Genomic DNA, 51176 nt, shown 5'->3' with positions numbered 1-51176 from the left:
GCCCGTTCGTGAACGCGCAATGCCATATGATCGGAAGCATTATTTTACTGCCGAAGAACCATTTATCCAATTTTGTTCTACTTTTTTAACTTGACCCCTTAGCTTTTCTAATTCCGATTTGTTTCCGTCATAAAATTCTTTATAAATTTTGTAAAATTATACCACACTAACTTTTTCCTTCTGTTCCCTCTGTTTGATAACCTATAGCAGGTAAATTCTACTTTTCAACTGTATCCTTCACCATGATTTATATTCGCAACGACACCGGTAAACAATAAGCATTCGATGTAACAATAACTTTTTCGTAACAATTAAGCCAGTATTTACAAGGTTGCAAACTTTTTACAGTTTACAAGAGCATTGTCAGCGCGTAAAATAGCTTGCGTGATGCTCTCCGCTACCGCCGTATGAAACACGAAGAATAAACGATTAAAATTTCGTTTGTTTAAACTTTAAAGCATACGGCAATTGCCGCCGCAATCCAAGGTTTGCTGATTTGGCGACGGCAATGTTTTTGCCGTCGTAGATGGAAGCTAATTTCGAGGGCTGCCAAGCAGAGGTGGCTGGTGGAGTGGTGGGCATCCGCTACTTTGAAAGTCTCTAAAAATGATTTGTGTTTTTCTACTTTAAGTTAAAAAGTAGCGGAAGTATGACTGAAACAAATGTCTTGTCTTCTCTGCTATCTTGAGAAAAAAGTAGCGTCGCTACTGCAGCTGTTACTCTAACAAAAACTTGCTGTTCCTATTGCTACCAAAAAAGTAGCGCATTAGTAGCAGCAATACAAAAGTAGTGCGCTACTGCCTACCTCTGACTACTAATAGAGAAAATCTTAAAGCAAGTATCATCTAACCACAATGTTGTTGTGTTTGAAGTTATAGGTGGCAAATAAGATTGGTTTCAGAAGGAATGGCCGTTTCGGAGATGTCCCAATTCAGAAATAGTCTTTTTTGGAGATTTTAGATAAATGACCGAAAACTGTGAAAAGTCTCGGCGATAGACAAAAACACTTGTCAAACAGCGTTTCATGATTAATGCGGTGTCAATTAAAATATAATTGTCTGACGTCTGTTACTCTGTATGGAGATGGAAGTTCTCTAAAAATCCCACAGCAGCATCTGTTTATTTAAAAGAATTAACATTCATAATTGGGATTAATCAACTGAAGTTTCAACAAAAAAAGTCTCAACTAAAGACTAAAGTAGGTCACTGTAAAACAATTACAACATAAACCATATTATTTGCGTGGGTATGGGAAGGTGAACACAAAACTCCTCTACCGACAGTAAATGATCCCTACAAATTCTCTGAATAAACAGAAGCTGGATTTTTAAGAAAGCACCAAATCAATCGTCTTCGAATTATTACAGACTAAGTTTCAGGTGCTTGAAACTGCTCACAATAGTTTGGTATTGATGAAGCCTATAGAGCAAATATATTTATACAATAAAATAGGTAAGTTACCAGAGTATGAATAGAATACTGTTGACCAATAGGCAGCTAAATCCACAAAAGATGACAACCAAATCAGAAAATCAAATTTGGCCAAAAATATTTTTAAACAATAAGTATGTCAATTATCATAATCATAACCATAACAAATACATATGTATGCCGACGCATTTTTAAAGACACACTGGTGTACCTTAAAAAAAAAGTTGGATAATTTATGCTCTCACCCCCTACATTTGTGCCATTTGACCTAAAAACAATGTCTGTTAAATTTGAGACAGATCCATTGATATTTAGAGGTCAACCTGGAACTTTGAATTTTTATACTATAATGTCATGGATGGACAATTTGGACATGTACCGTACAAAGTAAATTGTGACAATACAATTAATATGCACAAAATTCTTTGCAAAGAATGATTTTTAAAACTATAAACCTATTTAGGTACGGTAGCCTACTTTCTTGTTATCACTCCACCACATTTGCTTTTTGACTACTCCGGCTCGGAGCCTCCGTCTCAAACCCCCTACATAGGGTTAAGGGGCAGATATGCAAAAAAAGTTTAGAATAATCAAATAAGATTTATTGAGGTATAGGAGTAATGGGTATAGAAGTAATGGGCGATAACAGGAATGTACCTCTAATAATGAATAATGTTGCAGAGTTTAATATCAACCACATGTCAATTCATCGCAGGCGAGAAGAACAGCGTGCACAGGTGGTACATCATTTACAGAAAGAGTTTAACCCCTTCGAACCGATAAGACATTTTTGTCCCATAGCACATATTGTCATATATAACACATTTTAAAAAGTGAGACCTTTTTAATTTGTTGGCAAATTGTTTGTTAATAATTTGGCAACTCTATTAAAGCACAAAAGCGTGCTCTTGCGGTTTTTTGTCTAGACAGGAAGGTTTCAAAGTTCGGAAAGTTTAAGAGAATTTACACAAACATTAAACAGCTGTAATTTTGCTTTGAAAAGTTGATTTGTTTTAAAAAGTCGACAATTTTGTTGTACTAGTATTATTTGATCACCTTTTAACAAATTTTGAAACAAAAGTATTTTTTAATCATGAAAATTTCTAATTATACAAATGGGACATTTTTGTCCCATTCGGTTTCACGAGTACTTTTTACTTGAAATTTTTGTTTGGCAGATGGCTAATAAACAAGTTAGATCGCGAAAGTTTCTTGTTACTTCCAGTGAAGTTATTCAACTATTAGCTGCTAGTGACTCTGATGCATCTGGAGATGACCTTGTTGATGAGGAAGATTTGATGTTCTTGGAGGAGGAGACCGTAAATGATGATGACGATGAGCATGTAGTCACTATAGATGATGCTCGAGCAAGCACTTCAACAGAAATTCCAGCTTCCTTGAATCGTATATTCAACCGGAAAAAAATATCACTTCCTGTTTCGATTCCAGACTGTAAGTTAGAGGGAAAAGTAAATCTCAAATACGAGCTTGAGCCAACACCTCTAGACGTATTTCTAGGCGCTACAAATCTTGAAGTTCTTTTGGAAAAAGTAATTTTTCAAAGTCAATTGTATATGCAGCAAAAAGGTGTGTCTTTTGGTATTGATGAGTTGAAAGCATTCATTGGCATTACATCATTCATGGGATATCACATTGTTCCATCTCTGCGAGATTACTGGAGACAAGATCCTGGACTAGAAATAAAAGTTGTTTCTGACGTTATGCCCCGTGACAGATTCTTTGAAATCCGAACTGCCCTGCACTTTGCTGACAATGAAAAAGATCATGATGTAGCAGATCGAGCTTGGAAAGTTAGACCACTCATACTTCATTTTAACGAGGCATTTCAATGTGCTATGGATCCAACAGCTAAGCAAGCAATAGACGAGCACATGATAAAATTCAAAGGCCAGCATTCTATGAAGCAATACATGCCCATGAAGCCAATCAAAAGGGGATTTAAAATGTGGTGCCGGAATGATTCTGATACAGGATACCTGTTCCAGATTGACATGTACACTGGCCGAAAAGAAAACGTGGAAGGTGGATTAGGAGAGAATGTGGTACTTCAACTACCCAGGTCATTAATTGGCACCAATGTTTGATTATTTTTTGATAATTTCTTTACGTCGCCTTCGTTAATTTTGAAGTTGAAAGAAGAATCTATTTTTGGATGTGGAACTGTTCGGGGTACCAGAAAAGGGATGCCTAAAGACCTTTGCACTGACAAATCAATGAAGCGTGGAGAGATTGATCGTCGCTATTGTAATGGAATCTATTTGGTCAAATGGCGTGATACCAAAGCAGTTTCAGTCTTGTCCACTATAGATTCGTGCATGCCAACAATTGGAAAAAAACGGAGAGTGAAAGGTGAAAAAGAAAAGGTCACTATACAATGCCCCGTCATGATACAATCATACAATGAGGGGATGAAAGGAACAGATCTAATGGATCAGATCAAAGTCACCTATGAACTCGACCGCAGATATCCAAAAAAGTTCTACTTGCGTGTTTTCTTTGATCTTCTTGACATTGGATTTGTAAATGCATTTATCATTTACAAAAAACTAATGGATACTGATTTTCCTGGTTGTAAACGACTGACGACGTTGAAACAGTTCAAGCATGAGGTGGCAATGACACTGATGGTGAACTTCTCCAGCAGGAAGCGAGCTAGAAGTGGGTCGGCAAGTTCGTCTAAAGTGCTCTCACTTCAGACAGAATTCACTTCCCATCAAGTTTCTCGTGAGCCTAGTATCAAACGTGGACGATGCAAGCTTTGCACAAAACGTAAAATTGACTCACGGACATCTGTTCGTTGCAACGAATGTGGCATATTTCTTTGCCAGACTAGCAGAAAAGACTGTTTTAAAGAATGGCACAATAATATTCGACAGTAAATACATGCTCATGAACTTTTTTTATTACGATGACGTAGCCTACTGAGGCACTTTATTGCCAGTGTGGTCGTTATTGATTGGTGTACATTTTCATGTTTTTAAGAAAAAAACACCCCTCCGTCATCTTGTCCACCCCTGAAATTTAACTATGATAACCACAGAAAACAAACATATCAATGTAAAAGAAAAAAAACAATTGGAAACGTTTATTAAACCTGCTCGATATCAATAAATGAGCTTATCAACTACTGAGATTGTGATTCTTTAGTCGGAATGAAAAGTGCACGTGAAACCAAATGGGACAAAAATGTCCCAAATTTAAAAATAGGCCTTACTCATTGAAAATAAAAACAAAACACAAATTTAGAGTTTCGATTGCAATAAGAGTGGTCTACAGTTAGACAAAACAACAAAATAATAGAAAAATATTCTTTTAAAAACTTATCGGTTCGAAGGGGTTAAGGGAGATGAGGCACTTATTGTCCACTGGGATGGAAAGTTAATGAAAGATCCAACAACAAACGAGTATGTTGACCGCCTCCCAGTTCTTGTTTCTGGTGGAGGAGAGATTCAGCTCCTTGGTGTCTCAAAGATGGGGTCAGGAACAGGAGAAGCACAAGCTTCAGCTGTATTGTCTTGTCTTAATGACTGAGGTATCTGTGACCGTGTTCAGGGTCTATGCTTTGATTCCACTGCATACAACACTGGGAATCGTGCTGGTGCATGTGTTCTCCTGGAACAGAAGTTGGATTGGGATCTGCTGTTTCTTGCTTGTCGGCACCATGTTTTTGAATTGGTCATTGGTAGTGCCTTTGAGAAGACATTTAGGGCTTTTTATGGTCCATCAGTTTTACTTCTCCAAAGGTTTCATAAGCAGTAGGAATATATCATATTGATAAGAAATATTTTCAAGTAGCCGATACAGATGAATTTGTGGCTAATGCAGTCTCCTCAGAGAAAGCACGGCTTCTTACCTTTGCAAAATCTCATGTCAGTGCAGCCTCGAGTTGCTTACCATGAATTCCTCAAGCTTGCCACCATTTTTCTTGGAGAATCTCCAGACTGAGGGGTTCATTTCATGGCCCCAGGGGCAATGCACCATACCAGGTGGATGGCAAAGGTCATCAATGTGATAAAACTCTGGTTATTTCTTGCTCAATTCCAGTTGACCAACAAGGAGCTTCAAGACACTCGTGACTTAGCTCTTTTTGCTGTCCTGGTTCATCTCAAAGCTTGGAACATTGCCCAATTAGCTGTAGCTGCTCCATGGAATGATCTCCAACTTTTGATTGAACTTTTTAATTACCCACACCACAAGGAAATCGCCACTGCTACAAGCAAGAAGATGGCAAACCATACCTGGTAACTGACAGAAGAGTTGGTGGGTCTGGCATTCTTTGCTCCTCTGTCATATACTCAACCAAGAAAGAGATGGTTCTGCGTCTTCAGGAGAAAGGTAGTGATTATATTTTGAAGCGGCCAAAGGTGGATGTAACATCTTCGGATAGTTTGGAATCCTTTGTGACTTCCAACACCAGAAGCCTTTTTATGAAATTAAAGATTGAGACTAATTTCATAGAAGACCTGGATCTAGAAAGTTGGAATGTTTTCCGCAGTTTCAAGTCAGCACAGGCCAAGTTGAAATACCTTGCAGTGGTGAATGACCATGCAGAAAGTGGGGTTGCCATCCAGGAATTCAATGGGTACTTGACAAAGGGGGAAGAACAACTCCAATTCCTCCTATAAGTCATTTCTGAACATCAAAATAAGTTCCCCGATACCAGGAAGGGAGCCTTGATGTTGGCAATCAAACCAGCAACAAAGAGTAGACTGGCATCTATGCGACCCCTGATCATGAGCAGATATCTATTCCTATACCAGGCCTCGAAATTCGTTTTTGTTGACGGCGGACAAACGTGTCCGGTCTGAGCAGCTATCTCGGCGGACAAATTAAGTCTCATGGCGGACACACCAGTTTTAACGTCGATCGTCATACTTAATCCCTTTATCTTGATAAGTCTTCGCCATTTAAGAACCATAGCTACGGTTTAGGCTTTTCAAAATTTCAGCGAAGTCACTCTGAAAGGCTTTCATCAGACCAACGACGTGCGCTTGATGCCGTGTAGCTGCTAAATATGATGATGATGATAATATGATGATTGTTAAAAATTTTAATTCTATGGACTTTTTGTGTCTGATGCAAATAAATAATAAAAAAATAATCCACCGCATAACTGATTAACTTCCACCGAACGAGGTCGTGTGGCTTCTTGCGTCACAATGCTCTGGGCATGAGTCGGAAAACTTCTACACTAACGCGTAACGCTACTATTTTCTGATGTGCAAAGTTTCACTAGGCTTTTTTTTTAGGTTTATTTTTGCGTGTCATGTGAGCGAAAGTGACGAAAAGAATAAACAAAACATTAGAAAAAAGCACAATTATTTTTCCCCTCTCCGTGATGCGGTCGCCTCTCCAAAATAGTATCAGTATTCCACGAGACCATGGCAGGCTTGGAGTTATAATCAGCGCAGTCAAGGCCATTCAAACATATGCGCATGATGAGAGCTTCGATAATATTGATCTTTAAAGATGTGCGCCAATCTCCACGAGATCACTGCTTGTCGTTAAGATATGTGTTACCGAGATCTATTCCGTGTCTTTTCTCCAGACCGGCTAGTTGAGGGAAAAGCGTAAATGCGAGCTCTTCTTTAGCGATAAAATATGCTTTTCGTTGTCACTCATATTGTGGATGGCCTTGATGATCGGAAATTGACGGCTTGGGGTAAACGATGTGTTGTGATCTTTGACAGAGCTAATCCTTACATTCGTTGTTCCTTTATTATATGCGTCTATTACCAGTAAATTTCCTAGTAGTAGGTTCATCGCCCTCATTCTCACTTTCAGAAATTTCCCTGGGCCTTTTCTTTCTTACTGTAATACCAAAACTTAAGTTTTGCGGCATCTTGCTGTAGAAGCCTACTCTTATAATCTAATTTTGTAACCAACCTTGCCTTATCAATATTATTCGGAGATCAAAGCTAGACATTGTGACGTAAGGCTTGAACTAAGTTGCGCGTGATTAGTGTAGAAGTACCGTGATTAGTGTAGAAGTACCGGTACTCCCATCAATTCTTAGCGAAGAATTCACCTCTTTAACGCTGATTCAATGTCATCAATCGTTGAAGCAACGTAAAATTCGAAAGTTTTTCTGCTTGAATGGAAGCTAAGAGATACAGTATTAACTTTTTCTAGATGCGCGCTTGAAATGCGATAATTTCGCATTCCCAGCGCAAATTATATTCTTGCAACAGTTGTTCGTGCTGTGCAATGACAATTTGTATCGCCAGTTTCTGCGATATTTCTTGGCGGACAAATATGACCGATTTAGAGGGTACTTCCCGCGGACATCACATGCTGTGACGGCGGACATGTCCGCCGTGAATTTCGAGGCCTGCTATACGGGGGCCTGCCTGGGGCCCTGGTGTCATCTACAAATGATAAATATTGTCGAGAAAGATCAACCTTAAATGTACAATCCAAGATATATGTAAACCTATTGTGTTAATGGCAAATATTTAGGCTACTCAATGCTAATATTGGTGAAACTTCAAACTCAGAGGTTGACCTCTAAACCTTGTTCGATTTGTCTGAAACTTTATAGGATTTGTTTTTAGATAAAATGGCACAAATGTAGGGGGTGAGAGCTTCAACTTTCCAATTTTTTTTACCTATGTAGCTAAGGTACACCCTAAGACACACCAATCCAAAAATAAAATATATACATATTATATAGAACATTAGCCCTTGATGGCACCACTAATTATCACTGGATGCCTACTGTACGTTTGACCCCATAAAAAATGTCAACATCTTTCTTTAAGTTCCTTAGCTATAGAAAGTAATTAGAATGGTACACCAAGCATATTGCTTAGCCAGCCATGCATAAAAACAACTTTCCAATGCAGAGCTAACTGGTAAAAACTTATAACCATGTTTAACAGGTTGAGGTTTGATAAGCTTTGATACATTGCACCAGTAATAAATTCATGCATTAATTGGTAGCCTACAGTTTATTGAGCACCGCAAACAACAAATTGATTGAAACCAGGTTTTTCTTGAATTATTGAAACATTACTAAAAGAAATATTTCTGAAAAAAAACATTAACAGTTGGTGTGGTAATATCATTTTAACTGATTATTTAAAAAAGCTCTATCTGGATATTCCTCAAACTTAGCAACTGCAAATGAGCCATACAATTATTTACAAACAATTTTTCGTTTCATTGTAGCAGCGCAGAATTTCACTTTTTCCAATGACAAGTGATAATAATAGACACTTGTCTTCCCAGGCCTCGAAATTCACGGCGGACACGGCGGTCATGTCCGCCGTCACAGCATGTGATGTCCGCGGGAAGTACCATCTAGATCGGTCATATTTGTCCGCCGAGAAATAACATAGGAACTAGCGATACAAATCGTCATTGCATAGCACGAACGTCGAACAATTGTTGCGACTTGCGAGAATATAATTTCTCGCGCATTCTAGCGCGCATCTAGAAAATTAAAATACTGTACGATATCCTCAGCTTCCATTCAAGCAGGAAAACTTTCGATTTTTACGTTGCTTCAACGATTGATGACATCGAATCAGCGTAACAAAGGTTAATTCTTCGCTAAGAATCGATAGGAGTACGGTACGATTTTTCTACAGCAATCACGCGCAACTTAGTTCAAGTCTTACGTCACAATGTCTGGCTTTGATCTCCGAGTAATATTGATAAGCCAAGGTTGGTTACAAAATTAGATTATACGAGTAGGCTATTACAGCAAGATGCAGCAAAATTTGTTAAGTTTTGGTATTACGTACAGTAAGTAAAAAAAAGGTCCAGGGAAAATTCACTTTCGCTCACATGACACGCAAAAATAAACTTAAAGAAAAAAATCCTAGTGAAACTTTGCACAGCAGAAAATAGTAGCGTTAGTGTAGAAGTTTTCCGAGTCGTGTCCAGAGCATTGTGACGCAAGAAGCTACACAACCTCGTTCGGTAGAAGTTAATCAGATATGCGGCATATTAAGCAGCTACACGGCGCTTTGACTCTTCAAACGCACGTCGTTGGTCTTTTCAAATGGCGAAGAATTATCAAGATAAACTGATTAAGCATGACAATCGACGCTAAAACTCGTGTGTCCGCCGTGAGACTTAATTTGTCCGCCGAGATAGCGGCTCAGACCGGACACGTTTGTCCGCCGTCAACACAAACGAATTTCGAGGCCTGTCTTCCCCTGACAGAATCGCATAACATACCACTGTCATGTAGTCCTTGACACAATCAGCTGAGCCTAAGCAAGTGACAAGACTCTGGTTTGCTATTGCACAACAGAATAATGCTGTTTCATCAGAATTGTAGATTCTGCTTGGCAGTACTCTTCAGAAATATTTAACTACCTTATTTTTATCCATTCTTTTATGGCTGTAATGCTCTTTCACCATGTGTTTGTATCCATTTAATTGCACCATTTTCATCAATTTTAATGTGGCCTAACTCTGTTCCAATACAATTTCACTTTTCCATCAGCAACTGATTTGTCACTAAATTATTTTTACTCTAAACCTGGCTAAAAAAGAACAGCTCAACAACAGTAATTACCTTCTTTGTACAGTATGATAGTTTCTATTTGACACTTTTTTCATCATGAGTGCCTCATTGTGTCTTTGACTTTCTGAAGTGCTTCACACTCCATCAAAGATTCCTTCTTTTTAGCCACTTTTGCATTGTCTTTCGACTGCCACCCAGATGCTTAATTTCTTCTTGAGGTTCACCAGACTTTCTGTTTTAACTGCATTGAAAATTACATAATTCATATTTCTTAAAAATTTGGTCGATCTATGAGTGAGATGCTATGGCTGTAATTGGAATCATTGTAATAGCCAAAAACTACCTAATAGCTAACATTCTTTGTTTTGAAAAAAATAACAATTATTTGCAAACAAAGCAAAGATTTGAACACACAAAACAAGATATTTATTCTACAATAAACATAGGTTGGGTTATATCAAGAGATAGATGCATTGCAAATCAGTTTTTGTTTAAGTTTTACAAAAATTAGAGGCCCACTGAGCAAAGTGTTCAAGAATTAGAAATGATAAAATTTGTTAACTTTTATTTGCTATGCTTGATGTGTATCTATGCAGTTGGCCTAATATGAAAATGATTTCAACCACTACATACCTACAACATTACATTTTTAAAGCTCAATCTAGAAACTACATCTTCTTGTTGAGCTAACATTACAAGCATTGTGGAGTGAGCTTAAAGCTAAAACAATTACTGATTACCACAAGAGCAATTAAATTTATTGCAAAAATAAAAAATTAAAAACTAAGCATTTTGCTATTGCAAGTCAATTTAGGCTACAGCTTTTGTTGCATACATTTATTAACTCAAAGATTTTCAAATACCCTAGGGTTTATGTAGTGGTGTAGTGATACCCTATTGTAGTGATACCCTACGGTGTATGTTTTGTAGAACACAATGCTTCGTAGAAGATCATACAATTTTGCAAAAAATCATGACTTTGAATCTCTTATATGAAATACACAATTGTCATCATAGTGAAACTAGGTATGTATCGGATTGTTCAATAAAAATAAGCTTTAAAAATATCTGCATTTTGTTGATTAGGCTACAATGCTTGTTGTTTGTTGATCTGTGGAACCTTAGTCTTATTATGGACCATAAGATCTAGTCAGAAATCTACCTGTTCTACCATTCACATTCAAAACTTAAACTAAAACAACAACAATAGGCTACTTAATAACTATATAAGCTAAACAATGTTGAAAGGGCAAACTTTTGGGCTAGCATACAAAATTCTATTAAAATATCAAGATACTGAGTGTCAAACTATGCAATACTTTGTGCAGATGTTGCAACTGTGCTAATTTTTTTAACTTAATTTGGTCTCAAGCACATTTTAACTTTTACAGTTTGTCATTTAACCTTTTCTTGGCCTTTGCCATGCATTGTTTTAACTGTAATAGTCAAAAATAATGAACAACTGAACTTGAATGGAGTTTATTGAATTGCTACAAGATAGTTTAATGTATATATATATATATATTTTACAGTATTCTGAGTTTTGCTTATTGTTAATATTTTTTTAATGCAAAATGTTTTCTTAACAGTACGTAAGGGTTAACACACTTCAATGTTAAATGATTTATCCTTTAATTAAGAGATACAGATATGTGGGCTTGGCAGATGATTAGAAGCAAACTAATCATTAAAAACCATTTGCAGATGCACTTTAAGTCAGGGTGAGCAATAAACATCTAGCTATCTCTCAGTGATATTCTGTGCCAAAGCTGCAATCAAAAATTTTATAATTTTGTCATTTTTAACTTCTATGTAAGCCTCTCATTTTTATCTCTTCCGCTAATGTTCATATTGTTTATAATAGGGCCGGTGGAAGACCAGGATGACTCACTTTAATGATTTTCTTGATAAATGGACAGCTGGAGAGACACTACAAAATTCAAAATTTAACTGAACTGCAAAACGTTTTCTTTGCATTTACGTAAAATCATTCTCATCGAATCAGTGGCGTAGCTAGGGAATGTGCCGCCCGGGGGCGGATTCAGATTTTGCCGCCCCTTCAAGAAAAAGCATGTGAAAATAAAATGCGTTTTTTTATCAGCATGGCAATACGCAACGTGCTATTTTCAATTTGCGGTGCAAAGTCAGACAAACGTACCATTATCAGTAGCGTAGCCAGGAATTGTGAAAGGGAGAGGTTTTGACGGCCGGCGGGCGAAGCCCAACGGCGTACTCGCCGAAGACGACACGTATCGGCGGGGGGTCTGGGGGGCCTCCTCCAGAAATTGTTGAAAAATTATTTTGAATTTGGTGCATTCTGAGAGCATTTTCAACAAAAATGTGGGTATAAATATTCCTGTAAAATGGTGCTGTCCGGTGGCATAGCAAAAGAATAAGATCATGTTTTCTTCGGCATTTTTCGAAAATAAAGCTGAAGTCTTTATGTTTTCTTGTTGCTAATTCCTGACTGAGATATTTGAATGTTTGGTATTGAAAAAACTAGCTCTTTTAATGCAGTTTCATTTAAAATTAGGCAAACTTTTTTTTAGAGACAAAGGTTGATTGCTTTTTTTTGCGAGATTATTACAGTTTTATTATTTATTAATTTTCTCCTTAGTTGATCCAAAAAACGATCTTACTCCGGTAAGTCACTAACTTTTATATTTTAAAGTTAACCGGAAGTTTAAAAAATGTAACGTCATACACGTCATACATCTTAATGAGTGTCAGTGTCAGCGGTGTTTCCATCGACTGCACGAGTTAGCTGGATACCATGGATACTGAACAGTTGTAGAGCGGTCACACCCTGCTATATGAATTATGAAAGGTCATTCGAATTATAAAGCATAATATGACACACAAGTTCTTACTCATTTTAAAAGATAAAGCACCAGAATTGCTTTAACATGTCGAATTAGTAGAATCATGCTTACAGCTAACAGCTATGAAAAATTCATCAACACAAGCAATAAGAATGCAAAAAATCATTGATACTGATGAAACTAAAGGGAAAAAGGAAGTCGACGAACCTTTTTACACATCTTGTTAATGACATCCTCAACAGTTGGGACCAATTTTCTATACAGATTAACCAAAGCCAAACCATTTAATCGGTTTTCAGAGGTTGAATTTCTTAAATAAGTTTAAGTCTTCGAAGAGCAGAAAAAGATCTTTCATTGGTGCAAGTGGTAGGCTAACTGGAAGAGTAACCAGAATGCGGAGTAAAATATTAATGTTTGGAAACGTTGACTGCGGGCAAAATGGCAATGCACTTACAGCACTTTTTGGCAAACTGGTTCGGGAAGAATTGAAAAGACATCGATACCACATATACGCAGTTCAGATATAATAGCAAGGGCATTTATACACGGCAGATCTGCTTCGTAAAATTCAAAGAGTGATTCAGTTTTCTCCATTTAGTTTTTCTCAAAAGGGGGGGTCGAAACCCCTAACCCTCCCCACCCTTTGGCTACGCCACTGACCACTATAATTTAGTAATATACTGAATGCAAAAGCACAAACACTGCTGCAGAATTAAAATAATCAATTTGTAACCTTTTACAAGGCTACCCAAATTTGAAGAGCATGTTTCCGCCTCTGCTTAATAAAGGCTAGTAGGAATTTTGTAACGTATTAAAAACATAACGGCAGAAAAATTCATGAAAATTTGAAACGTTTTTAAATATTTAAGATGTTTTGACAGGGCCGGATTTAGCAGTAGGCAGAGTAGGCAGTTGCCTAGGGCGGCAAATTATTGGGGGTGGCAAAATATACGAATATATTACATTGATAAATGATAATACTGTACGTGAATATAATAATTCACAACAGATATATAGGAATTAATAAATATGTTATCACATCACACACATTTATAAACAGTGCGGCAAGTCATGTATGGCAAGTCATCGCCCCTAGAGTACTTCACGTTTGGTTGGTTTTCAACAATATGTGCTGCTTAGTGCTTGTTTTATTTTTCTGTCTCGCTTAGTATGGAGGACTAGGGTTTGTCTGTGCAATTTATATTAATCTTTGTTCGGTTTGTTTCACTGTTAGTAAATTGAAAGGAGCCTAGAAAAAATGTTTTTAGTCAATGTTAGGTTGATGGAAAAGTTGCAGGCTATTTTGTGTACTTGCCTTGATGCTTAAAGTATGTAAACCATGAATGATCTCACATTTTTGAGGATTAACTCATCTTTACTTGTTTCTACAGACTTTGAAGAAATTATTGATTTGTTTGCAAGAGAAAAAACCCGCCGCAAGTGATTTTAAACAATTAGTTCATTATACAATGACATTCATTGATGTATTCAAATAAACAGTGCAAATAACTTTTTTGTAAGGAATTGAAAATATAAATCGTAGCGCACCATCAAAAAAATTTTTTTGGGGGGCGGCACTTTTCGTATCTGCCTAGGGCACTGTCCTGTCTGAAAGTGCCGCCCCCCAGACGTGCCGCCCCCCAGACGTGCCGCCCGGGGCGTCCACCCCCCCTAGCTACGCCACTGCATCGAATGAATTGCTATATTTTGCTTACAATTTTGGGTGCTAGAACATCAGCAAAACCTTACTGCAGCAGTGTGAGACTACCTCCAGTTACCGCTTGTGCGTGAAGTCTACCGCTGCATTATCATGACTTGAATAGTATCAAATAAACATGATGTCACACATTTCCTACATTTATTTTGGCGCTACACACTTTGTACACACGTGGACAGGTCACAAACGCTGCACTTGAATACGTGATTCATAGCAGTAGCCTACACTTCAAGCTGTAGTTGCACCAAATTTTTCCATAACGTTATGACCCTCCAGTTGTCCACCTTACTTTTGAGTGAGCAATCCCCTACTTCTACCATTCCTAGTTTATAGCTGCACCGTGCTACTCTCGCAACCATTGGCGTAATTTTTTTTAAAAATTTGACGAAATTAGGGGTGCTCTAAGTTATCTTATGAAAATTGTCAATATAGGCTAATCAATTGAAAACCTGACCGATGGAAAATGTTAAAACAAATGACTCAATCTAATAGTAAATTCAACCATGTTTACTGTTTAGCCTACAGGCCTCGAAATCTGTACTTTTTTCCGGCGATCAAGCATGTCCTGTCGGACTGGCCCTTTCAGCGGACATTTAATATCTCAACCGGACATATTTTTTGCATACGTAGATTTTGCACAAAATTACACTACAGTATTGTGTAGTCGTGTTTGTAGAAGATTTTCTACAACAGAATAACTCTGCAATGGTTGATGGCTTAATTAACCGACCCTGAAGTATACTGGAGCAGATTGCTTGCAAATAAATCAGTGCGTTAATGACAGTCGTGTAATGACGCAATAAACACAATTGAAAACAACAATCCAAATTTCCTTATTACAAAAGCAACTACGATCACTTATTCCGTGGTTTTCGCGTTATAAAATCGTTGTGCCAAGCGATTACTGCTGGCGCGAAGTCGTAAATCTCCAGCTCAGGACCGTCCAGACAAATGCGCAATAATGTTAGCCCTCAATGGTGTTAGTGTTAAATTTCTATCAGTATCAGCGTGAATAAGGTCGCCACATTCGCCTGAGCACGTGCGGAACCCAGCTGAGACTTGCTTCTCTGTGACGTTTCTTTTTAACAAACGATCAATGTAACGCAATAATCCTAATTGTTAAAATTAGAATACATATCCTGCCGGAAATTTCAGACAACTTTATTTCAAGGCAACATTGCAAGCGTTGAAATGATGTAAAAATGGCTACTTTTGCCATCAGCTCGTTAACAACGCTACTCTAATGTGATCTTTAAAGCAATTGCCTGTACTATTAATTGTTTCAGCTCCGTATTTGTTCGCGTTAAACAAACAATTGTAACAATTCAAATTTAAAACATATTTTTGCTGCATTAGCTCTATTTTTGTCAAGAATTTTGCGGCAGTCATTTATGACCGACCAATGAGTCGGCTTCGGCAGACATTCGAGGTCATTCCGGAGGTCATGTCCGCCATGACCGCCGGAATTTCGAGGCCTGCAGCCTACGTCATGAAACGTCGAATCAACATAAAAGAAGATAACTTTGTCATATGTGTAATCGAATAGACTGCAGCGGTATGTCAAACGATCAGATAGAAATGAAAACAAGTATTACATGCGAGGCGAAAGTGATCTTACATTGAATATTGAAATATATTCGACTTTAATTTGTTCACGTCTGCCTTATAATGCGGCTTGCTATAAATTAATCACATCCAAATTTGTTTCTGCGGGTCGTTGTCTTGGAAACAAACTCCGTGACAAGTTCTTCCATGTTTAATTTCTCCGCCAATTCGTGATGACTACCTATAACGGCCAAATTGTTCAGTCGTTGTTGCGTTTGAGTGCTGCGAAGGTAGGTCTTCAAGCGTCGTAATAACGAAAAGGAACGTTCGGCTTCACAGGAAGAAGTCGGCATAACAATGTAAGTTACCAAAGCTGCATATATATTTGGCATTATATCGACCATTGACGGCTGTGCAATGAATTTCTGACGTAGCGTATTCACTGTCACAGCATCACCGTCACGTTTGCAACAAGCGAACCACTGTTTGCGTTCACGCAGCAAATCCTTGCGTTCCCAGTCACCATCATAAAATTTGGTTACTTTCGTAACATCGGCTTCTTTCATTGTGGGATTCTCTAGCAGCTCTCGTAGCAAATCTGCCATTCGGTATGATAAAGAAGGGAAACGGCTAACGATTGCATCTGACGCCGTTTGCAGAATGTTTTTGTAGACGTTTGAGTAGAAAACAGCAATTTCGTCTTCTGAAACGGTGAAGTTCTTGCGAGACTGCCGGGGAATTTTGGGGAGATCTAACCTCAAGTCACAAGCATATGATTTGCATTCTTCGTAAAATGATGTAGCATTATCTGCAGAAGAGCTATCGGCAGTCAGAGTCTCTACAAGCGATTCCATCCAACCGCTAACATCACCAGCTACTACGTTCCTACCTTGACAAGATTTGTGAACTGGGTGAATAGTTTGGAAGAGATGTTGTAGCGAGCGAAGTCCAAAGTAGTTGCCAAATCTTTCCAAGCTTTGCAAGTGGCCAACAGCTCGACCGCGAATGCTCCCAGACTGTGACATGTCATTCCCAATTTCTTCTAAAAACTCCAGAATAGAGGGATATTGGCTCAAAAAGCAGTTCAAGGCGTCCAATCTTAACACCCATCTTGTATCGCTGAGTGGTTTGATTTGACTCATCTTGCTTATATTAGGATCGGAGTTTGTCGCCAATATTCCCTTGAAAATACTCCAACGTTTTGGTGAATCTCGTATAAAATTTATAACTGCGTTCAGGAGTGTCATCGCTTGACTGGCAATGATGTTGTTATGACAGGCATCCTGTACAGCTAAATTTAATTGATGGCCACTACAGTGAAAATACAAGGCCTTATGATTTTTATCGGCAATGCGTTTTTGAAGACCGGTTACCTTCCCTGCCATATTGCTCCCTCCGTCGTACCCTTGTCCTCTCAATTGATTGAAGTTGAGGTTATACCGCAAAAGAACATCATTGATGATTCTATAGAGGGATTCCGCATCTGTTTTCGGTGTTTCGTAAAAACCCACGAAAACTTCATCACTTTCTAAAGAGCTTGTGCAGTAACGGAAACATATACTTAATTGTTCTTTGTTGGAAATGTCCGATGTTTCATCGGCTATAATGGAAAATACGTACTTATCAATATTGTAAAACTTATTGACTCCCAGAGATTGACTTCGGATGTTAAAGATCACTTGACGGATAATTTTGTCCCCGATAATTTTGATTATTTCGTTTTGAATTTTTGGTGAAAGGTATTTATCACAAGCATCTGATGATAGGTAAGACATTACTTCATTGTTATAAATCCCAAGGAGTTTCAGGAGATTCCAGATGTTGGATGAAATCTTTTCATCGCCATGTCCCCGTAATGGTGTACATGATTTTCCACAGAAAAGAATAGCATTAAAAATAGCTGATAATGCAACCCTGTTTTTGCGTTGCTCTTCTTGGGTGCGACTGCAAATTCGTGCACGGTTGTGTGAATCACTGAGGCTGATCTGTACAAAACAATAATATTTAATAGTAGCCTACAGTTAATTTTCAAGTTTATTTTTTATATGTTGCGCTGATATTCATCTTGACGAGGCCTCTCCGCATATTGATTACAAAACTTCATCACTTGAGCGTCTTTTAACTGTATTAATATGCCTGGTGGGCCACCAGGCTACTACCACAATACCGTACGACATTACTACTACTATACCACTCTACTACTACCACCACCAGTGGTGGCAATTATCACTTATGCTAACTTACGTTTAGAACATTTGTAGATTGTTGATGTAAATCTGAATTTTTGTGCTTCTCTAAAGAGGAGGTTCCTTTGCGAAAAGTTTTCCATGCTGAACGTCTCAATATCCATGGCGTTGATGTGCCGACATTGACACGTTTATTCGCAGTGGCCCAGTAACAGAAGGAACAGTAGCAGCTTCCATCATCGTTTAGTCTTAACCAGTTATATTGAGAAAACCATTCTTTTTGCGCGGATCGATCTCCGTTGTCGTTTCTTGGCATAACTTCCGGAAATTTTGTGAGAGGAGAAATATCGGGCAAACTATGCGTATCTACTTCCGTTTGATTTTCGCAGCTGTCAGCTGATGAACCTGGGTTACTACTTGTACTTGCTGCTTCATTAGCGCTTGGGCGAGGCCGCTTGGGCGCAAAAAAACCTGCAATGCTTGTCTGATTTGTTTTTTTCATCTTAATAACACTTGGTATCTGAAATACAATCTCTGATTCTTGATGCAACTGATTTGGATTACAACTAGCTTGAAATGAGATTTTATTCGACTCTGACTCCTTTATCGTTGAACTTTCTTTCATTAACTATCTGTTGCGTCACAAATGAACCCCTGCCGCTTCGCCGTTACATATTGCATCGACGGGAAACCAATCGATTTCCAACCAGAGCCAGACAAATTGTTTTCTCTCGAACGGCACTTCTTGACGCAGTGCGCGTGTTTGTGCTTAATTGTTACAATCATGTCTGCCTTTGATATGTGTGGCGCTGCGTGCCACCCACAAATGTAAAACACTGAAAATATTGGGCAATGGTAAAACGACTTTCAAGAAAGAAAAAAAAACGTTATTTAGCAATGCAAATTTCCATTTGAATCGGTGTATTTTGTATGCAAACCAGGGCCCAGGGGTGCTCTCGCATTTATATTGTTACCTCAGATTTTCATTTTGGGGTGCTCAAGCACCCTTCGCACCCCCGAAATTACGCCTATGCTCGCAACAGACAAACTAAAAGTTTTCACTCGCTTTCTCCTTCTCTCTGCCTTCGCTCTCGGAGTTTTGATCAATAGCAGCATGTTGCCAAAAACCAAAGGATAAAACTCTCACTATTATTTTGAAATTCCCCAATACACTTTTACTTCTCTTAGCTTTTCACCTAGTGAAACTGCAATATGCAAACAAACAGTTAAATTAGAACTTTTGTCTTTACAGGTTTTAAAATTTTCCTAAATTGAGACAAAACTGCATTCTCAATCTAGCAACACTTTTTTTATGTTCAGTGAAGCGAATAAAACAATTGAAGTTTTTCTATGTTTCCACCTCTCGATGTTTCATTCACGTTTGATAAGGCTGAAATGTGCAACAACAGATTAATCTTGAATGTGGAACAGTGCTTTTAACTCGGAATTCGAAAAGCTCAAGGACTTGCTCCTGTCCGAAAAAAAAAGCGTCCACAATTGCTGTTTCCTTCTGCACCGACGTTTGACGGGTTGGTATTAACACACCAAAAAATTCATCCTCCGAGTCGTGACTGGTGTTGGTGTCAAGTCAAGTCAATTTATTTTGTTTTAACAGCGTTATATATTAACAAACAATCAGAGTAAAATGTAATTGTCAAAACAATGCATTGTACAACTGTTGGTTAGATCATGGCGCAATCAGGATGGTAGCGAAAGACCATAAGCAGTCATCTAGTCAGCCACCACCCCATCACAGTAAATCTAACTACACCTTCATACACACTCTTCTCAGTGTCAACCTGTCTTGATGTCTCCCGCAACAGTCGATTTACATCTGTCTTGACTTTTCTCGCAGTGCGTCAGCATCATCCCTGGAAACGTAGTGCAGAAATTGTAGCCACGACGTCTTGAAGGAGGGATGACGACATGATGCCATAACGCATTTCGTGTCGTTGAATCGTTTCTTCACCCCTTCAAGGACTTCCACTCTCAATTCCTCACAGGTCACAAGATCACTGATCTCGGTCAACTTCTTTGCGCAAATTGTTATGGTTGAAAGCAAGACTCCGTAATACGCCTTGGAGAAAGTCTAAACTAAAAGCCTGGCAGATAGGCTTCATCACACGGAGATTTTCGCCGAAGAAGTCAGCTAGAAATAATTTGAGCTGTTTAGAAATAACTGAGTAAGATAAACTATGTTGTAACTTCTAAGCAAAACAAATCACACAAAGTTGCCCTTTCATGATTTCTTATAACAAAAACCATCGTGTAAATTTTTTTATCAGCAACAAATATCTTAGCTAACCATTTGTCAACAGCTTTACCGTACTTTAACTAATACGATAAAACCTTATTTTTGGACATCTTAGCATAGGTGATGACTGATGAGGCAATGCTCATTGCATGTAGTCTATATTCTGTACAAACCATTATAGGCTACAACTTTACTTCGGCTATTATTAAAATTAACAGTTTCATACCTTGATCGCAGTTCCACACCAGAAAACGAGATTCCCAAAAGACCGAAACTTTGCAACCAAATCGATTAGGTAGCTAATTGCTCTTGGCTGATGCTGAGCTGCGTCGGAGTCTGCCTCGCTTTCTGACCTAGTCTTATTCTGAAACGATCCCTGTTCCATATCTAGAAAGCTAAAACCTCAATTGCTAAGGTAACAGGGATCAGTTGTCAGTAGATGTTACAGAAAATATATTTCGCACTTATTCAGTGCATCGTCAGTTCAAATCGATTAGGGGAAGACGGGGCAAAGCGGGACACTATTCGTAAAAACGTAATTTCAGCAACAGTGGTGGTTGGATTTAGTTACCGTAATTTCTTTTTTAATCGAAAGCCTTAGTTGGCCAGCATATTTGGTTCGAAGATCAAGCGGAATTTTTTGACTGTTATGGTGCAAATGAAAAAAAGATTTTTTTTAAATGTCCCGCTTTGCCCCAGCCGTGGGGCAAAGCGGGACATTTCATTTTTGCAGGATTTAGTACTGTTTAGCCGCTTCTCTCAAAGACAACTTCTTGATTTTCATGTCTTCATTTGCATTCTTAATATTGGTAGCCTATCAGTCCATTTACCCATTTCAGTTTTTCTCCTATAGCGACAAACCATTGTCAGAATTAAATTGTGTAGGCCTACCGGTACAGAATGCTGATAAATATTTTACAATCTTGAAGGCTAAAACAATCGTAAACAAAAATTCAATCAACAGAAGATCCACAGATACAATCTAGACTTCTAGAGTCTCATGTTGCTCTAATAGGCCTACACTGTCCCACTTTGCCTAAAGTATAGCCTTTAGAAAATAACATCTCTGCTGAATCCTGTAAAGTTTTAGTCAAAAGTTGCTTTTGTTATCAACAAATAGGCTACTGTCTCAATGTTAAAGATAAAAACAAAGCTACCAACAAATTCGCTTATGTTAACGAATGCGGTAACTATTTTTCCATCTCTTTCTTATAACAAACCATGCCAAAACACATTTTACTGCTTCACGACACGCGTTGCGCTCTGCCAGTCTCCCTTTTTCCACAGCAAATACAGTTTATAGTTGCCTAACTACTGCTTCCGGCTAAAGGGAGCCAAAGAGTACAAAACGTGAGAAATCGCGATGTCCCGCTTCTGCCCCGTCTTTTCCTATAATAGGCTATAGGCTTATAATATCACTGCTTGACCACACCAGTGTTGCAAAAAAAACGAATATTTTTTTCACTTTAAATTAAAAAGTAGCGGGAGTGCGACTGAAAAAAAGCGACATTTTTGGAAAAAATAGCGCCACTACTGCAGCCGCTACTCCAACTAAACAGTAGCGCCGCTACTTTTACCAAAAATGTAGCGCCGCTACTTTTACCAAAAATGTAGCGCCGCTGCAAAAGTAGCGCGCTACTGCCCACCTTTGTTTAATAGGCACTAGCTCTTTTTCCTGAAGACAGACTTTTTCTGAGGCCAGGGCCGTTGAAATAATTTGGGCCCGGCACCAATGAAATCTGGTACCAAATCAAGACATTTCAAGAAACGCATTAAATCCAACGAATACGCGGTGGTTTCTTCAAGTTCCCAGACCCTTTGGAAGTGTTGCGGGCCCCTAAAATCATCCCAGGGCCGGGTCAGAAAGTACCCAATGGACACCCCTCGCAACGCCACTGCAACAGGGTATTACTATTGGAAGTTTTAAACATAAGTCCTGGTTGAAGCTACAGTGCGAAGATGATCTTCACCCTATAATTGGACTAGACTGCACGATAGGCTACACGTTTGGGCCTAAAAAGTTTAAATAAAATAGGAGCAGCCTATGCTTTCTATTTAGGCCTATAGTTCAGAGCCATGACCAAATTCAATCTGATTCCTACATAAAATTTCACCAAAAGAAACAATTGTACTTTTCCTCGATGAGTTCAAGATAAAAAGATAATTCCGAACGAAATAATTTCATTATTCTTTGAAAAATATTTACAATATACTGTATATATCGACAAACTATGATGGTGAAAGTAACCCTGCAAAATACATACAAGCCGATTTGTTAATCTGATCACGCATTAACATTTAATGATTTGGAGTTAAATTCACCACCATAAATAGTACAAACAACAAAAACAAGCAGGCAATGCGACATAGCAAACACACCCGCACACAGTTTTACTCTTATATAAAAAAAAAAAAAAATGCAGTTTTAGGAATAACCTTGTCGGTGTCAGAGCCGATAGGAGGTTATTTGAGCCCAGAACAATTAAAAGCTTTGGGTCTCCAAACAAGATATTTTTAAACAAGAAAAGGGAGCTGCATCCCCAAAAAACCCGATTAAATGCAAACGCATTAAGGCCACATCTCAGAGGGACTACAGGTGTTTCTTCCAGTTTCTCGGGTCTCAAAATTATCCTGGGTGCAGGTCCAAAGTAGGCCGACTCCTGTCAATGCTACTAAGATTACTAACACGTTGTAGGGCTTAAAATGTGTTCAATGTCTTTGTGATCGGTATTGATCTACTTTTAAACAATTGTTGACTTACGACAAGAAATGGCAATGAGATTGGAAATACAGTTAGCAAACCGCAGCAACGTTGAGGGCAAGTTGTGGGAGTACATACTGCATAGTAAATACCGGACACGTATTTCAAGCTTTCCACTGAAACGCAGCCGACCCCGAACATCTTTTTGCACAAACGTAAGACTCTCAGTCTCATAGTCATGATAATAAAGGAACTGAGCGTGGTTCATACGCCATGGTATCAACATGTTCCCCAGTGGCATTGTTTTGGTCTTCGGGAACTCGTGGTGTCAAAGCAGACCTCGTAAGACCCCAGAAAGTTGCAGGAGTTAAATCGGGCTTCGTTGCAGTAAATTTCCAACCCAAGTGTCTTGCACAGTGTTGGCAGTCACATACCGTCCACGCATACCTGACATTATAATACAAAGAGAGATCTTCAAAAACGCAAAATACTAACACGAAAGATTAACGCAAAAATAAAGTCAACCTATATTTCAAATGAACAATCACACACCGTGGTACCGGTAGCAGACCTACTTTTTTTAAAACAAGCGCAGCACTGCGACCATGTCAACTATCTGGAAAACATTTTCAAAAGGGACAAAACTGATTTAAAATACTCCAGTCATATATAAATTTTCAGCAAATAGAAAGAGCTTTACAAGATATATAAACCCTGACTACATTCTTTGCTTCAATCTAGTGAGAATTTTATACATTAAAATAGGTAATTGCTCGAAGGAATATATACTGAATACAAAATTTTTTGACACTTTTGATGACAAAGACATGATATGAAAAGTACAAATATGATTTGAACAATATCTGCATAACACTGCATAATAATTTCTAATATAAAAAGTACGTTCAAGAAGTTCGTTTTATAATAAACTGTTCTAACACAGCCTAAGATAGTCATTCGATAGTTGCACCAAAAATATAAAACCACCTATTGTATTAGTAAACTACGGTAGCGACTTTTTGTGAAGCGCGATAACGTGCAGAGCGACCTTCGAAAAGGGACCTTGTGGCAGTCAACGTTCAAATTAGGAGAACGTGGAAAGCCGCCATCAAGTCGGATCGAAATTTGCTCACGTCCAACTCTCACAATACGAGAAACAAAGGACGTAAACCCGCGCACTAACTAGTAACTAGTAACTACTCTACAGATATTCTTCAACACAACAGCCTGTTCACTTACCCAGGAAACCAACTATATTCTGTTGTTTCCTTTCCCACATGAAAGATACCCGATGCTTTATAGAGGGTCAAGGTATCGTGAACGACCCCTCCCGGGTTCACATAGGCAGCCATGGTGCCTGTTACCGACATACTAAATACATCCCGACGATCAGCAATCACTTGAGCGCAATCGGCACAGGTTAAGATGGTGCACTGCAATATGAAAGGGAGATAAAAATCAGTTACATTTACACCCGTTGTGTTGAGTACAAATGACATAGCTGTTTCATGTATGAAACCAATTTTCATGCATGAAACATCACTGTTGCCACAGGGTTTCCCATTATTTAATTTGATGCACAAGTATGCAAACAGCAAATAAATTGAGGTTTTCGGCTTTCATCATCAGGAAGACAGTGTTGCAAACTGAGAAAAAACTTTAACTATGTGAACTGTTTCTACTGCCTCGAGTGCACTTTCAGCAGTTACAGAGTAAAAATAATGACTATCGACTTTCAGAGTAAACGCGTCACCTTTTGGAGAAGATCCAGCTCTCGGCGAAGTCGCTCAATGGCGCTCGAGAGCTGCAAAAGACGGAGTCGCCAAGTGTCGCTGATTGGGAAGTTCATGATCACCCAATAGGAGAAGGCTGTTGCTTCTAAAGGGCACTCCCGCTCTTCTAATTTCTGATTCCACTCCCTCATTTCTTTAAGAATTTGCAATCGAAGATAATCCTACAAAAAGATTCAATAAAGTGGCAATTACTATCTCCACATGCAGAAGTTCTTCTTGTAGCAAACACTAACAAATCAAAATAGTGCTCAAAAAAGCTGCGTTCCCGGTAATTAAAACGAAAATTAATAGAAAGCTTTTTCTTCGTAGGAACTTTTATCTTCTTCGCCACTCAAGTGGTCGAGAGGCCCTGCCTTTTGCCACCCTTGCGCAGTGGCGGCGACTAGATGTATAATAGAACGCTGATTCTGCTTTAAATACAAATCTCCCAAGAAAAACGCTGTTCAACGTTAACGGTTAACTGTTAACCGAACAATGGTGCTTTCAATAGATCATCAAAATTATCTCAGATTTGTGAAGAAACTTATTTTCGTTTCACAAATGTGCTATTTCGGATTTATACTAAGCGTTTCTACTCTACGTGATGGAATACACAAAAATACGCACCACGTCGTACATCCTATACAGCCAGGGCGGCCAGACTGTAGATGACAAAGCGTGCTTCGTCACTGCCCACTTCCGCTTGTGCGCTTCGGCAAAGGAAATCGATTTGGTTGTTTTTGACTCTGCCAAACGAGATTGTAATGGTATTAGAATGAGTAGCCTAATCACACAATTAAAATTTTTAAAGTATTTGAAGTTATCCTAGACAGCAAATCAACCGTTTTTTTTTAGTCTGCAGTTTTCTTTTCAGACGATTCAGTCTGCAGACGTTGAATCAATGTAACAAGCCGTTGATTTACTGTCTGGGATGCTAAATGGCTAAAGACTTGAAATATTTGACAGAAACTAATGACGTCATTCTGAGATCACTTCTCAGACATCAGTCCTGCTCTCCGCCACGTGCTTAAGATGGCAGAACGCTCTTCATTCGGTCAAGCAGACGACTAAGTTCGTGACGATGGTACAATTAACATCGAAACTCGGAAGGAAGGGTTGATATATTCGTTTTGTCTTGATTCACAAAGTCGGGGAAAACGGAAATGAAATAACAGAAGGAATTCGCACTGCACTCACCATCACGGAAATTCGAGCTTCTCATGCCGCATTTGACGCACATTCCTACATTGTTATTTAACTCAGGAAGTTCAACATCTTCCAGAATTTTTACTTTGGCAAGGACGTTACTAAAAAAAAAAAAAAAAAATAACAGTAAGGCACTAGAAATAATTTTAGGATTCAATAAAAATAAAAAGTTTCAGGAAAATACCGTGATTTTACTGGTAAAATGCTGTGCATAGACATATGCGTAGCATTGGGTAGGGATCCAAGGTTGAAATGCAGAAGGCTATTATTGGTGAAAAAAGCGATCTTGTGCAAATCAGCCAACTCTGCCGCCAGGGAGAAAACACCGTAAATAAAGAGTATCAATTAATTAAATCATTTAAAAAGTCGAATAAACATAAAACAAGCATTGTAGTTACGCAAAAGTTGAATCGTTTTACCCGTTAAGTTGTACTCTCTTTTCTATGAGTTGAAATTTCTGTCTACCAAGAATAACGATTCGTAAGGTGTTTACTTCGTGTTTTTCCCCGTCTTGATAAGATCGAATTTCAGCAGTGCAACCATAACTGTACAGCTTCTTTGTCTGGGAGTTTTCAACAGTCGCACTACAAAAAAAATCAAAAAAAGTAGAGTAAATTTGTAACAGATTATGTTGCTATCCTTGAGCAAGTGCAAATGTGTGCTTTTTGCAACCGTACAGTACACCTTACGCTTAATTACATCTTACACCTACGTCAACTCAAAGCAATCTTGTATATCTAACCAAGTTTTACAACATTGCTTTGAGTTAAGCGTAGACTGTTGTAAAAGCATACGAACCACAAATCCAATGCAAAAATGATTAAATGTAAAGCAAGTGTTGAGTTTTTCTTACTTTCTCATCAAAACACCAAATGTTTTATCAGACTGCTTCATAATTCGACGAAGCATTGAAACCTCATCTAAACGACTGAACAACATTGGCACAGTTTGCCCCGGCACCAACACAAAGTCGCGCACGTAAACAATCTGCAGGGTCTGATACGTGTCCTGGTCCCTGTATGCCACTCCACTGCACTCTGCCATTTCACCAAGGTACTAAAACAAAAAAACATGACAAAAAATAACAACTATTAAAAGGTTTGAATATCAATGTTAACTTGATGGATATAGTTGAAGACTAAACTAAGCTCGTTTTATCATGCCTTTATAGATATTTATCACTACTATTATATTATGTGTGTGTTTTTGCAGTTCTGTAACCAATACTTCATAAAACAAGCTATTTCGATGCAGATATGTTTATTAAAGGCACAGTCAACTATAATCCCACCTAAACTTCATTTCCTAAACGTGGAGGGTTGTCACATAACCGAAAAAGGGTATAAAACCTATGCTTTTCGACCCAAAAGTGGTCCACGATACTGGTCGTCGGAATTAAAGCCACCTTTGCTGTAGAACTGCACCAGTTGTAATTTGTAATGCAAATAAAGCTATAGATAGTGTCAATTCTTGCTACAATCAGCTACTGCTGAGAAACATAAAGCTATAGATACGTTTTATCTTCCATGAATTCGTTTGTTGACGTGTCAAGTTTCATCATTGCCACTTACCGCGTGCGATGTCGGAAGGTTTTTATCAAACGTAATATTTTGAGGGATGTCTTTGGAGCCAGACTCATCATATGTAACTGAAAGGCAAAGATAAAAATTAGGCGGTGGCTATTTTACAATACAAGTGTTGCCAAATAAGGAATTCTGACCTAATTCGAGAAAAGTTTAAAGCCGTTAAAAACAAAAACTTGTGATTTGGAAACTTATGATGCTCCGGGCAGAAAAAATTGCACTTTTAACCTTAATCCTAATTATGGCAACACCTGTCCCGAAACAATGCTCATTGACTGCAACCATGGCAACTACAGTGGAAAAATAGCGTAAAAAGTATATTATGTAGTTACAAAGTTCAACATTTTTACGCCGAACCCTTGCGAACACGTCTTCCTGCATCGTACAACCAGCACCTTGCACTATTTAGCTTAAAACAAAACTGCTATGATGATCAAGAAAAACTAATCTAGCTAACAGGGTTCCAGAGGTGTACGGAGTCAAGTTTTCTGGATTCCTCATCCACTCCGACTCTGATGTTGTGACACTAACTCCAACCAACAGATTATAGATAGGCCAAATTTAAGCTAAAAATTTAACAGCAGTACTTTTCTAAGGATTACGCACCGTCTGGTGGTAGAACTAAAAGACCTATAACCTAACTGGTCTTGTTTCGGTGAAACTTCAACACTTGTTGAGCAGAGAGCACAGCAAGATGGAATGCGTTAGAGCGGCTGTTTTGTTGTCAATTCATGTGAAACACAAGGAGCATCTTAGTAGTGTAGCCAGTGTAGGCTATCGTTTTTGCGGCTTGGTGGAGCGTGGGAGTGGCTGCTTTTGTGTGTTATGTTTTCGCGGTGATTTCTGTTTTTCGCGGTGAGTTCGGTGAGTTCGCGGTGAGTTCGGTGTGTGTTTGAAGTTTGTAGCTTCGCAGGCTTACTCTTTCTCTATTGCTTAAGTGTTATTGAAATTAGTGGGAGCTGCATTTTTTTTCGGAGCCTCCACAATGCAGCTTCCAAATGGATTAAAGTTATGTGTTTGCTTTTGTACATTGTACCGAGTGCCGTACCTGTATAATGTACATGAAGTCATACGAAAGTAAACTTGATCTTATCACAGTTAGCTTTGGATTTCAAAGCCCTCTGCATGCTGCCAAATAACGTTATTTTTTCTCAGACTACTTGATTGATTCTTTAAGTGTTCACATAAATAGAATTCATTTCAGAGCGATGTGGTGCACTTGGATGACTGAACTGAAACCATGCTACTCCAGGTACCCGGTCATTTGGTCGACAAGAGGTTTGGTCGACAGGACGTTTGATCAACAGGACGTTAGGTCGACAGAACGGTTCATTGTAGGGTTAGGGTTAGTTAACTAATTGATTGAGTTTCGCTTTTAGCAGCATGATCGTTGCTTACTTCACACGGTAGATTTAAACGATCTGTCTTAGCCTGATGCTGCGAGTTTGCTGTGGCAATAGTAAGTTGCGCTAGCTTTCGGAACACAGTTCCCTAGTCATGTGCTATGATGAATGGTGTTGAAGTCAGTGAGTGGTTCTTAAGTGTGGTTCTTTCGTTTAGCTTGAGGCTGCTGGTTGTTGAGTTTCTGTGTTGTTAGGCGTTTTTTGTTGCAAAATTTGTTTTCAGTTGATTAGTAGATTAGATGACGTCGTTCTTCCCTTTCGGCACGGTTGTTGATTTTAGGATTTTGTCTGCTGATGAATATGGCCTCTTTGAAACGTAATTTTACCGCGTCATTTTCTCGAGCAATTATAGTAAATTCAAAGTCGGTGTGGCATTGTTGTTGATGATTAAAGACCGAGCTTTTGTCTGAGCTGAGGTGTTCTTTGATGCGGGAGTGGAGTGGTCGAATCGTGCTGCCTATGTAGCTTTCCCTGCATTTCTTGCATGCGATCTTGTAGACACAGTTCTTGGTGGTACATATGTCATCGTTCCGTAGTGGGCAGTTTTGTAGCCGGCAAGGTTCGGGTTTTTGAAGGGCGTTTCTGAGGGTACGTGAGCGTCGAAAAAGGCGGACTGGCAGATCCAGGTCTTTGAAAATTTTCTTTGCTTTACGGTCCGCGTCGTCGCTCATATATGGAAATTCAAAATGTATTGGGTTATATGGTGTCTGGGGGGTTTGTCTGTTTTGCTGGTGTTGTCGTCGTCTGGGTGGTTGTTTAAAAAAGTCCTTGGGGTATCCGTTTTCTTCGATTGTCTTCTCAAATTCCGTCAGGTGTGGTGTTGCTTTATTGGGCGAGGAACATCTATCTTTTCTTCTCTGTGTTTCGTTTAAGAGTATGGTCTTCTTGGTACTTGTGGGTAGGGCCGAGTTGAAGTGTGGGAGTAGCTTTGTCTTTGCTTTTTTCTGGTAGAATTCGTGGTGGATTGTGCCGTCTTTGTCGATTTTTATGGTGAAGTCCAGTAGTGAGATGGCGTTGTCTGTTGTTGGTAGTTCTATTTCAAAGTTAATAGCTGGGTGCGCTTGGTTGAGAGCATTTTGGATAGCTAGGGCTTCCTTGTTGTTGACTGTCAGCAAGAATGTGTCGTCAACGTATCGTCTGTAGAGGGTGAGGTTTGTTTGGTTCCGCAGTGTCTGTTTTTCTAGGGTGTCCATGAAGAGGATGGCGAGGACTCCAGATACGGCGTTTCCCATTGGTAGACCGCCGACTTGGCTATAGAACTGTAGCTACCCCATCACGTGGCCAGATCTTACATCACCAACAACTCGAGTATGCCACGATTCTACCACCTGATCAAGACTCACAAAGAAGGACCTGACATCAAGATTCGTCCAATCGTCTCAAGCACAAACGGGCCAGCCGCCAAACTGTCACACCTAGTCTGCACCCTGCTCAACCCCCTATTGAAAGAAGTTCCGGCACACCTTACAAACAGTCAAGAACTACTCAATCAACTTAAAGACACGCCACGAGACACCCTGAGAAAATTCAACTTTCCCTTCAGCCTGGATGTGACAGCAATGTACACCTCCATCCCTCCTAAGGAAGCGATCAACAACGTAATCCAAAAACTGTCGACAGGAAAAACACAACTATGCAGCCCGTTCCACCCTGAAGAGATCGGTTCCTTGCTCGAGATTATCCTTCAGAACAACGTCTTCACTTTCAAGGAGAAGTTCTATAGCCAAGTCGGCGGTCTACCAATGGGAAACGCCGTATCTCGAGTCCTCACCATCCTCTTCATGGACACCCTAGAAAAACAGACACTGCGGAACCAAACAAACCTCACCCTCTACAGACGATACGTTGACGACACATTCTTGCTGACAGTCAACAACAAGGAAGCCCTAGCTATCCAAAATGCTCTCAACCAAGCGCACCCAGCTATTAACTTTGAAATAGAACTACCAACAACAGACAACGCCATCTCACTACTGGACTTCACCATAAAAATCGACAAAGACGGTACAATCCACCACGAATTCTACCAGAAAAAAGCAAAGACAAAGCTACTCCCACACTTCAACTCGGCCCTACCCACAAGTACCAAGAAGACCATACTCTTAAACGAAACACAGAGAAGAAAAGATAGATGTTCCTCGCCCAATAAAGCAACACCACACCTGACGGAATTTGAGAAGACAATCGAAAAAAACGGATACCCCAAGGACTTTTTTAAACAACCACCCAGACGACGACAACACCAGCAAAACAGACAAACCCCCCAGACACCATATAACCCAGTACATTTTGAATTTCCATATATGAGCGACGACGCGGACCGTAAAGCAAAGAAAATTTTCAAAGACCTGGATCTGCCAGTCCGCCTTTTTCGACGCTCACGTACCCTCAGAAACGCCCTTCAAAAACCCAAAAAACCCGAACCTTGCCGGCTACAAAACTGCCTACTACGGAACGATGACATATGTACCACCAAGAACTGTGTCTACAAGATCGCATGCAAGAAATGCAGGGAAAGCTACATAGGCAGCACGATTCGACCACTCCACTCCCGCATCAAAGAACACCTCAGCTCAGACAAAAGCTCGGTCTTTAATCATCAACAACAATGCCACACCGACTTTGAATTTACTATAATTGCCCGAGAAAATGACGCGGTAAAATTACGTTTCAAAGAGGCCATATTCATCAGCAGACAAAATCCTAAAATCAACAACCGTGCCGAAAGGGAAGAACTACGTCATCTAATCTACTAATCAACTGAAAACAAATTTTGCAACAAAAAACGCCTAACAACACAGAAACTCAACAACCAGCAGCCTCAAGTTAAACGAAAGAACCACACTTAAGAACCACTCACTGACTTCAACACCATTCATCATAGCACATGACTAGGGAACTGTGTTCCGAAAGCTAGCGCAACTTACTATTGCCACAGCAAACTCGCAGCATCAGGCTAAGACAAATCGTTTAAATCTACCTTGTTAGTTAACTAACCTTAACCCTAATTCTAACCCTAAAATGAATCGTTCTGTCGACCAAACTTCCTGTCGACCAATGTCTTGTCGACCAAACAACCATACACCGCTGCTCCAGAGGATGCTTGTTTCACTGTGAAGTGTGAATGTTGTCGACTTCTCCAACATCCTTCGGAGCAACAGTAGCATAGGTTCAATACAAATTGAAAATTGATCTCTTTCAGTTGAAGAAACATAACCAAACGAAAACGTTTACTCAACATATTTTACAAATTTTCTATGTCTTGATGCGATGTTAGAAAGTTCATGGTGGAATTGGAATAAGACATGTTAGATGTGTTAATAAATCTTTCCCTTATCATCTCAGAGACAAAATCAACTAAGACTTTTGATTTGATTTTGGTGTAGACCTACACATTGTTGTAGCTTTCTCCTACAAGTACACACACAAGTCTTGTACAAATGTTGTGTGTTATCATAACAGCCAATTTCCGGTGTATGTATAAAATTTCCTTCTGAAAAATTTGTTTCTTCCTAAAGCTTAATTTTTTTAGTGATTTTGTTGTTGTACCCCTTTCAACCATTAGAATGCATAAAATAAGTTTATTAGGGTTTATGATACGTTTACTACAGGAAATTGCTTGTATACCCATGTCAATCCAATTTTTGGGGTGAAATGGGTATATGGGGGAACAAAAAAAGGTTACTACAGTCATAGGCGCCGACTTTTATTTTTGCACGGGGTGGCGGATAGCGCAATATGGCAACCTAAAAACTTTCAAACTGCATGTTTTTGTTTGATTTTTACTAAGCGTGTTTCGTAGATGGCAATTGCCTTTTCACACCTGATTTGTAGCTCGATAATTTACAAAGCAACTTTAAAACAAAGCACAGGAGGTACGTCGTGAATTTTATTGTTACGTTGCTGCTCTGACACTTAACATTTGGCAGAAGTATTTTTGCGAACAGCAGCTCTGTCAATCCAACTGTTAATCAACTGGTCAAGTTGTAACCGTGCAGTTTCTGCTTGATAAACATTTAAAATTAGGACGTGGTTCAATCGCTGTTGCGTCATGGTAGATCGCAAGTAGATTTTTATGCGCCTGAGTGCACTAAACGATCGCTCCGCCTCGCAGGTGGTGGAAGGCAACGATAAGTATATTTTCACACTGCAGACCACGTTGGAAGCATTAATGAAATTGTTTCATTGCTTGCAAATAGATCAAGCAGTTGCGACATAGTTGCAAATCGGACAGAATGCTCTATCTTTGCATCTATCGTATTCTAGCCACGGGAATTCGCTCTCCCACAATTTTTAAAAGCTTCTCCCTTCAACAGCGATTATCCTGCTCGTGCTCAGTTCTTCCACCTCCCTGATCGTGCTAACGCCTTTTGGCAGTGGCACACTTTCGTTTAGGCGTTTGGTCACTTTCATGCTGGCTGAAATCCTGACTAGACGCAACAAAAATGACCTGCAATTTTGAACGCTTTTTCGGTGGCATCTTTAAGCTGAATAAAACTGGAATGTCGGCGAAAACTTTTACTGGACGACTTTTCGTAATTTTTTCTATGATGTAACAAGCAACTCCTATGTCAGACCAATAAATTCCCGCCTCAGACTTTTACAGGACGACTTTTCGTGATTTTTTCTATGATGTAACAAGCAACTCCTATGTTAGACCAATAAATTCCCGCCTCACAATTTGTCATGCATTGACACGCAATATTACTGCATGAAGTAGATAACAAGAAATTAAAGCATGAAGTAGAAGTAGATAACAGTATACTCCAATTAAAATCGGAAAATAATTCAAAATGCAAAATCTTGAGTAATTGAAAAAGGTTGCTTTTATTATTGGGAATTGGGGTGTAGCTTTCCTCGAATAGAATCATGTAAACGTGTAAATTTGCAGAACATTGAAACTGCTACTTTACTAAGTGCACTTTTTAAATAAAACTCAAAAAGTTTCAAAAATTGCATTTTTTTAATGAAATTTGAAAATAGATATTCATTTATTTATTTAGGGGGTGGAGCTATCAATCATCGAGATAATTTTATTTCCAAGTATTTTATAGCTGGCATAATTTATAGCGATATCATGAGCAGTTTAAAAAATTTCAAAAAAGATTTTTGAGGGAGGCAATGGAAAGATCGTATTTTGTTGATTAATAAATCCCATTGTAAACCTAACAAATGTAACAATGACTTATGACAAGTAACAAATAAAACGATCGCAACAACAACAAGGAAAAAACTCGTAGCCACGTGCTGTGTAATCTTCACGTAGCTTGCTTGATGTCACCCGAGTATCATGCTTGTGACAAAAACAATCATTTTCTTCGCAATACTGTATTGGTTCACCTCTTGCTTTACGTTGACTTGAAGCGAAAACCAATGATCAAAAAAAGATTTAAACGTCCGTTCAAATTATATTTATTTGCAGCAAGTAATGTAACCTAAACGGGGTGGCTGCCACCCCGTCACAGCGGTTACGGGGTGGCGTGGCCACCCCGTAACCCCGTAAGTCGGCGCCAGTGACTACAGTTTTAATATTTAATTTCAGGAAAATTAGCCAATAGCATTAGTTACATCAAAGACCCAATGTAACAAACCCAAAAAAATATTTAGGTGATCCACCAATAGCAGGATTGCACACTGCACTGTGCAATAGATATGAAAAATATACTCATTTCACCCAACACTACACTATAAAAACAAAATGCCCGTCAGCTATCATACACGCCAATTGAAGTACAACATGATATGATAAGTAGGAACTAGGAACGTCCAAAGTGTAAAAATCAAACAACAGGTGCCTTGACAAAGAAGTAGCAGTAACTTTTCAGTTTGGTTACTGCTTGCATTAAAAGAGAAGAATAGTTACTTTTACACGAGCTATAACACGCGTTCATTGCAGCCTAACCCTAGCCTAAACTAGATACCGGTACTACTATATTAACTAAAAGATGGATATAGCCTACTGCTCACAGACTTGGTAAATGTAAATCAGTGTTGGAATTCGCAAATCAGCCGCACCAATTTGTGCGAACCGCTTCTTAAAAATAAAAAAGTTTGCATAAGCGTTTCCTGGCCAACTTTTTTGAGTGGACCTAATATAACCACCTTACGCAGGGTTGCCAGATACAGCTAACTTTAGTCAAAGCAAACCGGTTGCTAGCCAGAGTAAATCCCACCACTGATGTAAATCCATTTCCACTTAGCTAAAGCAAAAGGTGTCACAGGAAAAAAGTGCCTTTGTAATTTCATCATTGAGACATCGACTGGGCGATCACTCGTAATTAAGAGATTTTCTAGTCAATCAAAATCGATGACAAGTTGGCCAATCCATGGTCTGCCTTAGTTAAAGAAAAACATAAAAAAGATCTGCTAGAATTATTGTAAATTCTGAAATCAATGTCTCTATGGTACGTAGTATAAAACATGTCAATATCAAATTACCTCTTCTGTCAGGCGGAGTACGTGAAATCCAGCGTCTCATCAAAGCATATCCTTCACTGAGAATAAATCATTCATATTGCACCAAACCAACCATGGTATATACAATACAGTATATGATTGATAGTACCCTCTTTTTAAATAAAAAATCACTCGACTGTGAAAAAGTAAACTATAAAATACAATGTACATAAAAGAACAACACCATATTACGGAAAGTTTGGCACTTCTAAAATGTAACATATATGGTAGGTTGCCTTCAACACAAAGTGATACAAATTAAATCTTAACATTTCTACATCTGATCACATGTTGTTATTATTAAATGTGTTGTTATATGCACCTCAAAAAATCTGGACTCAATTGAAGAATATGCCTGAGTCCATGCAATCGTTGGACTCCATCTTCGAAACTAACCACTTCCTCTTCATCAGGTCTAAAAACCTCATGTTCCCCATATTCCTCTGGATCCTCATCTTCCTCTGACACATCGTTTCTAAACTCATCCCAATTTTCAATATATGCATTAAAATCTATGTATTGATTTTCAATCTCTTCATCAGGATGCATGTCACTTTCTCCAGATGAATCTTCCAAGATATTTTCTATTTGTTCACCATGAGCTTCTTGATCTGAAGCATCATTATCATTCACTTCTTCTTCGTTGTCATTAAGTCTGTGATCTAGAAAATATAAATTCATTACTACCCAAAATGCAGTTGAGATGTCTGTAAAAGTTGCCAACAAGCTGACAATATGACAGCAGGGTCTGCTACTATTCGGTGAGTCCGATTCGGTGAGAGCCCTATTTGGCGATTTTTTTGAATTTTTTTTTTGCAAATTATTGGGTACCGTAGCCTAATTATCATTACCGCTTTTACATCATTTTAACGTCGCTAAATGTTGAAATAAGACCCTAACCCGTAACCCTTTACCCCTAACCCTTTACCTCTAACCCTTTACCCCTAACCCTTTACCCCTAACCCTTTACCCCTAACCCTTTACCCCTAACCCTTTACCCCTAACCCTTTACCCTATAACGGCAATGATAATTAGGCTACGGTACTCAATAATTAAAAAAAAAATCACCGAATAGGGCTCTCACCAAAAAAGGCTCTCACCGAATAGGGAACTCACTGAAACGGGCCATTCCGATGACAGCACTTATACCCTGTGGACTACAGACAGACAGAGATTTATTACTTACTGTTAGTACAGTCAGGTACAATATAACTGCTGAAAAGATCACAATTAAAAAAAAAAACTTTTTTTGAACAGAAATGGCATCACAGCAACTCGAGGCTGTGAAAGTGTGAAGTGGCCTTTCAAGGTCTTCAATTCAAGTGATCAAACTCATGAATGATAATATATAATTAGCTAGTTAAAAAAAAAAAAATTATGATTGTATAATAATGAAGATGTGGGAGATGATGATTAATAACTATGGCCATTTTTATTTTGACTTGAAAAAAATTTTTTTTTATTTTATTTTTATCAAATTTTGAATTTATTTTGATTTAACAAAATATCTTAGTTGTAGAGGGCACAGTTCTTCCCTAAATTGATACCAGTTATCCAAACATAATGTTTCGTCAATTTCAGACCCAAACGTAATATTTTGTCGAAACGTCAAGGTGTTTTAAGGATTATAAAAAGTGCGTCCTGTTTTTTGGCGATAGGAAAAATCTCCTCAAATCTGTCTAACTTTTGATGAAGACAATTTAGCTTGCTTAGGCATTTTTGTATTACAAAATGTCAGTAGGCTATTCCAAAATCCAAACTGTTCATCTTCGAAAAGACCACGTTTGTGAAGATGAAGTGTTTTATAAAAATTATTTAAATACGTAAGTACATAGGCGTCGATTTTTTCTTAGAAGAGGGGAATTCTGGGTGGGCGAGAGTTTTCAAACAGATTTAATTGAATGTGTATGTTCGCAATGTCTTTCTCACAAAGACTGCGTTTAGCGTCGCTGCAGCAATTAAGCTATAATAGGTTTGATGTTTGCTTTCCTGCTCCTTGCGATCTTATTAGCGCTGCTAAAATAAACAAACTTCTGTTATGTTTTCCTTTGGGACCTAAAAAGCGCGTCTCGTGACCTGTTATCTTTAAAGTGGCGCCTTCCGATTTGCCACATTTTGATTTGTAAAAAGCATTGTTGTACGCGTCAATGAAATAAATTGACGGCATCAGCGTCAGCCCAAATTGCCTAAAAACTTTACGGCGTAAAGTGCTACGTCAGCTCTCAAAGAAATTGACGGCGTCAGCGCTAATTTCTAGCGCTATTTTAGCCAGGGTCTCACAAAACGGAAGCATTTCAACCAAGTTTAGGCTAACAATAGCTATAAATAAAGAGCAGGTGTATTATGTTTTGATACTGTATTGTAATTAGCTGCTTAGCTTATTAGTTATTTCTTTGTAGAAACACAAGCATTTCAAAACGTTTGTCTGACAATCTGTTGCGTTTGGGACGCATAACGTCCTTTTCAAGTGAAAACATGCGTTCCACAAAAGCGCTGGATGGTGTTGTATTTTAAAAACAAGTCTTGAAAACGTTTACTCGGAAAGATAGCCTATCACTGTTCCAAGCATGCTGTGATGGCTTAGCATATATAAATTTTTTAACGAGGTCCACTGCACCAGCATCGCTCTGTTCAGGGGCATAGAACAAATAAAGTATCTTCAACCTCCGCGATGACATTCATTGATTTTTCGCTTTCTATCACTGATCCCTCGTTCTCGATAGCCTACTGCTGACGATATGAGTGATTAACATTTGGGGAACTTCTTCCGCTTGTATTCCAGATAACCATTCCAACCAACGCAAAAGCGGTTAATTCAGATGAGTCGCGCTGGCCAGAATACATTGTGAAACACTCATTGTGAAACGAGATTTTCCGGTAGCCACTTTAACAAGTCGAAATTCTGCCACTGCGAATGACTACAATGCAACCTCCAACCAATCAGAACATGTTATAAGAGGCTACCATCCAATTGTGACCCTTCTAGCACTCATCAAGAAAGTTAATGCTTGTTTTGAACTTTATTTGGTAATTACAGAAGAAAAAGAGCAATAGCAGTGGTGGGAATCGAACCCGCGTCAATGAAATGACTACTTTCTAGCCCTCACCCCTAAGCCAACCATCTGACAAAAAATTCATCACTTAATTTGCTTTCTATCATCTTCTTTTTGCCATTTTTTACGTCACTTAAACCGTAGCTTATGATTGGTTGGCGGTTTCATTCTAGTCAAGTTTAGTGGCAGAATTTCGACTTGTTAAAGTGGCTACCAGATTTTCCATGAAAACAAAAAATAACGCATAGCGCGTGACGCTTAAAATCGGCAAAATATTTGACGCGCTATCACTTCCGTCAACTAAAAAATAAACTGACGGCGCTAGCCTCAGGCCTCAGCGTCAACAAAAAGTTGACGCCGTCAACGTACAACACTGGTAAAAAGCAAAGATTTGTAAAAAGCGATTGTTTCAGTACGTCTTTAGTTTGTATCGGTTATTTTATTATCATGTTCATTATGATGTCATATTCATATTTCCTTACGCCGACCCGGAACTGAAGTTTGACTGTGACGTAACGAAAGTGAGACCATTTGGAGAAAAGATTAAACGTAGCCTTCTTTCACCAGGAATTGCCAGCGTGTGGCAGTTGCCGTAGCAACAACAATGCAGTGAGTACCGCCTTTCTTTCAACGCAGCGTTTTTGCGAAATTGCTTTGTTCTGTCGCATACCTAGCGAGAGACATACCGTAAAACAAGAAGTTGCGCTGCAGTTGGTTGGATAATTCAGCATTTAACAAAAACGGAAATAGCCTAATTGTAACGAACACTTCATAAGTGTCATGAAAACAGGGTGGGCAAAACATATTTTGCCCACCCTCGTTTCACGGCAGGGTGGGCGTCACCCACCCGGCCCACCCTATTTCGACGCCTATGCGTAAGTACGTAACAATGAATAAACAATGGACAATTTGCGATAAAAGTTACTGCCGATTTCTAAGATAAGCTTATAGGCCATAATTTGACAAATTTTGACTTTATTTTGACCTATAAGCTTCTTAGAAACAGTTCCCTACGTGCTGAAAACAACTTTATTCTTTGATTCGTGGATAGACGAAATCCTTAAAGTTTTTTGACTTTATTGACTTTTGCGGGCCCTATTAATAACATAATGTTATGTTTGTTTTATAATTTAGTATTTGCTTAATAAATAATAAGTATCAATAATTTTCTTTATATACACTCTGGTCGATCCTAATGCTTCGGGATGAAGACCAGGCTTCTAAGAAGAAAATGGATGATGATGATACAGTTTTTTTTTAAAGGTTGTGAAGGACTAAGTGTTCCTTACTGTATACACCACATATTTCTATATCACATTGACATCCCAGAAACACATGTCTTGCCATCTAAAAAGAGTGTTGCAAAAAAAAATTCCAACATTTACAAAACAACATATTTTCAATATCAAAGCATTGTCATATTGGTTGCTTCTGGCAATGAAGAGCTAGATGTTAATGAAGCAAGAATAGAAAGCATGTAATATAATAATGTAAATTTAGAAAACTGTGAAATAGGCTAACATCTCTTTTCTATGTTAGCTAAGACCAATGCATTATGCTAAAACCAACATCCAACAAAAAAACCTTGAAACATATTTTTGACAAGTAAGGAACTAGTGATTAGTGGGTCAACAAATTTTATTGGGCTGAACTAGACCTAAAAGATAATATTAATTAATCAATTGTAACTAAGAAAAACATTAAACCAATCATCTTAACAAATATTAGGCTATTGCACAAAACGCTGAGATACTCCTGCAGACAACAAAACTCAAAGGCCGACAACTCTCCATTTTGCTAAATGTATAAATTAAAATGTATTGATTATGCTTAGTTATGATATTTTACATGAAACTGGATGAATACCTGAGTGGCTGTTTTCTTCAGGAGCTGCAACAAGTTCATCTGTTTCCTCATCAACAAAGCTACAGTTATTTTCACTCATTTTGGCAACAAAAGTTACCCTTAACATAAACTCTATTGCAGGATAGTAACTATAAAAAGGCAATTGTAGAGTATTGAGAGGGTAAAACATATACAGACGAAATCGGTTAATAGTATACCGCTTAAACGTATCAATTGCTTATTTGAATCAAAACCTGAAATCCCAAACCAAACCCAATCTAATGTTAAGTAAAACATCAGTTAAGCGTATACCGCTTAAAAGAATAAGTCGGATAAAAGTATCAGGATTTGCTTCTGGTTTGCATTCTTCATTCAATCAATCATATATATATATATAATTGTAAAGTGAAAAGAGAATGCTTCTTTTTTGCTTCGCATAATTATTGTCAGCAATGTTCAAAGGCGAAATGAAGAAAATGTGAGACAGACACATGCGATCAAAACAAAGACAAATGTCTGTAATCCCATGCCATAATCTTATGTGCTAGACAACTGCACTGCAAACAACCAATTTTCGCACAGCTGGGCTTCATTAAAACAGAGGAGCAGACAAAAGGGATAATCACACTTCCCAATAAAGAAGGTTTAAATGTTTTTGATGTCATCCGTCGGTGACTGGCCTTCCAAGGAATGGACGCAGACAAATTATTTCGGCTTGATTGAGAGGAAAGTGTTGGAAAGCATGTCCAAACGTTTAAACCAGAAAAATTTGGAGAATTTTTATAAAATTGCTGAATAAAAGTAGCCTACGGTTGTGAAATGTAGTGCGTAATTTCATTTGTGCAATGTGCAGTTTAGTTCAGTTAAAGAACATTGCAAACAACTTATTTTACTAGACAATGCAAAAGACTTGAAAAAAATCTTTGCGATTTCAAAACAAACAGTAAGTGTGAGCCGTGTTTTTCTACCATACCTCTATTTTCGTAAGCCACGTTCGATACTCAAAACTACACAGACTCCGACTTAGAGGCATTCAGTCGAAAGCCCGCAGACGGTTGCTTCGCCCCGATGGCCGATCGCCCAAGCGCACCTACCAAGTGTCCAGAGCTGCGGTTCCTCTCGTACTGAGCAGAGTTGCTGTCGCGATGATGCTCAGTCGCGGGACGAGCGTTCATTGGTAGCCTACCAATGGTAGGGTAAAACTAACCAGTCTCATAACGGTCTAAACCCAGTTCATGTTCCCTATTGGTAGGTGAACAATCCAACGCTTAAAGGTCGAAACGTCGGGAGAAAGGATCTCAGGGAAGAAACATCTGGCAAGCATTTAAATTACGGTACCAGTTTGCTTAATTCCTATATTTTATAAACATTTTAGTTGTTTGCCAACACACAAATTATGAGGTTGTTTAGTGATGAGTGATGTAAACATCTCGCCGCTTGAATTCAAAACTGACTTAAGTCCATTTTTAGCGTTTTGAGATAATTGCAAATAACTGCACTTGACTGTACAACTGAACAAATTTCTTTGACATGGATGTGCACACAGAGACTTACTATTTACCAGTGATAGGCAATATGTTGGTCTACAAAAATCACTGAATACTTTGTCACTAGGTGGTGCCATTTGTATTTCTTTTTGTATGTTGTTGGACTTAAGTCTTTCTTGCTCCGAAATATTTTTGATTCATTTTTATGTAAATGGACATAAGTCTAATTTATCCTGAAGGTTAAGGTATGCACATGCTGAAAAACACGAATGAATTGTTTAACACCAGTGCAGCATCATTCATTTTCATTTGATGAATCACTTTTAGAGGTAAACTATCACAGCATACAGCAAAATAACGTAATTTTTACTCAAACTTTCATGTTCAAAATTTCTTTATCACAAATTTAATTATTTAATCACACCGACACAAACTCTTCCAAAAAACTCTTTTTTTTCTTAACAAACTCTTACACTAACTGTGAATTTGCAACATTTTCCCAAAAGAGAGTAAAACTGCTGTGTAGTTGTGCTGAATTATCTTTTTCTGTTTAATTCACATGTTGCCGTTTCATACAGTTTGTGCAATTGAACTTTCAGTCACTAATTAAATTTAATGTACTTAAACAATAAACTAGGCGAGTAAGAATTGACATAAAAATAGCCAGACCCGGACATTTTTGATAACAACCATTTCTCTTCATAAAAAGATGGGTTACCTGTTTGAGACCCCAAATCTAAAATTCGGCAAAATTCGGACATAAGGAAAGGCCGTTTGAGGGGAGCAATTATTGAACGGCGCGCCGTCTAGCGGAAGGAAAACATAAGTATTTTCCGCCGTGCTAATTCGCGAATTTCAAGTGAAACAAGGATGATTAACAGTGTCTAGAATTACCTTTCAGCAGAATTTGCTATTTTACGTTGATTCAATCGATGCAAAATAACTTATTTTGTTTGCTGAGTGCATCATGTAACAGAAACTAGGCTGCAATGATAGTGCAGTGGTTGTAAAATTCTGCAAAATGCTAATTAACTAAGATTGATTTCGGAAAGTGTAATCTCGTCTGTTACAACGTATCTGACTAACATCAAAATTACGGGCACATAAAATTTGGTTATGATTTATACCTTGAACTTTTACAAAGAAAAGATTTCAGAAAATACCCCGAACAAATGTTCTTGCATAATTAAGGAGTTGGATAACAACTATAACATCAGATCAGCCAAGCCATTAAATCGATTACATTATTGCCAAAGCAACACAAAAGTGGTTATCTGAAGAAATAGGTCGTTACATAGGTAGCCATTCTTACTTCGATGCAACGTCGCCAAACGTTAAGTTTAGGTAAAATGGAGCAATTTTCAGCAGGTTGTCAACTTGATTTCATATTGACACGTGGCCGGAGCTATGAGACAGTACATGACCAAATGACCATTGACCAATTCTTCAGTTCTAACTTCTAATACGCGTGCAAGCAAGTAGCCTACTTTAAAACGTTGAGTTTTTAAGCCAATATGGAAAGCAATGTAGGCTAAGTAAAATCTGTGAAATTTGTCAGAAAGTTGTTGTCTGAGGAAAAGATGGCAGAACGCTAGGTTCAATAGCAGTATCAGCACTAACCCAGTGGTCTGTTAAGTATCATGATCAAATAAATGAGAATAATTGAGTCCAACGGGAAATTGCAGTCCATAATATTTGCTACAGAAATTATACGAATCGGAAAGCTTTCGCTCAAGTCACAACCAAGCAGATGCGCACAAACCGCACTCTACAGCTTCGCGATTAAGAAGAACTACGTACGACTATAAAACCCATTGTTTGATTTGTGATGAAGAAATAGATCTTGAAAAACTCAAACAGAATCCAAAGCAATTTTCCTCAATAGGAAATGCGGACATTGTTGACAAAAAACAAAAGAGAAGTTTGCTACTAGATACATTAGTAGCGGAATGTGAAAAGAGAACAGATGACATTTCAATTCAAATAAAATGTAGGATACTTTATGCAGGAGCTATACGAGCTGTAGAAGCTACATATCACAGAGATTTCTCAGTAACCGTACTATAAAATCTGATCAGGTTGGTGAAAGCAGTGGAAGCTCAACTCCCGCAACTCAGATTCGTTGAAGGAAGAAGCATTCAAAAAACTCTGTTTGTGGATGAATGAAATTAATCGAGTAGGTAGGCAGTATACATTGCAAGAGCTACGCGATCACATGTCGGCATTTTTATCTAGCTATGTTCAAACTTACAGTAGCAAACATCTAAAACTGCGTTTGCTGGAGCACTTTGATGAGCAACTGAGCATCACTGAGGTGAAAGGCAAACCTAACGTGGTAACGCAAAAGAAACATGTCGATAACATTTTAAACGATTGTTATGAAAAATCACCTTTTGAAGAAGATAAAGAGTTTGAAAAACTAATACAGCAAGCTGGAAGTGTTATAAAGAAAGAAATTCAAAAAATTGATAAAGCTCAAACATCTTAGGCCTATCCTGTTCCTGAAGACATTAATCTGGAGTATCTTGCTTCCGAAATACCGGAGTCGCTTAAAGTCTTGATGTGTGAAGTAATGCCTGGATCGCGGAGTGAATCAGAAGAAGCTTCTACAAATCGGTATGTCCCATGTATTTCTGCAGTCAGCAAGCAGGCTATTTTATATTTCCCCTCTTTTATTGTCTATTGGTATTTTTATACATCAGGTCACAAGATCGCGTATTCTTTTGGATGTACTATCATTCCTTGACCTTTTCTCATTATACAGCGAAATAATTTTAAGACATATTGAAGATGAAAGAGGTATTAGTATTGGAGGAAACAACATTAACCACATACGATATGCTGACGACACCGTTTTGATAGCCGACTCGGACGTAAAACTGCAGAACATATTAGATATTGTGTGTACGAAAAGCAAGATATTTGGCATGGAATTAAATAAAAAAAAAAAACAGAAACAATGGTCATAACAAAGAAGAAAGCAACCGAAACTCCTATTTGTAATTTATCAGTTAATGGAACAATTCTTAAACAGGTCCAAAAATTCAAATACCTCGGTACTATGTTGAATTGGGATGCAAGAGACGAAACAGAGCTCAACATAAGAACAGCCCAAGCAAAAGCAAGCTTCCAACAAATGAAACCAATTCTTTGCAATAAAAATATCTCTTTCAAAACAAGATCTAGAGTTTTAAAATGCTATATTTATCCTGTTTTTCATTACAACTCTGAAACCTGGAATATTTCAACAAAAATGGCAGAAAAGATTAATGCTTTTGAAATGTGGTGCTTCCGTAGAATGCAACGCATTTCATGGCTGGCAAAGAAAACAAATAAAGAAATTCTACACCAAGTGAACCAAACCAGAATTCTGTTAAAAAGTATGAAAACCAGACAATATAAATTTCTCGGCCATGTAGTAAGAAAGCAAAAACTGGAGCATCTCTCTTTAACTGGTAAAATTTTTGGAAAGCGGGCACCTGGCAGACAAAGACAAACACATCTGGAACAATTTAACGACAAGACAGAAACAAATCCATGCAACATATAATAGGAACATTTGGTCTAATTATTCATCTGAGGCCGTCGATGCCTGGTTCAGGCAAGGCAATTGAAGAAGAAGATCATTTCTTGGTCTTTGTGCAAGTTATGGTCAAGTAATAGCGTTTCAACGATCAGCTGCTGTAAGCCAAGCGAAAAGTGATAATACGGGTGAGGCAATGGACTCTACAAGTCATCCCGGTTCTTTCTATCAGTGGATAACAGATAACTTCGATTTTAATGAAGATACTCTGCCAGGTCATGATACAACGCATGTGATGGGCATTATAAACTGTCAAACACCAAAAATGGCAACTCGACCACTAGTTATTGAAAAACGACACGTCAGTGCAACTGAACTACGGTACTGGAAACTGGAATTAGGTAATCTTGGCAATTTAGTCAAGCCGTATACTGCTGGGTACTTGGAAAGACGTACGAATCAAGCAGCTGAATGTCTCTGCTGTGTCATTAACGCACTATGAATTGCTTGACACTCTGTGGCTGTGTTCAAATGTATTCAATTCTAAGCCAGTACAATGGCAAGGGTTCATGGCTAATGTAGTTAAAGGTGAGTTTCAGGTTTCGTCAGTATCATTTAATCCTATGATACCGCTTAATCCCGTAACAGATGAAGCTGTTTACAGAACAATGACATTCGTGTAAGACCAAGCGAGAAAAATGAGCATATGTTGTGCACCGCTAACGTTTGACCATTTGAGTCAAATGATTTGACCAAACCCTCTACTTCAGAGCATTCAAAATTAAACAGGACAATTTTAGTATTTTCAAAAATGTTCACTTACGACTTGGTGGTTTTCATCAACTGATGTCCTTTCTCGGAGCAGCTTGCTCTCGGAGAAAATATGCCGATCGTTGCTATTTTGCCACGCGTTCTCTGGCTGCGCTACAACATCCTGCTTTTACGGAATAGGAAAAGTTAAAGTTTTTAAAATCTTAAAAGGTCTGGACAAAGTGCAACGTAAATGTGCCGCCTTCGGAAACAAGGAAGCTTAAAAAGAAGATATTTCCAGAATTGGAGAAGAATTTTCCCAAATTCTGTACAAGCAAGGGTTTTCCATGGATATTTTGGATTTATTGCGCTACAAATTACGCTGTATCTCCAAAATATACATCAGTTGAAAGAATGCCTCCAACAAGTAGAGCATGCTACTTTCACAGTCTTCGTGTGAATCATTATTCATCAAGTGTCAACATGGCGTCATTTAAAAACTATGCTGAATCCTATTTTCTATGGATACAAGGAAACAGCTTCTGGTCTGGTCCCAATAATGACAGATAATGAATAAGCAACCAAAACCTTTCTGAAAGAAATTAGGTGCAATTGCAGGAGCGCTAAACGTTTATGCACACCTTGTGGTTGCTCCAAGAAAGGCTTTAAACGCAGTATTCACTGTGATTGTGAAGCTCAGTGTGAAAATTTATCACTTTTAGAATGTTAGATACCCAAGAGCTGTAAGTGTAGAAGTATATTTACTTTAATAAAAATAGTTGTATCACTAGAACGGGACCTCAAATTGTTACTGTGGTAGTTTTTGCAAGTAAAATATTTTTTGCAATGAATGATTTGTTAATAAAAGTGAACGCATATATTAAATATACGCTGCCTTTTCTGTTGAAGCATTAATCGCTCAAATCGCTGATGTTCATCGTTGTATTAGCCTATACATTGATTCTACATCTGCCAACGTTGTATCATCATTTGTTTCAGTTGCTAATGTTGTTGAAGTGTCATATAGCCTACATTGAATTACAATTTAACGCATGCAAATATAATTGCGTGAAAATCATTAAACTGTAATAAATGGCCAAATACGTCACAAACATGGGCGTCAGCAGAAAAAATGCAGGGCGGGGAGTGCAAAGACGCAATTTTTGAAGCCAAATTCATTTTGTAGGCTAAGCTGCAACATAGGTACGAAAAGTTTTCAATTTAAAGTAACATTTGAGTGGTGAGGTGCGAGAATTGTGAAAAAAAATACTGTTAACGTCTGATGTAAGACTGTAAGTGGCTGTTGAGCCTAAGGCAGAAAAATATTTAGAGAAATCAAAAAAATAAAATAGGGTTGGTTGAAAATCTGATGGAAAAGTATTTGCCTGGAAGGCGAATCCGATTTTAGAAAATTGCACTCTTGCAAGCAAATTACATGTAAAATCATAATCCAGGGGAGGGGGGTTAGTGCCCCTTTCCTGCCGACACCTATGATCACAACCTTTTTAAATAGTTTTAATACACTTATCTTCTTGTGACTGTTAATTACGTGTATATATGCGTCATATGTTGCATTTTATTTAGAGCAAATATTTAAAACCGCTAGATGGCGCGCTATGCAAATTTAAAATGCGGTTTGGGGCAGTTCCTTAGGTCCGATTTTTGCCGAATTTTAGAATCGTCGGTCTGACTACCAGACAAGCCTCCTGTGACCAAAAAATGGTTGTTATCAAAAATGTCCGGGTCCAATGTCACTTCTTACTCGCCTAAAACAACTACCACTGCTAACTCAACTACTGTATAGCACATAGTCACTACTGCACTTAATTTGTTTATCAAATCCAATGCACTTCAATAATTACCACTACTGTATTGCCAACTCGAGTAAAATTCACCAGCACAATCCTCTTATTAAATTTACTCCATTACTATCATATTTGCTAAATTCAATGCACTTTCATTCACTTTACTACTGGAACAACTTATATATACCACCATAATACGTAATGGCTTTGACTAGTTCACTGCACATAACAGAATGATGCGTTATCATTGCTGACTTGATGTTGTTATCATCAATATGCATAACTTCAAATGAAAAGTGTCTGCAAAAAAGCGCTGGCACTTAATTCTGAGCCTAGTATATGAAATTATACTTCAATACTGTCTTTGTTGGGAGTGACTGGAAGATTTCGAAAGAAGTCATGATGTTGAATTGGAATCAAGCCTTTGAGGCAGAGTTTTTTTAAATCATTCTTCTTATCCATTGAAGTGCCAGGAAATGATTTATATAACCTTGGCATAGTGGTAGTGCTCAGCTTCGTCTTCCTGTATTTTCGAAAATTAGGTCTAGTTTTCTGAATGTGCTTTCACTGTAGGGTCATTCCATGTCAAATCACCCAAAAAAATTGAAATTTTAAACACCACCTTCTCCGATTTTGATGAAATTTTGCACGTTTGTTGCATATGGGCAGAAACCCCCAAATATAAAATTTTATCGCAATCGGACCATTCGTTCTGGAGATATTGACCTTTGAACTTTTGACCTTTTCGACGAGGCGCCAAATTATAAAATTTAATATCTCATTAACCACTTGACCAATACCCATGTGTGAGGTATCATATTAAAGGGAATTGACTCAGGAATTCATTTTTGACACTAAAATCTGAATTTAACTTTGTTTAGAAGTAATGACCTTTTCACCTATATTTTGACCTAGAATTTCACCTTGTGGAACAAGTTCGATTTTTATTTTGAAACGCCCAAACTTTAGTCAAGGTAATGGACTATTACTTCTACAAAAATCAAAACACTATTGTTTTTCGTTTTTGAGATATGTGGATGTAAAAATTCTGTATTTGGTGAAAAAAATATTTTTTCGGTAAAAATTTTAGCAAAGTCAAATATGGTATCTGAATGATTGCTAACTTGAAGTCTAGACTTCAGGACTGAATCACAAAATAGTTTCACAATAAATACATCAGAAAAGAGCATTGATCTTTGATGTTTTATCATTGTTCTCCTGTCATGATAAAGCAGCAGCGCAGTTATATAATTATATTGGATGAGGATGAATTTCCATCCATTTAGGAGTTTTCCAATTGTTTGATATGCATAAATTCACAATGATATGACACAACCGTGTAATATCGTACATCTAAGTACATAATAAATAGGCTGAATTACAGTGCTTGAAAAATAGTTGAGAATTTTTCAAATTTGAGCAGTTTTGTGATATTTATTACCTTCCTGACTAATTTAGACTTGTACCAATCATTAATTTAGTATGTTTGAATGTAAGTCTAAGTTAAAAATGTGTTTTCAAACGTCTTTGTTGTTTTTTGACTTTGCTATTTACCTGCAATATTTGGTGCAAATACAATGCTCAAATTAAGAAAAAATTCACGAGCTATTAGTATTAGCATGCATATTTTCAAGACAAAGAAAAATTGCAATTAACACAATGACAAAAATGTTATTTTTCTGATTTCAATGATAGTAATGTACGGCTTGTACGCCGTACGGTACAAGGTTACTTTGGATAAAATATCCAACAAGACATTAGATAGTGAGCACAAGAGTTTATGATCATTTTACCTCTGACTCAGAGCATGTAGTTAGACTTAGGAAAATTCATAAGCCGCACAATTTGAGAAAGTGGTTACTGAAAAACAGTTTTACTCTTCTGCAATGGAAGAATTAAGCGACCAATTTGGGCAAACTTTGGATATTTGCAATAAATCATATCTGCTAAGCATGTAGTTGCGCGATGATGAAGAAGTCAAAGATGGGGTATTAACTATGCACAGAATATCCTTTTCTGGTAGCCAACATCGATCTACTTCTAATGGCCACCGGAACTGAGTAGATGGTCCATGTGGATGCATAAAAATGATTAGGAAATCACCAAATTCTTCAGATACCAACTCCACCATTCCTAAAAGGTGTTCAAGGCTTTCATCGTCAGAGCAGTATGCAACAAAGGGGTGGAGGGTAGCTTGTGAGTTTTCCCAATGGTAACTTTGAATCTCGTCTTGGATAACAAAGGAATAGTTTTCTGCAAAATCACCTTTGCTTATACAACAACTTCTTTCATGGGCGTCATGGTAGATTTGAGATTGTTCATGTAGGTAACCTTTTTGAGATTTAGCAATATATATAGCTGTGACGTGTAAGTTTTGAAATCCGATTACTCAATGTATCTACAAATTCTTCTTTTGGTTCTACAATGCTGATTAATTGAGTACTATCAATTCAACACTCACCCATTGCTTATAACCTATTTCATCCAGATCTGCTAATTCACCACAATTTTGCAAAAAATCGATAGTTCCCTGTTTGCTAGGGCAACTCTTACTATAGCCCATCATGCACGCTTCATTTTCAGTGGAACAGACACAACTTGCCATTAATTGATTTATTGTGAAACTGAATGATTCCACCATGAGTTTTGGATTTTGATGTATCCTACACACGCACACAGAGTGTGTCTCTGAAGTTCCAGCTAATACGCACCATTTTGGTCAAAGAGCCGCAAATGTAGAAAACCCTACTTTGCTCAAACCAAACTGCATTTGCGCCTCATTGAAAGCTGCATGTAGCTCCCTCAAATTACATAATTACCAAACGTTTCTGGTGTTCTTCTTTTTCCCGATTTTTGTTATGAACACTTACTTTGTCCTTCGCTCCTGGACACATTCGACTGTTGTCATCGTTTTCATAAAAATGTATTGTTTTATCCGGGAGTGTCTCAAATCCATAGCTTTTCCCTTCTTTTTGTCACATTGGCCTTATACATATTCCTTTTTCATTTTTGGCAGTCCTGCTCTTTTTAACCATGTAGTTTGTTGCTTGAAATAGTTGCATTGTGCGCTCAATGGTGAACGGAGAGAGAGTCAGTATTTGAACACGTTCAGCATAGGAATTACTTTGTTTGAATCT

At 38.2% G+C, this 51176-nt stretch overlaps 2 protein-coding genes across 2 annotated transcripts; both read right to left on the bottom strand.

Moving 5' to 3' along the window:
• Nucleotides 1-16155: 16155 nt before the first annotated feature.
• LOC145779053 (zinc finger MYM-type protein 1-like) lies at nt 16156-18703 on the bottom strand. The gene is made up of 3 exons (XM_082590631.1): nt 18260-18703; nt 16539-18000; nt 16156-16388 (listed from the first exon to the last, which is right to left on the bottom strand). The coding sequence occupies exons 1-3, from the start codon at nt 18701-18703 to the stop codon at nt 16156-16158; spliced, it is 2139 nt and encodes a 712-aa protein (XP_082446757.1).
• A 3859-nt stretch (nt 18704-22562) lies between these two features.
• LOC145778301 (protein cereblon-like) lies at nt 22563-40619 on the bottom strand. Its single transcript, XM_082589762.1, has 11 exons — nt 40496-40619; nt 35899-36238; nt 35559-35614; nt 27706-27782; nt 26988-27190; nt 26554-26718; nt 26126-26235; nt 25556-25674; nt 24910-25110; nt 24396-24589; nt 22563-23603 (listed from the first exon to the last, which is right to left on the bottom strand). Exons 1-11 carry the CDS (start codon nt 40599-40601, stop codon nt 23393-23395), a joined length of 1782 nt encoding a protein of 593 aa, XP_082445888.1. The 5' UTR covers nt 40602-40619; the 3' UTR covers nt 22563-23392.
• Between the last annotated feature and the right edge of the window lie 10557 nt (nt 40620-51176).

Source organism: Aplidium turbinatum, chromosome 10 (assembly GCF_918807975.1).
Source record: "Aplidium turbinatum chromosome 10, kaAplTurb1.1, whole genome shotgun sequence".
Classification (NCBI taxonomy): domain Eukaryota; kingdom Metazoa; phylum Chordata; class Ascidiacea; order Aplousobranchia; family Polyclinidae; genus Aplidium; species Aplidium turbinatum.
This window is presented reverse-complemented; position numbering and strand designations above follow the sequence as displayed.

Excerpts from the sequence above, each read along its gene's own strand:
- LOC145778301 (XM_082589762.1), bottom strand. The coding sequence starts at position 40,601 with ATGTTAAGGGTAACTTTTGTTGCCAAAATGAGTGAAAATAACTGTAGC. Across the intron at positions 36,239-40,495 it reads TGAAGAAAACAGCCACTCAG|ATCACAGACTTAATGACAAC; the intron begins GTATTCATCCAG and ends TATATTTTCTAG. Across the intron at positions 25,675-26,125 it reads AAGCTCGAATTTCCGTGATG|AGTCAAAAACAACCAAATCG; the intron begins GTGAGTGCAGTG and ends CTCGTTTGGCAG.
- LOC145779053 (XM_082590631.1), bottom strand. The coding sequence starts at position 18,703 with ATGAAAAAAACAAATCAGACAAGCATTGCAGGTTTTTTTGCGCCCAAG. Across the intron at positions 18,001-18,259 it reads AATCTACAAATGTTCTAAAC|ATCAGCCTCAGTGATTCACA; the intron begins GTAAGTTAGCAT and ends TGTTTTGTACAG. Across the intron at positions 16,389-16,538 it reads AGTAACCAAATTTTATGATG|CTTTGGTAACTTACATTGTT; the intron begins GTGACTGGGAAC and ends ATATATATGCAG.